General features: G+C 42.9%; 4 protein-coding genes and 2 long non-coding RNA genes across 6 annotated transcripts in view; 1 reads left to right on the top strand and 5 right to left on the bottom strand.

Moving 5' to 3' along the window:
• LOC125764417 (uncharacterized) overlaps positions 1-1,052 on the bottom strand; it is a 5,433-nt gene extending 4,381 nt beyond the window's left edge. Inside the window, exon 1 of the mRNA XM_049428648.1 lies at positions 1-1,052. This exon is cut by the window's left edge and continues 4,381 nt beyond it. Coding sequence (XP_049284605.1) covers positions 1-1,052 — 1,052 coding nt within the window.
• Positions 1,053-29,564: 28,512 nt separating this feature from the next.
• Positions 29,565-32,259, bottom strand: LOC125769073 (uncharacterized). The gene has a single exon (XM_049437507.1). It carries the CDS (start codon positions 31,636-31,638, stop codon positions 30,340-30,342), a length of 1,299 nt encoding a protein of 432 aa, XP_049293464.1. The 5' UTR covers positions 31,639-32,259; the 3' UTR covers positions 29,565-30,339.
• Positions 32,260-33,178: 919 nt separating this feature from the next.
• Positions 33,179-33,975, bottom strand: LOC125769689 (uncharacterized). Its single transcript, XR_007419081.1, has 2 exons — positions 33,388-33,975; positions 33,179-33,292 (listed from the first exon to the last, which is right to left on the bottom strand). It is a non-coding gene; the product is annotated as an uncharacterized LOC125769689 (long non-coding RNA).
• A 2,252-nt stretch (positions 33,976-36,227) lies between these two features.
• On the bottom strand, positions 36,228-37,138 carry LOC125769669 (uncharacterized). The gene is made up of 3 exons (XR_007419077.1): positions 36,653-37,138; positions 36,453-36,585; positions 36,228-36,357 (listed from the first exon to the last, which is right to left on the bottom strand). It is a non-coding gene; the product is annotated as an uncharacterized LOC125769669 (long non-coding RNA).
• A 10,761-nt stretch (positions 37,139-47,899) lies between these two features.
• On the top strand, positions 47,900-52,762 carry LOC125764062 (uncharacterized protein K02A2.6-like). Its single transcript, XM_049427894.1, has one exon. It carries the CDS (start codon positions 47,900-47,902, stop codon positions 52,448-52,450), a length of 4,551 nt encoding a protein of 1,516 aa, XP_049283851.1. The 3' UTR covers positions 52,451-52,762.
• Positions 52,763-56,021: 3,259 nt separating this feature from the next.
• LOC125764052 (uncharacterized) lies at positions 56,022-62,468 on the bottom strand. The gene is made up of 2 exons (XM_049427882.1): positions 57,716-62,468; positions 56,022-56,107 (listed from the first exon to the last, which is right to left on the bottom strand). Exons 1-2 carry the CDS (start codon positions 62,466-62,468, stop codon positions 56,022-56,024), a joined length of 4,839 nt encoding a protein of 1,612 aa, XP_049283839.1.
• Positions 62,469-72,089: the final 9,621 nt, after the last annotated feature.

Raw genomic sequence — 72,089 nt, 5'->3', positions numbered from 1 at the left:
GCAGAATCAAGCACCGTCAGCCTTGCAGCGTCTTCCGCCAACTCTTCCATATAGTCGCCAAAGGTAGACAGGTCCACCGATGCCATATCCCGTATGTGCCGTGACCAGAGCATTTGCTGGTCCACCGGAAGCTTATTTACGACCTCCTCCAGCAGAAGTGGGTTGGTGATGTGCGCCCGTTCACCCGCCGCCACCATGTGATCCACCATGCACTGCACCGCCTCGCCATACTCGATGATGCTCTCCAGCTTATCCATTCTCGGCACCGGAATCCTACGCACCTTCTCGATCAGGGATTTCAGTAGATGCACTGGTCGCCCAAAACGTTTCCGAAGCTTTTCGATAACCTGTGGCACTGCTTCCGGTAACACCAACCGACTTCGCACGGTTTCCAGAGCTGGACCCTTTAAGCACTTCTGTAGGCGCAGCATGTTCTCCCAGTTACTGTAACCGCATCGTCTGGTAGAGTTTTCGTAGTTCGATATAAACATCGGCCATTCACCAGGGTCACCGGAGAAAATAGGGAGCTCCTTAGATATGGTTTTCCGCGCAGCTTCCTGTCGGTTAGTCAAATCGGGTTCTTCTTCTTCTTCGCCGTATTTCACCGCTCTCTTTCCCGGCTGAAAAGAGTTAACTTGAGGTGAATTTGAAGATAAATCGTCCCGACCCAACCCAAGAAGAGCTTCCTCTTCCTGCACGAATCTTAGCTGCATTTCCAGTTCCAGGCGTCTCCTTTCCACCTCCTGACGTCGTTTCAGTACTGCGAGCTGACGTGCCACGTCATCACCAGCAGTGTCCTGATTGAGGTTAGGCGATGGTTCTCCCACGTGTTCCTTCGTCACCGATGGTGTTCCCTTGTTCGCCCCAGCAATCGATCGTACGCTCTTCGTGGCGGTATTCCTGCCTGCCACGCCTTCCCCCGTAGTAGCCAGTTTGAGGTTAGGATCCACTAGTTTCGAAGGATGGGGCTCCTCGGTGGCTTTTGGTAAGGACAAATGATCCTTGCGCGTCCTGGTAACACACTTTTTACACAGCCAAGGATAGTCCTGCATGGATTCGATTGGCTTGGTTACTGTAGTATCGTACCAAGTCGTTCTGCTCCCGTCGATAGTCCAACATCGAATCCCCTTGCCTTCCCTAAGCGGTCTGCTCCTGCGCCTCTTCATGTGTGTGTGCGGCAACCCAATTAACAATTCCATAAGGTCGATTGCCAAAGGTGTATAAATAAAGTCATATGCTACAATCCCCCCTTTTATATAATTTTTAATCTGTGTATAATTCTATTGATAAAATTCCATTAAGCACTTAATATAAATCTTTTCTTCCTTAGTTCGTTATTACTTCGTTATAGTTCAGGTATTATTATGAAAACGTTAATGCGATACATAGTCCCGATGCCTCAATGGTGGTTGTATTAACCGTTTGGATGGACCTGATTCAGATGCTGTTTTATCCGATTTTTGTCCCGAATCCGGGATGATCTCAGTAAGAGAACTCGAACGCATTAAATTGCCTGGAGAATCATGATCTATCTTTTTAAGATGAGCTGAACTTCTTCTATATTCCTTGCCTGTTTCCTTTGACTGAATGATCGTATCAGTACCTTTTTTATGGCGAACAATAAATTCTTCATTGCTGAATTCCGTATCTAATTTGTTCAATCTACGCATTCTTTTTGCCAAAACATGATCACCTTCTCCTATTGAGCTCTCCTGCGCGTTCCGCCTTTTATCAGCATATTGCTTCCCTTTCTCTTTTACCAATATGTCTCTATCTCTCACTTCCGGGTCTTCCTGGAATGATGACACTGAAGGCAATTTACTTTTAATTCGCCGTCCAAACATTATTTCCGCCGGAGATTTTCCTGTTGTCGGATGTTTGGTTGCATGGTATGTCAGTATGTACATGTACAGTTCTTTTCGCCAATCTCGTCCAAGTTCTTGCGATATTCGCAATCGTTTCAAAATCGAACGATTTTGCCTTTCAACCTCTCCGTTCGATTGAGGCCAATAGGGAATGGTATTCACTAATTTGATACCATTTGTCTCGCAAAATTCCGTCCATTCAGTACATTCTCCACTAAGTTGGGGAGCGTTGTCTGCTTTCATTACCACTGGGATGCCATACCGACTGAACATTGTTGATAACTCTTTTATAACATCCCGTGTAGTTGTCGTGTTCATTTCGCACACCTCCATAAATCGACTATAACAGTCAACCACTACCAATATATGTTGACCTTCTGGTAGAGGACCAAGAAAGTCTAATGCAATTGTGTGCCAAGGAGCAACAGGCAATTTGCTTCTTTGTAGTGGTTCCGGGTTTGTCGAAGCCCCTACCAGTGTACAGCCTCGACAGCTTTTCACAAAATTTTCTACCTGGCCATCCATTTTTGGCCACCAAACATGAGATCTTAAGTGATTTTTCATCATAGTAATTCCTGGGTGTCCTTCGTGCCCGGTTTTAAGAACTTGGTCCCTTAGAGCTAATGGAACAACAATTCGATCTCCTCGTAGAAGTACTCCTTCTAGTTCGCATAACTCGTTGGCGATCACGCGGTATTCTATCGGTAATTTTTGGATTTCTCCCGTAGTCAATAATGTTAATACTTCTTGTGTTTCTACATCTTCTTTGCTTACTGCTTTTATCTCCCGCCAATTCAACGCCGAAGTGTTTGCCGCATGTGTAGCAACTTCCCTAACGAATATTTCCTCTGATGGATCGAATGGCTTCGCTTTTTGTACTGGTAACCGAGATAGAGCATCTGCCACATTATCTTTTCCCGCCAAAAACCTAATCCTGTAATCAAAAGCTTGTAACCGCAATACCCATCTTTCTATGCGCGCACACGGTTTAGATCGTTTTGAGAAGAGAAAACTCAGTGCCTTACAGTCCGTGAATATGTCGAATGGTTTTCCTAGTAGATAATATTGGAAACGCTCCACACCCCAAACAATGCCTAATGCTTCCTTCTCTGTTTGACAGTAACGATGCTCTGTGTCGGTTAACGCTTTAGATGCGAAGCTGATAATTCGATGTCAGTCGGTCTCGTCAAACTGGATAAGCATAGCACCTAAACCATGCGGACTAGCGTCCGTGATTATTGCGGTTCGGTCCTCGACTTTATAAAATCCCAAATTCTCAATTTTTCCCATAGCTTCCTTTATGGCATTGAATGCCTTTGCTTGTTCCTTGGTCCACTCAAATTTTGTATCCTTATGCAATAACCGGCGTAATGGTTCATCAAGAGTAGCTAACATTGGTACAAACTTATTCAAGTAATTTGCCAAACCGAGGAAACTACGGACTTCCGCTTCAGATTGTGGCTCCCGAAATGATAAAATAGTTTCAACTTTGCTTCTTGCCGGCATAATTCCAGTTTCCCCAAGACTGTGTCCTAAAAAATCTAATTCCGTTACCCGAAATTGACATTTCTCCCAATTTAATTCGACTCCACGAATATTCAATCGACTCAGCACCTCATTCAACCGTTCATCATGCTCTTGCAGATTTTTGCCTTCAACAAGTACATCATCAAGATACCAAACTGTCCCTTCACAACCAGATAGAATCTCATCCATTGCCTTTTGAAACAGCTCTGGAGCTGTTACCAAACCAAATGGCAGCCGTTTGAACCGATACAAACCACGTCGAGTTATAAAAGTTGTCATGTCTCGTGAATCCTCGTCCAGTTCTACCTGAAGGAATGCTTCTTTGATGTCAAGTTTGCTCCACAACCGTCCATGTCCTAACTTTGCCAAGTAATCGTCAACCGAAGGCATCGGATGATGTTCTCTTAATACTGCTTCGTTGACTCTTCGCAAGTCAAGACACAATCGAGGCTCACCATTTGACTTCCCTACTACGACCAATGGCGATACCCAAGTCGTTGGTCCTGTTTTTATCTCGATTATATCCCGTTTCAGCATTCCATCCAACTTTCGATCAACTGATTCTTCCAATGGTAAGGGAATACGTCGCATCGGCTGATATACTGGGATGACCTGCGGGTTCATCCTGATCTTTGCTGTTATGCCTTTCATTTTTGGAAACGGTTTTCCTTCTACTCTGTTTATGTCCAAGCCAACTTTCAAAATACCCAGCTGTTTAGCCGTCCTGTCACCCAGTAGACAACGTTGTCCTCCTTCTACAACAAAGAACTCGGCCTGAGTTCGTTTGCCCGCTACTGCGATTTCCGCAGCAAAAGTGCCTAAAATAACAAGTGGATTTTGGCTTCCGTATGCTCGCAAGATCTTCGAGCTTCCTTTCGTTGATGAAACCACCGCAACATTTTCTGTTTTTAATTTCTCCCATATTTCGCCTGGGATCAAGTTAGCATCTGCACCGGAATCAACCAACATCTCTAAGGACACTCCTCCAAGTAAGCATTTAATTACGTTCGATTCATTTCCAGAATAGAACGCATAATATGCTTTTGTATCATTTGATTCCATTTTCGGTTGTTTTGCCTCTGACGATTCATCAATTGCTCTTATTTGACGCTTCATCGGGCCCTTTTCCGTGGGCTTTCGGCACATTTGCTCAAAATGACCGATCTTCTTACAGTTTCTACATTCTTTCCCACGAGCAGGGCAGTTGAAGGATGCCGCAAAGTGTCCTACTCGACCACAATTGAAACAACCTTTCCCGTTATGCTTGCCTGCACCTTGTCTTGTTTCCGTGGTATTTGTGCTTGCTGTCATGGATTTTCCTTTCTTCCCTCCTTGTTCTACTTTGAAAATTTTCTTAGATGGTGAACCAGCTGTCATTTCCACTATTTGACTTTCTACGCTTTCTTGCGCAACTCCTATGTCCTCAATTTCGGAAAACGCCAAATCCTTACGCAAAATTTTTCGTCGAACCTCGTTTGAGGAACATCCCTCGACTACTGCATCTGTTAGATAAATTTCCCGCAACGTTGAACCGATTTCATCGCCGTATTTGTCGAATCCGCACTGATTGGCTTGTTGTTTAAGCCGGATTATGAAATCGGCAAATCGTTCGCCTGGTTTTTGTTTAATCATTCGTAAGTTCCGTCTTTCCGTGATGGTTTGATTCTGCGGCCCGAAAAATTCATCTAGTTTCTCGACTGCATGGTCGTACCACCGGGTTTCCAGTACTACTAATGATACGTGCTCATGGTCTTTCAGATTTCTAAATACCCGCTGCAGTGCCGGTCCTCCGAAGTGTAACAACTTTGCCTTCTTCTCCGCTTGATCTGTTACCTTGTATGCCGCGAAGTAACATTCAACGGCTTCCTTCCAACTTTTCCATTCTGTTGCTAACTTCGCCGTTTCAATTTTGTCGCACTGGAACAGTGGCACTGGTCGTACTTCTTGCATCTGCAATGCAAGAAAATAACAACAACAACAAAAACACAATAAAACATTTTTCCACAACAAGGGAAAAAAAAACCAAACTAAAAAGGTGTCCAGATTAGTGTTCAACTCAACATGCAACAAACAGGCAAAATTGATCAAATCAATTTTCTATTCTCTTCTCGATGAACCACCATTACCATTAACACATTCGAGGCTTCTGACAATCCTCGCTACCTTTCCCGATGACACGTTTAGTGTCCTCCGATAATATCGTTCCAAGGAAAATTGTAAGTAATTCTCGCACTCCATCCGGAGAAATCCATTGATTTCTGCCAACCTCCTTTGTACAACTCCGGAGAATTCTAAACAATTCTCGCGCTTCTTCTGGAGAAATCCACTGATTTCCGCCATCTCCTTTTTTACAGCCCCGGAGAATTCTAAACAATTCTCGCATTCTTCTGGAGAAATCCACTGATTTCTGCCAACCTCCATTTTATAAACCCGGAGAATTCTAAACAATTCTCGCGCTTCTTCTGGAGAAATCCATTGATTTCCGCCATGTGATCGTTCTGGGAAAACTCGAATCGTTTTCGCCACTCTTCATATTTTCTATGTTCATGTTTTAATATCTACACGTTTTCCAAAAAATAACGCTGCTAACTTTCCGCCTTTCACGTTGAGCCATTTCAGCCAACAATCTATATACATGCACAATCCAGTTCATACTCGCCATTTCACCACGGTTTCCGAGAACTTCACGCGTGCTACCGAAACCGACGCTTGTCATAACCTCACTCTTTGTTACACTTGTTGCTTAATGTACAAACTTATGCACTGTCTGATCACAATTTTTTTTTTTTTTTACTATTCTATTCGCTTATTTGACAAAATACATTATACATTCCACTTAACAGGGGAAAAAACTCTGTATTTCCATCACCTTTTCGAGTCGAATCCAAAATCCTCGTCGCCAATTGTAGTATCGTACCAAGTCGTTCTGCTCCCGTCGATAGTCCAACATCGAATCCCCTTGCCTTCCCTAAGCGGTCTGCTCCTGCGCCTCTTCATGTGTGTGTGCGGCAACCCAATTAACAATTCCATAAGGTCGATTGCCAAAGGTGTATAAATAAAGTCATATGCTACAGTTACACCGGCGCATGACAAGTGCCACCAATCGTCGCACTCGTCACACTGCACATAAGTATCGTCTTCTTTTTTATCGCCACATGCTTTGCAACCACGTGCGGCTTTCGGGCCCATTGTTCTACCTTTAAAGCACAAAAATACACGTCGGACACGCACTGAAGGACTTTTTTTTGAAGGCAAACGATTGTAAAGATAAATGCGGTCAGGTTCGGCGTTTTGAAAGTAATATTTATTTCTAAGTTCCTCTAATAGTTCACGGAGGGAAATATAACAAAAACAACTTCAAAAAAAAGGTCCGCCTTAGATCCGCTGCCTTTATCTTTTGCTCTGTCTGCCGATCGAATCCGCGCCGCTCACACACCCACACACGCTACTAATTCCGCTCAGCAGCAGTGTGGCCAGCTTAAGCCGTGTCGGAGCGGGCGCTTCCGACAACCGTTTCGCCCGGTTGCAGGGTTCGCCTACGTTGCTTTGTTAACAGACTGCTTAGAATGAATTCCCCAACCAATGTGAGGTCCTAGTTCACTAGTGTCGACGTCTTCATTTGTTGTTTTCTTAATTAATCTTCTATTTCTTCGAAAATGATTTCCTAACGTATTCTGAATAATATACGAACGACTGTTCATCATTTTTGCAATTTTTCCATAGTTCCATTCTTTATCATTCTTTTTGAACATGACTTTTTCATCTATTTTCAGGATTGGCATGGATTTCGATGAGCGATCAAAATAGTGTTTTTGATAACGGCGCTTTCTTTCTTGTATATTTTTGACCTCATTTTCAGTCATATACTTACGTAGCAATAGATAGTTAGAGGTTGGTAAACGTGACTTCAGTTGACGCCCAAATAAGAGTTGTACCGGGGATAGTGCCATGCTAGCAATAGGGGTCGTATTGTATTCAAGCAGACGGTATCTAAATGATTTTAAATCATCAGCCTCATAGCATCGTTTAAGAATATTTTTCGCAATTGCAACACCCTTTTCTGCAAGACCGTTACTTTGTGGATATCTCGGACTTGAGAATACAAATTCTATATTGTTGGATATCCATAATCACAGAATACACGATCAAGAATTTCAATTGTGTGGTTAGCAGCCTTTTCACGCAATTGTCTCGATATAACAAAACCTGAGTAAGAATCTACAATTGCTACATGATCTTGTCCTGCATACTCATATAAATCAATGCCCACAACTTAAAGGGATAGTTTGGAAAGAATCTTGAAGGAGAGGTTCTTTTTGGTTTTTACGAGCGAATTTTTCACAAACTTTACATTTTGTTACAATTTCAGTAATGTCATTAGTCATTCCTGGCCAAAAAAACTGATTTCCAGCGCGTGCAAGAGTTTTTTCTATTCCCAGATGAGGTGCATGCAACCATTTAGCTATTTTTGATTGCAGTGATGTTGGTATAACCAAGCGATGCTCGTTTAACAACAATCCATTTTCAAAATGGAGTAAGTGGCGATGTTTATAAAATTGTTGTCCAAAATCATCCAGCTGATGATATGATGGCCAAGTGTTTACTATATATTCGCTTATGCGACGATAACGTTCGTCTTTGTTTAAAGTTTGTACGTATAAATTGTAATTATCGGGCGACAGACATACTTTACGGGTGATGTTATGGATCATACCCGACAATCCTTCAATCATCTCCTTATCCTCTGGTAACGCTGCTCGAGAGAGACAGTCAGCTATTAATAAATCTTTGCCAGGAGTGTATTGTATGTTTATTCCAGGATATTTCAACAAATGTAGAAACATCCTCTGAAGACGCGGTGTGACATCATCAATGTCACGTTTAATCAGCGTTTCGAGAGGCTTATGATCTGATTGCACTACAAATTCACGTCCATAAAGAAAGTGATGGAACCGTTCACATGCAAATACAATAGCCAACAGTTCTTTTTCAATCTGAGCCCATTTTTGTTCACTTTTGGAGAGCGTGCGCGAAGCATATGCAACAGCTCTTCCATCTTGTATTAGCACACTTCCTAAACCATCCTTTGAGCTATCAGTTTGAACAACGGCTGGCTTATGGGGGTCAAATATGGCTAAAACCGGTGTGGTAGTTATTGATTTCAGTAATTCTTCAAGTTCTTGTTGATGATCATTAGTCCAGAACCAGTCGACATCACTTCTAGACAATGCCCTCAGTAACACTGTCCTTTTTGACAAATTTGGGATAAATTTTCCAATATACTTGAGTAACCCTAAGAGTCGAAGAACATCCGGTTTATTGCTAGGCCTAGGCATATTAATAATAGCTTCGATGTAAGATCGATCAGGTCGTATTTGCACTACAGATTCCAAATGGTAGACGATTCCAGCGGAAACGTCCTAAAGGTGGCATAAATGTAGTTAAATCCGAGCTTTGGCGGTCCAACTTCATTTGCCAAAATCCGTTTCGAAGATCTAACACAGTGAATACACGCTTGCCTGCCATTCGACTCAATAGATCCTCGGATGTGGGGATGAGGAAGTGTTCCCTTTTTATGTAGGTATTTAGGGGTTTGGGATGCAAGCAAATTCGTAAGGATCCATTAGGTTTTTCTACTATCTGCATATTGTTCACCCAATCTGTCTGATAATCAATAAAACTTATGATTTCTTGAGCCTGCATTATTTCGAGTTCCTTTTTAAGCCGATCATGCAAGCTCATTGGTATGCGATTTTATAATGAAGAGAAGGGATAGAATTTTCTTTAAGAATGATACTACAGGTTTCTGGTATATTTCCTAACCCTTCAAAAATATTAGCATTTGTTTTTATAAAACTATCTCTTTCTGGTGGAAATATAGAGGTAGATTGAATACTATCTGTTCGCGCACTACTCGCGGAACGCTTTATTGCGAGAAATTTAGTTTAAATTTTGGACGTGAATTTTTAGCTCCCACGTTGTGTTTGGTTTATAATGAACTGACGCTATTACAGCAGCGCGATGGCGCTGGTCCTAAACTGTCTTTTCGCCTCGCGCTAAACCATTTTCGCCTCTGTCAAACTTCGTTGTTGTCCTGTCATCAGTATTGGCAAACAACACCTTTCTTCTGCGCGAACACTATCTACTCTTTGCACTAGCGCAAAGTCGCTACATGATTGTAGTCCCAATATTGGCTCATGATTATCAGCCACTACAAAAAATTTTGCTTTGTGAATAGTTCTTTTTTAATATCAATTTTAAATTCCACTGGCCAGTCCTGAATGAAGAATTTTTTTGTCCATTTCGCTATTCCGCTAGCAGACGTATTGTTTAAGCTTATTCTATAACGAGAATTATTTTTACTTACTAATTCACTCTGCTGTCTTTCTTGTTCTTTTCCAAAACTATTACCTTGCTCACTTCAATTTGCTACATGCTAATTCTTCTGTGTCGCTTCTTGTTTCGTCTCGTTATTTTTAACCTCAATCGGCCGTGGTGCTCTGGTTGAGTTGTTGCTCTTCACATTGTTTCGGCAGTACTTTTTAAAATGGCCGCTTTTTCCACAGCCATCACACTTCACGCCATTTGCTGGACAGTAGCTGCTATGTCGTCCATTATACGGTTGTCCACATATGTAGCACGACGCCGTTTTTAAAGCCGTAACTTTTTCTGGTTCAGCCTTTTCCAGCACGTTGATGTTCTTATCCTCCTTTTGTGTAAGCAACAGCTTGTTATCGACAGCAGCTTCGTATGTCTTGCATTCTTCGAATATTTTAATTTTTCAAGCGGCTCACTCTTTCCATCCAGTAATTTCAACTGCAATTTCTTATCATGCACTCCTATTACAATTTGATCACGCAACATTCGGTCCGCGTAGGAAGCATGACATTTCTCACACTCAAATTCACAGTAAGCTAACTGTGTTCGTAGCGCAGCTTCAAATTCCACGAACGGCTGCTTCTCCTTTTGTGACATGAGATTGAATTTGAACGCCTCAACTGCCACATTTTTTCGAGGAAGACAATAAGCATCGCATGCATTGATCACATCCGATAGTATGCGTTCTTTTGTTTCTATTTTGTCGGTGGTTTTCTTTTCTGTTGTTTCTCCAAACATTTTCTTCATATCACCGTTGCTGGGAAACAAGGTATTATATATTTCCATACCGTGATCACCAATCCACCAAAGAAACATTGCAATTTTGTTCTTTTCCGTGTCGCCCTGTTTATTCTTAGCTACCATATAGATGTTAAATCTCTGCTTCCATTTTGGCCACTCTCTAGCCAAATTTGTGCAGTCTAATGGCTTCAGTTGCATACGATCCGGTCCCGATTCCATGTTCCCTTGTTCTTTTTAGCGTTTTTTATCACGACACGACTTCACGTATAATTCACGACTTATTTTACTTCTGACACCATGTAACATTCTCTGTATTTTATTCGTACTATTTATTTCTGTACGACCTTCGTCCTCAACCGTACACGTGCGTTTGACAATTCTGTCTTGTCCCTCTTGACAGCAGTGCTGCCATACAAGCACATCTTACAGGGTTTTTCTATTCAGTTTAGACTAGCTGCACACTTTTTCCTACTCGGCGTACTTGATTTTTAGCAAGCAGCGTGTTTGTTTGCCTACCCGCGTCAAAAACCAAGTGCGCAGAGCAGGAAAAAGTGTGCGGCTAGTCTAAACTGAATAGAAAAACCCTGTAAGATGTGCTTGTATGGCAGCACTGCTGTCAAGAGGGATAAGACAGAATTGTCAGACGCACGTGTACGGTGGAGGACACGTGTACGGTGGAGGCACGTACTATTATCGGGTTCACAATGTTATGCGCGACAAATTCCGATGCAAAAGTTCCTACAGATACATGAGCTGCAGATAATTTGGCAGCCATTTTTTTCTAATTCCTGACCATATTCAGAATTTGTTTTAGAACCTTGTTTCAAAGCGGTTAACTCTTTTTCTACTGCTAATGGTGTTAACTGCACACTAAAACGTGTACGAAGAAGATTGAAGGCTTCTTTTACAGTGAATGCTGTATCAATGATCCCATGTGCAGTACCAATTAATGTGGTTTTTATAAATTTAATAATGTGTGCTTCTGGTACTCCCTCAGCATAGTCTAATAGTATTTCAACACTTTCAATATATGTATGCGTTTAGTAGTGTATTTGTACCATCAACACTCTTAATGAGTTTTAACGCTCAATTTATATCCAATTTGGCAGTCATTGTTGCAGTTTTACTGCAGGATGCTTTTGTAGTAGTTTCGTTTGAAACGGTTTTGGTTGCAATAGTACTAACACTTTTGTTTCTAGTAGATCTGTTTGTAAGAGTACTAGTAGCTTTACCAGATTTTTTCATTTAATGAAAATAGGCAAACACGCAATGTAGATATGAGTAGAACCGGATGCAATGTATGAAGGAACACGAAAATTGTAATAGCTTTTAGACACCAATATAATTGAAAAAGATCACTGCGCTTTTATAGATTGACACGGTTATTAATAGCAATGAGAAGAAAAAATGTTTAGAAAAAAATTAAAAGTATATGGTATGAGTATGGATGGTATGGTGGATCGGTGCGGCTCAAACAGTGCGATGGCGGTACTCGATGTATGTTCTCCCGTTCAACGCAGCGCTGCGGTACGCTGTTCTGGATTCCGAAAGTCTGTCGCTCGGCTCGATGTTCTTCTGGGATGCTGGATTCTGTTGCTCGGCTCGATGATTTTGTCGGATTCTGTCGCTCAATGATTTTCTCGGATTCTGTCGCTCAATGGTTTTCTCGGATTCTCTTCTCAGATCAGCGTGATGGCGGAGTTCGACGTACTTATTTCACGCGTTTTTTGGCTTAGCGCGATGGCGGAACTAGACGCCTTAACGTCACGCGGTTTTTTGGGCCTAGCGCGGTGACGTTTCTCGGTATGGTATATGAGTTTTATTTCACGCTCATGTTTGAGGTGCTGACCTATGCCTATGCCCTTTGAGGTGTCTTTTATGCTTGGTGCAATTAATGTTTGACCTCGTGGCGTTCCGCTTAGCGTGGCAAAGATGTTCCGTACGATGGTATGGTGTATTTCATTCGCTTGCTGTAACTGCAGTTTTTGGTTTTACTTTCCAATGCACTCATTAAACTTCTAATCACAGTCACAATCACGCTCCTGGCATGATCGCCTTGTTACTTTTTTCTCACTTAGTTTTATTTCACTTTTTCATTTATAATTTACACATCTCGTACGTATGCAGTTCCCCGAACTTCATCAGAATAAAAAGAGAGCGTGAAACCCACCTTGCGCACACTTTTATAGCCTGTGGTGAGTACCTAGCCTGGCACTCTCTAACTTGTGAGTTCCTAACTACTTAACGAAACCTGCGTGGCTGATATGACGCCACGAAGTGCGTGGCTGATATGACGCCACAACAGTAGAAGCAGTTTGTCCTTTGTATATAATGTTCGTTACCTTTCTGTCGTTCTTCCGCTTTGTGTTTACGTATTGCCGGGATGTGATATGATAATGATCACGGAAAATGGGATTGTGTTTACGCTGCAGTTGTCTGTGAACTGCTTTTTCCGTCACCTCATATTGGCCAAAAGTCGGTTGGACCAAGGTGGTTTTATACTCTTACGGGGCACTATCCTTTCGAATATTTCGTTCAGTTTCATATTGAAATTACTTATTGTGTCCTCTATTGCAAGTCCGTCTGTGAATAATCTGTCAAAGTCAGTGTTTGAAATAGCGGTGTCAAGTAAGGAGTAGTGAGCATGCATAAAATTAAACGTTTTAAAAGTCAGCTACTTAAAAATTAAAATAAAATTAAACTGTCCAGAGGGTGAAATGTTGCTAGGCAATTCTGGGGCCATGGCATTGGGATGAATTTTCTGTGGTGGGTGATAAAGGTCAGCAGATAGTAGATGATCGAGAGTATCGCTGACGGAAATTATGTCCTTTTTAGGAACCGCTATCCGCGCCCTAAAAAGGTCCCTAGCTTAGGAGAATAGTAGCAGGAGAGCGGACTTAGCCGCTCTCAAAGTGAAGATAAGCTACCCGACAGACAAAGAGACCTCAAATTTGAGAGAATTACGGTAAAAGATCAAGAAGAACATGGAAAACGACGGCGAAACCCGAAAAAAAGCATGAAACCCTTGATTGTGTGTGTGAGCCGACAGAGTTTGTTGAAGCTAGAATTGTTTCCATCTCGTTCTGACCTACATTGTTATCCTGCGTCCTTACTCTAGCGTTCATCCCACACTGTGACGAGCTCAGTTTGCTGTGCGCTAAGTCCAGGGTGGACGTGTTGTGGGACTTAGCAAATTTTATATTTGTTTGTGCGTGAATGATGCGCGGAAGTTTGCAAGTATGCGCGGTTGCTTTGTGCAGTGCAATATGCTGACCAGTGTTGTGATTTATGTAGAGTTGATGTGCCTTTTTATGCCATTAACGTGTGGTGTTAGTTTTTTCCCTACACTCCGTGCTTGCTTCGGCAAGCGCATTGAAATGTAGTGAGGGAAAAAACTTTCGGTGCATGTTGTGGAAACTTCTTCCCCTTTTTTCACGACTATGAATTCTGTTGGTGCTGTGTTTGGTGTGTGAATGTTTATGCGTGTATTTTGGTGACAAATAGTGTCAAACATATTGTACGCGTTGGTACAGGATAGTGTTTTCGTCTTCCTTTTGTGCTTCTTTTGTGCTGCGTCATTCGCCGTGCGCACACTGTAATCCTGTGTGCAGTGAAGGATCGTTTTTTCTTCTTGCGCTGTTTGCCGCATCGTACGCGCACCCTAATCCAGTGTGCAGTGAAGGATCGTGTTTTTGTCGTCCTCTTCGGTGTTGTTCGTGTGTCGTCGTGTTTGCCATGCAGCGAAGCATGCGACATGACACACACTGTTACACGTCTTACACTATAATTGTAGAGCGGTGCTACAGCCCCGCCTACTTAAAAATCATGTAAAAGCTCAAAAAATCAAAAACAGAACGAGAGGTCGCGATACGTTTTTGAATACGGGCGCGCGAGAGGCACATAGGGGTCGCCGATTCCAGCAGTGTTTTCCGCTCGAGCAGTTTAAATGCCCATATTTTGATACCCGGGTAGGAGACTAAGCTTACCTCTCTCGCATCGCTTCACCGCCCGGTGTGCAGAGAGCGAGAGAAACGGACCAAAAAATGGAGGGGAAATGGTCCGAAGAGCCATGTAAAAAATGGTTCGAAGGAAGACATCTTCGGACCATTTCCTATGTGCTAGCATAGGACAAAAAAGAGAAACGGACCATTCCTAGCATTCCATTGCAGAGCGCGCTCTCCGTATTTCTGTCGTTGTGTGCGTGTAGGTTCAAGCAGTGATCTTAGTTCCACGTACGAATGATGCCGAAGAGGATGACGAAAACACGATCCTTCGCTGCACATAGGAATACAGTGCATACGATGCGGGCAAAACCCACAAGAAGAAGAAGACACGGTCCTTCACTGCATGTACGAATGGGGTGAGCGAACGGCGAACGACGCCGGCAAGAAGCACAAAAGGAAGACAAAAACACGAGCATGTACTGCATAGAATCACAGTGCCTGCGCGTACAGGATATTTGACATTATTTTTCACCAAATCAAATGCGAAAACTAACAGAACAATAATCACTATTTCACACACAAAACACAACACCAACTGTATTCATCGGCGTGTAAAAAAGCGAAGAAGTTTCCACAACATGTACCGAAAGATTTTTTCCTCACTTCATTTCAATGCGCTTGCCGAAGCAAGCACGGAGTGTAGGGAAAAAACTAACACCACACGTTAATGGCTTGAAAAGACATACAAATTCTAATTAAATCGCAACACTTGTTTAAATACTGCACTGCACAAAGCAAATGCGCACATTTCCAATCCTCCGCGCAGCATACACGCACAGATTCAAAATTTTCTAAGTTCACAACACGTCCGCCCTGGACTTAGCGCACAGCAAACTGAGCCTTTCACTATGTGGGTTTTACGCTAGAGGAAAGAGGCAGGATGAACAGTTCAGGACGAGATGCAAATAATTCTACCTTGAGCAAACTCTGTCGGTTTACACATACAATCAAAGAATCCTTCTTTTTACACGGATCCGCTCTCAAAATAGCCAAGTTTTGGAGAGAAAAACCGTAGCGACCAACTTTGTCCTAAACTTTTACCGAAACTACACGTCAACGGACCAAAATGGTCCGTTCGTCTCGCTCTCTGCACACCGGGCGGGCTTTCTCTCAGGCCTATTGCCATTTACGTATATTTGACAAAAAGTTTCCAATTTGACAAATCGGCATTGCGAAGCGTGTTTGACTTTCCGTTTGGAAATCTGTTTGGCAACTCAGACAGTTTCCAACATGACGAAAGCTTTTCCTCTAACGTTGGCATTACGAAAGCCAAACGGGAACTCGTTTTTGACAAGAACCTTTCCGTCAGTGTAATGCTACGGAAAAGGTTTGGAAACTGTTTATTTTCAAGATTTGTTGCGGGATTCTTTTTGATTGTTGGAAATAACAAAAATAAAACATTAATATTGCAGCAACATTTGTTCATTATTACAATTTCCATAAGGCTGTTTTTCATAATTTTCACTATTATTATATCCATTTGTCCCTTGCGTCCTGAATTTGGCTAATCGTATTGGTATTAGAACAGGTTTGTTTTAGTTAGTTTTCAGAAAGAAAATTAGCTTTAAGGTTTGAAAGTTTTTTAAAGATCAAACAAGCCAAAATGTTCTTAAATATCATGAAAAGTTATTGTAAATAAAGGATAACTATCGTAACTATTGCAATATTAAAACAACTAATGGAAAAACAAAGAAATTTGCATTGAATAGAGAATGTTTTATGAATCAGGGTGTAGAAACACATTTTGAAAGCAAAATTGTTGCGTCTTCGCAACAGACACCTTTCTTTCCACGACTTTTACCAATTAACACGGCACAGTTTCTTTTAACGCTATTTATTTGTCACTTGTGTAGCGAGTGGTTAAAAAAATCACTGTGCTTCTGATGCGCGTTCTGATTGAAAAAAGTGCGTATCACGCTCCGACGCACCTTTTTATTCATCGCTAGCGCCGGTCGTCAACCCATCTCCCGGTCATCGCTCCAACGCTGTTTCGGGCTCCTTCGGGATCCTCTAGGCAAGATTACCGCCCTCTATGAAGAAACAGCGCAAGCCCTGAGATGTTTTGTATCCATCTCGGTCGGACTGTTAACATTCGTAACAAAAATAAAATCGAAACCTCATCCACCAAATCGAGGTAAGGTAAGGATTTTTTTGAGGAATATATTTTATTACCCGTAGTATCCTTTACGCATGCTGAAACCATCTAGGTGCCTGATCTGTTTTATGGTCTTTCTTTTATAACTTTTGGATACCTGTTATGCTGTTCACGCTTTGGAAAGAAAATCAAGTTTATCCTAACTAATTTTACCTTGAAAAGGGTATAAAAGGAGATGCTATGAACGTGAACAGCCAGTTGCGAGCGAACAGTGAGACTGTATGAAACTACGAGCAAAAACGTAAGCGATAATTTCTCAAGTGTTATTAAGCGTGAAACTAAATATATTTATTGGTGGTTGTGTTCAGGAGCACCAAAGAAATACGCACATCTAAACGGCAGTACGAAAAGCTGGTGGATATTTTGGAAACTTGTCCAGATATCGCAAGGGGTCTGTATAAAGGTGACCAATCGTCTTTTTCGAATGAAGTGCCCGAGAATTTGAACGCTATAGAACCACCGATTAAACAAAATAACGTCTGGAAACGGGTAAGTTTTCAAGTGCCACTTGTAATGAACCAAATATTAAATGCTAATTTTACTTTCGCTCTTGTTTTTAAAGGTTTGGTTTGACTATAAATGCGCAGTGAAGAAAAAACTTCGGGACAATAAAGCATCGATGAATGCTACAGGTGGCGGTCTGTGTCGGCTCAAACCGTTGAACGACATTGAAGAAAGAGTGGTTAGCCTAACAAATTTGGCAGCAACCGTGACAGGCAATTCAACTATACCATTAGGCATTTGGAATAAAGAGAACAACAACAACCACCACAGCAGGAATATTGAACAACATCGATCACTACCACAGCAACCATAGCAACCACAGCAACCACAGCAACAACAACAGCAATCACAACAGGACCCTATTGAACAGGTACAAATTGTCGAAGTACCAGTAGAACAAGTGATTCCAGCATCATCAATCAGCAACCACAGCAACCACAGCAACAACAACAGCAATCACAACAGGACCCTATTGAACAGGTACAAATTGTCGAAGTACCAGTAGAACAAGTGATTCCAGCATCATCAATAGCACCTAGAGCGAATAGGAAAAGGATGCACAAAAGCATAGAAGATGTTTTATCGCAAAACAAAGAAATGCTCGACGAAATGAAAAAAAACACGGAACTCCAAGAAAAATCCATCAAGCTACAAGAAGAGTACAATGATACATTAAAACAAATATTGGAAGTAATGAAACGTTCAAATAGCAATAATAAATAATTAAATTTATGATTTAAGTAGCTGGAGAGCTTGATGCTTGATTAATGATATTAACCATAAGAAATATTAATCAGAAATAAACAAATTAATGCATGCATAAGTTAAAAAAACATGTTCAATTAAATAGTTTACGTCCCATTTTACTATTTTACTCTGCAGGTTCTTCGTGAACATGATTTTGCATCTTAAACGCTATACATATGTTGTGTAAAATACAACAAACATTCGTAATTTGTCCTGCCTTTACGGGTGTATAATGAAGCTGGCGTGCTCCTAACACACATCCAAATCTATTTTTTAATACACCGGTAGTGTGTTCGATAATTTCCCTTCGCGTGATTTGTGTTGAACAGAGCTTCTTCTGAGTCAGGAGCAGCGTTTCTCTTGCGCGTCACTAACCAGGGTTTGGATGGATATGCAGAATCACCTGTGAAATTAAATGAGGTTATTTATATTCAAAATGAATCGATATTTCACAGTTTACAACTCACCTAATATTTTAAATTCGTTTCCCCATTTCTATGTTTATTAGCAAAAAAGTCGTCAATTCCACTAACATTCCAAACATGTGAATCGTGATTTGATCCGCTGTATCGAGTATACACATACCGAAACCGCATTTTATGGTCGCAAACCTAAAAATATATTACAAATCGTAAAATATTTCATACTACACAATTATGTCCATTGCTTGAAATGAATATCGTTTCCCTGCGAGATTTAACTAAGTTTGCCAGGTCTAGAATGAAAAACACTTCTGCGTAGCTTAACATCAGGTACTAATGGCAGTTTTTTCTGCTGAGGTACAAAGATAAAATAGCATTCTACCCTGCAGAATGAAATTAGGTCAACACAGAAGTGCTGCACGACATTGTAGCGAAAAGGATACGGGAAAAATTTACCCTGCTACCCTGCTTTTTACAAAGCTATAATTGATGCTTACGGGTAGAACCACAGCACATCTGGACTTTGCCGTAGCATCCTGGTAGTGTGCTTGTATGGGTTGGAGAAGCAGTGTAGAATAAAGACAGTCTAGTGGTGCCTGTCTATGTACTTGGATGTACCTCGGTCGAAACACTGCATGCTTGGAGACGGATTGTTGGAATTTATAGTTGATAGTACGAAAATATTTGAATTCCGTTTTTTTGAATTTACGACATGACGATACAGGACAAAACTAGGAGCTATTAGTATAAATCGGACGCACGAAGTAAGGAATAGGGATAGGTAAAATTAACTAAACGCATGAACTACGAATGAACTTTGTAACCGGACAGAATAAAAAACAGTAGCAGACTGACCCTCTACCGTGCAACACATCTCTTCTCTCTCTCTCTTCTTGGCTTTTAACGACCTTACAGATCACGCCGGCCATTTCTGGCTTACTAAGACTTATTTTTACCACGTAGCCGGATAGTCAGTCCTTGCTACGGGGGGACGGTCCGGATGGGATTTGAACTCGGTCCGGTCGTGTGAACCCGCGCCGTTTATCACATGCACCACCGGGCCGCCCCGTGAAACACATCTTTTCTCTAAATATCACCTTAATACCGATTTCCCGATCAGTGAAATTCATACAATACCTAAACCTAACCTAAATTACTTAAAATACTACGCTAACTAGACTGGTTTGTTAGTTGTTGTAAGTTCGGATTTTTGCTTGAATAGCATTTATTGTAGTATTTTAGATTTAACTTGTCTATAAATTCCTGTAACGTTTTCATATTTGTTTTTTCGTGTAACAATCTAGTGCTATGCCACATAGGTACGTTTAATATTATCTTAAGGATTTTGTTTTGTGCAACTTGTAATTTACTTGAATGCGTTTTAGCACAGTTTTTAAAAACTTGTGCACCGTAAGTTAACATTAGGCAACAGGCACTGTATAGCATTATTTTTTATGTTTAACTTAGTTTTCCGATTGATAAATGGGTACAGGGATTCCAACTTGTTACCAGCTTTGATACAAAAATTTTCAATGTGATTTTTGTACGTTAGTTAAATATCTCGGTTTTATACTGGGTAAAAGACTGTGTTCTTCCAGGGTATTGTATTCCAATTGATCTTTAGATTTTGTTGTGGGAATCTGCGAGTCTTCCTACAGTATCTTCCATAAGTTTTCAGAGCACTTTTGAGTGACCAGTCTATGGTCTTAGGAAATTTAGACGCCGATGAGATAGTAAAATCATCTGCGAATAAATATTGTTCACAGTTATGCATCTTGGGTGTATCAGATGTATAAATGTTGAAAAGTAACGGGGACAACGTACTCCCTTGTGGAACACCAGCTACGGGGATACAAGTTTGTGATTTTGTATGTCCTATGTAAACGTTATTGTTCTGTTTTCTAGAAATGATTTAATTATCTTAATCAAATATGACCTGGCGGACCAAGCCATGTCTTACCGACGTGCTCGACCATGAGCAGGCCACAAAAGAAGAAGAAGTATTAAATATGAAGGGTATTTGTATGAGATTAGTTTATAAAGCAGTCCTTCATGCCAGATGGTATCGAACGCCTTTTCTCCGTCTAGCAAAACTAAACCTGTTGATTTTTACATTTTCCTATTTGTGATAATATTTTTAGTTAATCCATCTAATAGATGTGCTGTTGAGAGTGCCGGTTGAAATTCAAATTGATATTTAGGTATTATTTGTTCACTGTCTGTGCGTGTACGGAGGCGTTTTTCAATAAATTTTTCGTAAGTTTTTCCTACACAGCTTAATAGATTAATTGGCCTAAAACTTATGTTTCCTAAAACATATCTTTGCCTTGTTTAAGGATTGCAATAATTTTCATTTTTTTCAAGATATCTGGAAAATATGCAAATTTAAAACAGCTATTGAACACTATATTGGGGAAAAGTAATGCCTTTTTTGGAAGCCTTTTTAACGATTTGTTGTTACTCCCATCACATCCAGCCGCTTTGTTGGGTTTCAAGTTTTTTAATAATTTATATAATAATTGGTCGTGGTTCTTCCTTTTTATAAAACACGTTTTTATTTAATGCGTTCTGGAGGTGGAGAGATTAAACTAGGACGAGCATTTCTCTCTGTTCAACCTGACCTTTACATTACTGTCAGGTCAACAAGGTTTTTACTTAGATATTCCATTACACAAATGTCACATAGTGCAATTATACCAACTATAATTATATATTTCTTTTGGTTTGACTAAAGTTGTTTGACTAGGAATCAAAATGAAGTCAAATATCTAGGTGTTGTTCTAGATAAAAGATTAACTTTTCAAAAGCATATAGACTATCGAATACAGAACGCCATTAAAGCCTCGAGATCCTTGTATTGCTTCACAAATCGAAAATCGAAACTAAATTTGAAAAATAAGCTCCTACTTTTCACATAAATCCAAAGGCCAATATTGCTTTACGCCTTTCCAGTTTTTGCAAAAAGCGCTAAAACTCATCTTAAAAAAAATCAAATATTTCAGAACAAATTTTAAATTTACCCCTATGGCATAGCACTAATGACATACTCATAAAAACCGATATGAAAAGAATTATACCATATGCAGAACATTTGTTAGAAAAATGTAAGGCAAAGTGTGCAGTCAGCCAATTAAGACTAGTTAAGAGGTTAAAACATTAAAAAGAGGTTAAAACATTAAAAATCTTGTCTTTAGTTAGATTGTCTTAGCATTAGTTTGATTAGTTGATAAAATAGCATTAGACCAATTTTTATAGCCTTCTCCCTTTATTGTTAGCCACTGTGACCAGGACTTTTTTCTTGTAAAGTTTTCCCTGCCGTATCAAATTTAAAGTGATAAAAGAACATCAGAACATGGCATTCGTAATGAAATAGGAACTCATTGAATTCAAAAATATTGCGTAAAGGACTACGATAGCCCGAAACCAACAAAGTAAGCATTGAAATTGTTGTATGTTACATACTTATTTCGCATTTTCCCGAATTCACTATTATTGTTCTATCATTTATTTTTAGTGTTGGGATAGACTTAGGTTTGATTTTAATGATACAAACAAAATTCCACAGCTTATTTTTATTTTGAGTGTTCTTGTTTATATCTTCAAGTGCTTTAATCCACGATTGGTTCCTCAAGCTTTCTAAGTGGGTTTTGATTTGCACCCCTAGGCTATAATATGCACTTTTAAATTGAGTGCATAGTCTGTGTCTGTGCCATTTGCGCCTGTACATGTTACGTAATTTAATCAAATTTAAAACATATTCTGGTATAACTAGATTATACTGGCCAAGGCTTATGGTTTGTGTTGCACCCTGATGTTGCCGATGCCTAGCGGATATAGTCGTCTCTCTCGCTCGGCATGCACTTACATCCGTCGATGTAGCGGGAAGCTCTCTTGTGTGTTCTAATCGTCAAGCCGACCGGGCGTGGCTCGCTGTAAGTTTTACCCTTAACACACAAAAGTTTGTACAGCTAAGTTGTGAGCAGTGGACAGAACTTCATTGAAATTGTAGATCAAGGAATCTATTTCATTAGTACTGTTTACGGTACTGTGATTAGTATGAGAGATGATTAAGTTATTATTGATGTAATTCTTGAACAGTACCCAATCTGCTGTTGCGTAACTATGAATTTTGTTTGTAGGTCTTAGTGTTGGTTTACAGTTTCTAATATTAATAAGAACAGGAAGATGATCAGAACTTAAATCTGTTAAAGCGGCAGGAGTTGTAATTTCATTTAAATTGTTTGATATAATTAAATCCAGGGTTGAAGGAGTTCTACTAGAATCAGGGGAGTAGAACGTAGGACTGTTTGGATGGTGTATGGTAAAGATACCTCTTTCAATGAGATCGAAGAGAATCTTACCAGCAGAGTTTGTGCTAGAACAATTCCAAATCCGATTTCGAACATTGAAATCACCGCAGATAACCGTGCTCGTTTTATGAATATGTTGTTAAATTTGTTACATCCGCAGCAAAATCATTCATATGTTTGTTGCCTCCAGGATGATATGCCGCAATTATTCTAATATTATTTCCTACGTGCATATTGACCGAGATCTGTAATATTTCGATTACTTTCGTTATAGGGTTTTTCTCTAAAGTGTGGGCTATATCCGATCTTACAACTATAGCAACACCTCCTTCGGGACCAGAGGTTCTGTCTAATCTATGAACCATGTAATTGTTGATATTGAATGCCACCCCTGGTTTGAGGAAAGTTTCAGTTATTACCATAATATGAACTTCATACGACCGGAGGCGGCCCGATGGTGCATGTGATAAACGGCGCCGGACCACACGACATGACCGGGTTCAAATCCCATCCGGACCGTCCCACTTTTCGATCATAACGCGCAGAGAAAGCACAGTGATTTTTTAAACCCCGCTACACCCGTGACGAAATAAAGAGTGTTAAGAGAAATTGTGCCGTGTTCGTTCGGAAAGTCGATTGAAAGAAAGGTGCCTGTTGCGAAGACGCAACAACAGAATTTTGCTACTACATCAAAGATTGCTTTGATTTGATCCTGTTTGGTTTTACAATTTTCAAGTTTGTTAAATACTTCACCTACTATAGGAATAATTTCATTGTGATCGAAGAGTGTTTCACTATTAATGTTTCTTCCTGGCAAGTAATTTTGGTCCGGGTTTCTCTTCCCTGCGGAATCGGTGTTGCATTTTTATACCATGCGTTGCTGGTGTGTTTGTGGTAGTGCGCGGAAATGTGATCGAGACACGTTGAAACCATTTGAAATATTCTTTCTACTTTTTTCGGTTTTTGTATCGGTTTTTTCGGGCATCCGTAAAACCCTGCTGTGTGATTGCCGTCGCCTGTAGCATGGGTATCGGCGTCCTTCACGATGAAAGGGTACGGCGTTAGCGTCCACGGGTTGAAGGGCTGTCGCTGGCTTCTCGTCGGAGTAACCCTTGCTGGTAGCGTCGTCCTTCGAGGCGGAAGAGCAAGGATGGTAGCGACGGCTCGCTCGTCAGGCCAACGCACATGCTGGACATGCAGTGAAAATGGTCGTAATCGATGTCGTATCGCAGAAAAAATCGCAATGGCAGGGCGATTCCTTACAGACGTTTGGGACGGTGTGTCCGCGGTGCTGTTGGCATGGTACCGTGCACCGTCCGGGACGTCGTCAAACAGGGGAGTAGAGAGGCGTTGTTCGCCGGGAAGCCACATTTAGGATGTGAGCGTGTAGGGACGCTCCGTGTGTGTTCGGGATGCACTGACACGGCGTAACCACTACTGATGCACTGGACGACACTACATATCACGGGCACTGAACTGCGGGATCTCTTAACGCCAAGCTAGGTGGAACTCGGTGGGGGCCATCCTCGTCGTGAATCTCTCGTTCGTTGCCTCTCCGGTCGTGAGCTGGATTCCGGATCTTCCCGGGCGTCGGATGCGGTTTGCAAAATGGCGGTTAACGTCGGTAGAACGCTGGTCGGGCCACGTTTTGCGGAAGCCCTCGAAAAGAATGTCACGGTGAATGTAACGTGCTACTTTATTTTCCTTTTCGCCACATGTTCAGTAAGCCATTTTCTTTTGAAAGGATTGGATGTTAACGCGCCGAAGGTCCAGATTAAACTCGTTTATTCCTAAGTTATTATAGTCCAGTTTACAAATACGCTAGTTCATCCGTTACGCGTAATTCCCATTATCCGGTTCGTCTATATCTGTACGTTTGTTTCCTTATTACCCTAACAATTCCAACATTCCGGCCACCAAAAGAAGTATTTCTTTTATAATTCAATGTTGTATCTAATTAGTTCACTTATGGAGTTCATGTATGTGTATTCTAAATTATAACTATAATGAATTCCTGTAACGTACTGTAACGGTCTTGAAACTAATCATTGCCAAAGATATCCGGATTTGGAAGAATTGATATTCTCGCTGTTGCACGCACTATTTCTTTTCCTGCACCTGTGCGAACCGTCACTACCCGTACAACTCCATCTTTACCTGGGTGCAATTTCGACACTCTACCCATTGGCCAAACGGTAGGATGGATATTGTCTTCTTTGACAACAACTAACTGTCCCTCCTTTAGTTCGATCGGTTTCGACATGTGTTGCGTCCAGCAACGAGCCCTTTCTTTCTAACCGTTGCCAAAAGTATAAAGAAACAGTTTTTCTAATAATAGAGTACAATCTTTAATTAAAAAATCACTGTTGCTTCTGAGGCTGTTTCTATCGAAAAAAAGAGAACTAGCGTCCCTTCTTACGCACTTTTATGCTCTTTTTTTACAACCGATCGCGGTCGTTACTCCTTTCCGAAGTTCATCCGAGCCGCCCGCGATCCTTCGGATCGGATGAATATCCCTAAACTTGTCCGCAACCGTCTCGCTCGGTCGTTTCGCTCCTCATTTCGCTCGCTCATCTGGCGCTGTCAAACGTTGGGCCGTTGTTGTAAACAACAACATGATATGTTTCGCGCGAGCCTGAAGTTATTGCAGGTACTCGGGGTACCAACGTGCCCATATACACTGCAGGTGTTTCTGTACTAGCTCGTACTCTTTCAACCTATTCGAAGCTTTGTTCCTACGATCAATCTGGGTTGGTGCTGATATATTTGATCCTACCAAAAAATGACCCGGAGTCAGCGGTTCCATATCAGTGGGCTCACTCGATAGTAGAACTAGCGGTCGAGAATTGAGACATTGCTCGACCTCGGCCAATAGTGTTAACCAACCTTCCTGTGTGAGACTCGTTGTTCCAACGGTACGTACGATGTGATGCTTGGCCGATCGTACCGCAGCCTCGCATAGTCCACCAAAATGGGGCGCCCGGGGTGGGATAAACCTCCATCGAATTTCGTGGTTGGCACACCAGTTGGTAATGTCGTCACGATCTGCGTTGCTGCACTTCAACATCTGATACAGCCGATGTAATTCGTATGCAGCCCCCTTGAACGTAGTGGCATTGTCCGAATGGATTTCAACCACTTGACCCCGGCGAGTGATGAATCGTCGAAGTGCGGCTAAAAATGCAAAGGATGTTAGATCGTGAACGAGTTCAATGTGCACTGCTCTTGTCGAAAAACATACAAAGATCGCAATGTATGCCTTTGTTGCACTTCGATTGCGGATTGGTGATTTGATCATAACGGGTCCACAGTAGTCGACCCCACACACTGTAAACGGTCTTGTAGGCGTTACTCTCGACGATGGTAGATCCGCGACGACTTGCTTCAATAACACTGGTTTTGATCTGAAACACTTGTGGCATCGATGAAAGACGGACTTCACTAAACTGCGACCAAGTATCCAGAATCTTTGACGAAGTGTGGCTAGCAGTTGTTGCGGTCCGGCATGCAACCGATTGCGATGATACCATTGGGCCACCAATACAGCCAGAGGATGTATCGATGATAACAGGATCGGATGTTTGCTGTGACCTGCGCGTTCCGAAGCGGGCCACCAACAAGTAACGTTCCAGCGTGATCGACGAATGGCGACAACCATCTCAACCGTGAGTGTCGCGGGATCTCTCTGCCACCCTTGATTTCGCGAAGATCTTCCGGAAACGAGTCTCTCTGAGCTAGTTGGCACAAGAGTAGCTCAGCATGGTCAAGTTCATCCTTGGAGAGTGTAGGAACAAGTGCCATGAGTTCCGAAAGAGTTATAAGGTTGATGTTCCTCGCTGCCCCCGATGCTTGGCTATCTTTCAAACAACGAATATAGCGCAGAAGGTAAGCCATAGTTCGTCGAAGCTTCAGATAGTTGGAGAACCGTGCAAAAAGCTTGTTGCTAAACTCGTCCGTTGAAGTTGTTGCAGCAACCAATGAAACAGCTCTCTCTTCCTCGTGACAAATCGTGTCATCCGTTGTAGGATTATCTTGTGGCCAATCCTCTTCCTCGCTCCGTATCCAATGTGGCCCATGCCACCAACGATGAGATGCAAGCAACTTCTCTGGATTCAGACCACGTGACACGTCGTCTGCTGGATTATCAATACCCGGAACATGTCGCCAGCACCGAATTCCATTTTCACTTTGTATCTTCGCGACTCGATTGGCCACAAAAGGCTTCCAACGGTTTGGTGGGGAATTAAGCCAGTGTAGGACGGTCATGGAATCCGTCCAACAAATAGTTACTGAGAATAAGTTGAACGATTGACTAACCTTACGATACAGTTGAGTCGCCAGACGAGCAGCGCATAACTTCAAACGAGCAATAGAGTGTGTGTTGGAAAGCGACACTACTTTAGATTTGGCTGCTAATTGTTGAACAGTAACTGTTCGATAGCTCGTTCGGATGAAGATTCTAGGGATGATGATGTGCACACGGTGATGATTCAACTTAGACTAATTTCTATATTATAATTCCCTTACATCTATCCTAGTTCCCTATTCACATTTACATATTTACATTACACACATACGCACAAATTATTGCTGAAATTTAGTTGCCTAACTGTAGGCGCCGACAGTAACGTTTTTATTGGTCTCAGCACGAATATAGCAACTTGTACCGTAGGCCCTCTGCGAAGCGTCAGCGAAGATGTGTAATTGTATATTCGTAGCTTTGTACTGAGAAATAAACCGAGGAACTTGCAGCTCCCGTAGAAGGTTCAGCGACGAATTAAACTTCTGCCACTGTTCCTGAAGAGACGATGGTAATTGTCGGTCCCAATCCCATGTCTTGCCGTCGTGCTTCAACTCCCACAATTGTTGCATGAACAACTTAGCGATGAGAATTGCTGGCCCAATCAGCCCGAGTGGATGAAACAGTTTGGCGATGTAAGAACACGTTATCCTTTTTGTAAGGGCATCTGATACTGGTGGTAGTTCAACTCTACACCGAAACGTATCACTTGATGGTTCCCAGATGATACCCAACGTTGATACTACTTGAGCATCTTGCCATTCATGAGTAGGGAGAATAGCTACATCTTCCCTTGGAACACCGGATAGTACCTTCGTATTGTTAGTCGCCCATTTTTTTAAACAGAAACCAGCTGCACGTAACATCGATGAGATTTGCATTCGCAAGTCAATTGCATCTGATAGATCTTCCGCCCCAGACAAAAGATCGTCCATGTAAAAGTCGTTGAGTACCGCGTTTACTGCTCGTGGATATTCTTCTTGATGATCATAAGCAATCTGCTTTAACACGTTGTCTGCCACCATACATGCCCACTAAACTGCCCCGTCAGGCCACGGAATCACTCTTTGAAACGATTGCATTTGCTTTTGCATTTTTTCTCTTTTAAATCAAATTCACCAATTCTCTTTGTTGTCTCAGTCGCTCCACAATGTCGTTTGTTGGGCTAATTCCATGGAATTTCATTCTTGGAACCCCCCTCCCCTCCCTTCCCTTCCCTTTCTTCGCCTCTCGCAAAAGTCGGTGACATTCCGACTCCAACTACTGCTTGCAAGGGAATCGGATGTATCAGATTCTGACAAAATCACTTCTATGAATTCCTCCTTTTTACCTATAATCAATTGTTCTACTGTGTGCTTCCCTACGAGGTGATGATTTTTTTCGCTGGGTTGAACACCTGCTGTTTTGATCACTTTAGTTGCACTTCGAATTTTTAAGCGCAAGGTTCACTGATCACCCCAAGAAATGTTTGAAGCAAACATGCCAAAGTTAATCGAAGCACAGAGCAGCGATGAGGAAGACATCAGAATACCAAAAAAGAATACTAGAAACAGAATAGTATCCTTTGATTCTGAATCTGATAATGACGATTGTAGTGATAGTGATTGTGACGAATCTTCACTTCCAGATGTTTTTAGAGAATTGGAGTTAGAAGAAGAAAGAAATCCTGAGGGCTCACTGCAACAAAAAAGCACAATCCAATCAACTGCATGGAGTGAATTCACCGGTCGACAAAAATCATTTGCTTTTGTGGAAAAAAATCAGTTAAGTTTGCCGCCTTTGGATATGACACCTTATAACGTGTTTCAATTATTCGTCGACGAGGAAATCATTGAAATGATTGTAACCCAAACAAACATATATGCTTTACAAAAGTTGGATAATGCTACATTATCACAAGGAGCACGAATGAGCAAATGGAAACCAACTAATTCGGCAGAAATGAAAAAGTTCCTTGGATTATTGCTATGGATGGGATTGGTAAAAGTAAACCCAGTGGCAAATTATTGGTCCAAAAATACATTATACAATTTTACGCTTCCATCTACCGTTATGTCGCGGAACAGGTTCGAGATATTACTCAGTAATCTCCATTTCACCGATAACACGTCCATATCCCCTAAAGATCGGCAAGGAAAAATAATAAATTTGATGGATAAACTACAAGAAAAGTATCAGAAAGTGTACACACCATGAGAAAACATCGTTATTGACGAAACATTGATTCCATGGCGTGGCAGACTCATCTTTAGACAATACATTCCAAGTAAAGCGCACAAATACGGAATTAAAATGTTTAAGTTATGTTCAAGCGAAGGATTTACATGGGCTTCTAAAATTTACTCTGGAAAGTCTTCGGAGGGTATCAGAGAAACTGGAGTGGCTCATAATGTTTGTATAAAACTTGCTGAAAAACTTTTCGAAAAAGGACGAACATTATATGTTGACAATTTCTACACAAGCTATGAGCTGGCTTTAACATGCTTAGATCGGAAAACTCACCTTGTAGGAACCTTACGGCATAACAAAAAATCCATGCCAAGAGATGTTTTGGACTGTAAATTAAAAAAAAGGTGAAATGATTGCAAAAGAAGACGAAAACGGAATTGTGGTTCTGAAATGGAAAGACTCTCGCGAAGTAAGAATGTTATCAACGAAGCATGCTCCATACATGGTACAAACTACAAAAAAATGTTACTCGAATCAGTCTGCTACAAAACTAAAACCACTAGCTGTAGTAGACTATAACAAAGGAAAATGTGGGATTGATTATTCGGACCAAATGGTCTCATATGCCACAACAATGAGGAAAGGCGTCAAATGGTACCGCAAGCTAGGCATCGAGCTTTTATTGGGAACCTCTGTAGTAAACGCCTTAGTGGTTTTTAAAACTGCAACGAAGAGAAACATCGGAATAAGAGAATTTAGGGAGATGATTGCTTCGGAATTGCTACAAATACCCGTCAAAAACACAACCAAATTCAGTGCGCAACAAGAAAATCATGTTTTAGCCATCCGTCAAGATTCCAATGGGAAAAAAATGCGGCGCGCATGCAAACGATGCTACAACAATGACAGGCAAAGCATGGGCCGATCAAAGGCACGTGAAACTGTGAAAAGATCGTTTACGTATTGTCCAAGCTGTCCCGATCAACCTCAACTTTGTGATGAGTGTTTTAAGATTGTGCATCAAAAGTAAAGGATGAATAAATGAACTCCAAGATCTTATAATTATTGTTCATTCTCATTCTCATTTATTTATGAAAACATAATAGAAACTCATTTTGATATTTTAATCATTTTTTAAGAAATAATAACCGTGAAAGAACCGATCAAATACGTGGAAATTTATCTCTTGTAACTCGTCTTTTATCATGTGTAATGTGTCAGCCACTATGTGGCTGACGCGACCCGATCGGAAAAAACCCGTGGCCGAAAAAACGTGGCAGACAACGTGTTAATGTTCTAGTCGCTAGGAACAAAGCCGAAGCAGTGCCATACGTAACCGTCTGAAGCTCAAAAGTGTCAATTGCTTCACGTGGGTTATCTCGATACAAAATGCGTAAAAAGTTTTTATCCAGGGGGTCGTGAAGGATCTGCCGGTACATTTTTTCGACGTCTGCGGTGATAGCGATTGCGTGAGATCGGAACCGAAGCATGATGGTGAACAGATCTTGTTGGATGATGGGACCAACAAGAAGAGTGTCGTTCAACGAGATACCGGAAGAGGTTTTGCATGATGCGTCGAACACCACTCGAACCTTCGTGCTGGTACTCTTCTCCTTTAGCACCGCATGGTGAGGAAGATAGTAATGAGGACATGTATCGTCAACTGGATTCGACAGCTTTCGCATATGTCCCAATCGTTGGTATTCCTCCATAAATGATGAATAAGCAGATTTCATCAGCGGGTTGCTCTCCAACCGTCGTTCCAATGCAAGGAATCTGCGTTTTGCACTTTCTCTTGAGGCTCCTAAAACGATACCCGGAATAGGATTAAACGGTAACTTAACAACGTACCTCCCCGATGCATTACGCGTTGTAGTTGAGATGTAATGCTTCTCACAGCTGTCTTCTTCATTTGATAGAACAGGATCATCCAGTATGGTCTCGTTTTCCCAAAAGCGCGTCATAATTGATTCCAATTGTTTCTCATTCATAGCAGCATGACATATCCGAGGTGTATTTGTTTGCTGCGACGAATTCCCTGCTACAGTCCACCCGAATTGTGTCTCCACTAACCATGGCCTACCAGTGCCCAGTGATCGTTTATTTCCAGTATGCAGCTCCCAGAAAGCGTCACCACCTATGACGATGTCAATCTTGCCAGGGATGTGATAGGTAGGATCTGCTAATGTCACATTTCTCATCTCCCAAGATGACACGTCGATTGGTGTCGTTGGTATGTCCGCTGAAGGTAAGTCCAAGATGAGGAATTCCAATTGCGTGTCGAAGTGATGAATTTTGGATCGAACGGTTGCCGTTATCGATCCCTTTACCTGTTGTATAGCTTTCCCGATGCCCGAAACGGAAACATTCACCTTGGTACGAGTGTTTAGAAGTTTCCTATCCAATGCCTCCGAGACAAAGTTGGCCATCGAGCCTGAATCAAGCAGCGCTCTTGCCTCGTGCTGCTTTCCGTAATCGTCCACAATGCTGACTATTGCGGTTTCCAAGAATACCATTTCGTCTTCTGAATTGGCCGCCAGAGTACCCACTTGGCAGAAATCGCATGAGAGGGGGGAAATTTCTTCATTCGCGCTACCCCTGACCCTCACTTTCGAGCGATCGTACGACAAACTCTCACTCCACCACCCTACACACGCTCCTATATTCTATGTAAACCCTCACCGCAACCTGCGTCACCAACCCACCCCACACCTGAACGGTCCCATACTCGAAGTGTTAGACAATTTTGGTTCCACACTTTGAAGCCTGTCGAGGAGTGTGGCACTATATTGTTTTTCGCTGTCTCCTTTCTTTCTCTGCAAAATTGCTTTTACCCTGTCTTTGGCGTATTATGAGTTTGGCCTTTGCTGGAGGCGGAGGTGTGTGCGCAAGCGTGATCGTGTTTTGTGAAGTGATACTTTGCTCCGGTAAGTAATGTGAAAACTAGTGAATGTGATTAGGGAATTAATTCTATTCCTTGTGTTTTGTGCGTAGTGAATCCCATCGAGTCGATCAGCTGATGGAAAGAGTTTGGCCGTGAAGCGGAAAGGGTGAAGCCGGAGTTAAACCGCAGGATGGCAGGACAAATCACATCGGAGAGAGTGCTGAATATTCGACGTCTTGAGAGGTACGCATTTTAACACTCGAAATGAGTTAAAGAAAAAAAACAAAGTGTAAAGATTTCTCATGTCTCTCCGTTTTTTTTTCTTCTATATATTTACAGAAACCTCTGCCGAACATAGGAACCCCATCCCACCGTCCGCTTCGCAGAACGCCGGCAGTTTTTTTACCTGTTCGTCGCATGATGAGCGTATGTGCAATAAAAAAGGGATCGTATGTATTTCCTGGTAATTATTTCGTTCACGGTCGCGGTGTGTTCGGGACGAGGGTGTCCCGAATGCAGCAATAGGAAAGAAAGGGAAAGCGAGAAAGAACAAAAAAGCGAAGGAAAGAACGGGACACACTGAAGCTTATTAGGCTACCAACGCTTATTATAAATAAGCCTGCAAGCTTGCAGGCTATATACAAGCGTACATACGGCATACGCCCCGCCCCTGTACCCGATTCCCCCACCCTCGCGAACGATCCACGAACGAGGCTTACTAAGTTGCTAGTAAGCCTTTAATAAGCCGGCTAATAAGCCTCAATGTCGTACGACTTTTGCCAAGTGGGTAACCTTCTGTTGCGATGCTTAATGCAGCAGTGTATGCCCACTTGGCAAAAGTCGTACGACATTGAGGCTTATTAGCCGGCTTATTAAAGGCTTACTAGCAACTTAGTAAGCCTCGTTCGTGGATCGTTCACGGGGGTGGGGGAATCGGGTATAGGGGGCGGGGCGCATGTACGCTTGCATACGAGCATGCAAGCTTGCAAGCATGGAAGCTCCCAAGCTTATTTATAATAAGCCGAGAAGCCAAAAAATTAGCTTTATTTTGTCCCGTTCTTTCCTTCGCTTTTTTTCTTTCTCGCTTTCACTTTCTTTCCTATTGCTGCATTCGGGACACCCTCGTCCCGAACACACCACGACCGTGAATGAAATAATTACCAGGAAATACATACGATCCCTTTTTTTATTGCACCTACGCTCATCATGCGTCGAACAGGTAAAAAAACTGCCGGCGTTCTGCGAAGCGGACGGTGGGATGGGGTTCCTATGTTCGGCAGAGGTTTCTGTAAATATATAGAAGAAAAAAAAACGGAGAGACATGAGAAATCTTTACACTTTGTTTTTTTCTTTAACTCATTTCGAGTGTTAAAATGCGTACCTCTCAAGACGGCGAGTATTCAGCACTCTCTCTCGATGTGATTTGTCCTGCCATCCTGCGGTTTAACTCCGGCTTCACCCTTTCCGCTTCACGGCCAAACTCTTTCCATCAGCTGATCGACTCGATGGGATTCACTACGCACAAAACACATGGATTATAATTAATTCACTTATCACAATCACTAGTTTTCACATTACTTACCGGAGCAAAGAATCACTTCACAAAACACGATAACGCTTGCGCACACACCTCCGCCTCCAACAAAGGCCAAACTCATAATACGCCAAAGACAGGGCAAAAGCAATTTTGCAGTGAAAGAAAGGAGACAGCGAAAAACAATATAGTGCCACACTCCTCGACAGGCTTCAAAGTGTGGAACCAAAATTGTCTAACACTTCGAGTATGGGACCGTTCAGGTGTGGGGTGGGTTGGTGACGCAGGTTGCGGTGAGGGTTTACATAGAATATAGGAGCGTGTGTGAGTGAGGTAGGGTGGTGGAGTGAGAGTTTGTCGTACGATCGCTCGAAAGTGAGGGTCAGGGGTAGCGCGAATGAAGAAATGTCCCCCCTCTCATGCGATTTCTGCCAAGTGGGTGGTGTCGATCATGGCATGAACGGCACCTGTAATCTGACCGTGCAAATAGACCTAGAGCGACATTTCTCGCCGCGACTTTTCTCATCAATATTCGATGAAATGCGATGAAAAGTCCATATATAAAAAACAGCATCGAAACGTCGTTACCATAGAAACACATAGAAATATTCCAACGAAGTAGGCACAGAAATGTCTCGCCGAGCGATTTGCTTTGTTTGCAGAATTGAGCTACTTTTGAGAAATATCGCGCGAGAAATGTCTCTCTACGTCTATTTGCACGGTGAAAAATTACGTAGTTCTAAATTTCTTTCCGAAGGATTTACCGTGGTAGACTTCGCGCCGTTCCGACTACAACTGTGTATTCGTCTGTCAAGTTCATTCGTACAGTGTTTATTTTGCTTATCCTAAAGTTCATTTACAGCTCTAGATGAATAGTCCAATTAACTAATCCCCTTTCAGTTCGTCCGTGAAATATTTCATGCAATTAATCCTAATTAAATGCTGTAAACTAATTCTTGTAAATATTGCATGAAATTCCTAATGTTTTTTCGACACGAGTCATAGTGTTGTTCGCCTCTGGCAGATTCAACAAAGCTTCCCCTATTAGGAAATGACCCGGCGTCAATACATTAAGCTCTCCTGGATCATCTGATAAAGGTATAAGTGGACGTAAATTTAATTGAGCTTCAATTTGTGTTCACACCGTGCACATGTCCGCAAAAGATAGTCTTTGGGGTACAAACAGTTTGTTCAGTGTTTTTTGCCGACTTTACGGCCGCCTCCCAAAACCCGGCGAAATTGGGAGCCCTTGGAGGTATAAAATGCCACCATATTCCACTGTTTAACGTATTTTCCTGCACAGTATTCCTAAATGAGTCTATACTCATTAAACGATAGACCTCCTTCAGCTCACGTTGAGCTCCCCGAAAGTTCAAACCGTTGTCCGTATAAACATCGACGGGATATCCGCGACGCGAAATAAATCGCCGAAACGCAGCCAGAAACGCAGGAGTCGCCATGTCCTCCATCAATTCGAGATGTACCGCCTTGGTACTAAAACACACAAAAACTGCGATATACGACTTCTGTGCAGCTGCCCGACGATGAACCGGCTTGAGATAAACAGGACCGCAGTAGTCTATCCCCGTCGTCAAGAATGGTCTTGCTGGTGTCACCCTTTTTTCTGGCAGCTGGCCAATTGGTTGCGTGATAGGCTTAGGATTTGCTTGAAACATACTAGGCAATTCATGTGTATCGAGTTAGCCAGTGATTTACCATGAGTCGACCAAAAATCCTGCCTCATGATTGCAAGGGTAAGTCGAGGACCTCCATGGAGCGATACTTCATGGTATGCCTTTGCAATTATCTTCTTAAGATTACATTTGCTTGGCAGAATCATCGGATGTTTGGTGTAATGATGAGTTACGATCTGCGATAATCGTTTTCCAACTCGTATCACACCTTCACCATCTAGAAATGGCCGGATTCTTCTTAGCTTCGACCTTTTCGGCAACTCTCTCCCGTAAGCCAACTCCTGCACCTCTACTGGAAATTCGATTCGTTGTAATTTGGCCGCCAAGCATCGAATTGCTTCACTAAATTCCTTATAAGAAATTGGCCCTGTTGACACGGTCTCTTTTCGGCATCGTCGTATGAAAGGAATGCAATATGCTGTCACTCGGCCACATTTCCAATAGGAAGAATATTTATCCAGTATGGGGTGATCTGCAGCTCAACGGTTGTTACCACGATTGGACGTTTTCGTTCTAATTGAGTCTCCTCTGCTTTAGACACATCCTCTGGAAAAGACCACGTGGATTTCTCATTTGAAAGCCAATCGAACCGCTGAACCATTCCTTCGTCAGTTGACTGGGCAACGCTCCTCTTGACAATATGTCCGCAGGGTTCTCACTACCCACTTGGCAAAAGTCGTACGACATTGAGGCTTATTAGCCGGCTTATTAAAGGCTTACTAGCAACTTAGTAAGCCTAGTTCGTGGATCGTTCGCGGGGGTGGCGGAATCGAGTATAGGGGGCGGGGCGTATGTACGCTTGCATACGAGCATGCAAGCTTGCAAGCATGGAAGCTCCCAAGCTTATTTATAATAAGCCTGGAAGCCAAAAAATTAGCTTTATTTTGTCCCGTTCTTTCCTTCGCTTTTTTTCTTTCTCGCTTTCCCTTTCTTTCCTATTGCTGCATTCGGGACACCCTCGTCCCGAACACACCACGACCGTGAACGAAATAATTACCAGGAAATACATACGATCCCTTTTTTTATTGCACATACGCTCATCATGCGACGAACAGGTAAAAAAAACTGCCGGCGTTCTGCGAAGCGGACGGTGGGATGGGGTTCCTATGTTCGGCAGAGGTTTCTGTAAATATATAGAAGAAAAAAAACGGAGAGACATGAGAAATCTTTACACTTTGGTTTTTTTCTTTGACTCATTTCGAGTGTTAAAATGCGTACCTCTCAAGACGTCGAATATTCAGCACTCTCTCCGATGTGATTTGTCCTGCCATCCTGCGGTTTAACTCCGGCTTCACCCTTTCCGCTTCACGGCCAAACTCTTTCCATCAGCTGATCGACTCGATGGGATTCACTACGCACAAAACACAAGGAATAGAATTAATACACTTATCACAATCACTAGTTTTCACATTACTTACCGGAGCAAAGAATCACTTCACAAAACACGATAACGCTTGCGCACACACCTCCGCCTCCAGCAAAGGCCAAACTCATATGAATACGCCAAAGACAGGGCAAAAGCAATTTTGCAGTGAAAGAAAGGAGACAGGGAAAAACAATATAGTGCCACACTCCTCGACAGGCTTCAAAGTGTGGAACCAAAATTGTCTAACACTTCGAGTATGGGACCGTTCAGGTGTGGGGTGGGTTGGTGACGCAGGTTGCGGTGAGGGTTTACATAGAATATAGGAGCGTGTGTAGGGTGGTGGAGTGAGAGTTTGTCGTACGATCGCTCGAAAGTGAGGGTCAGGGGTAGCGAGAATGAAGAAATTTCCCCCCTCTCATGCGATTTCTGCCAAGTGGGTACTCTATTAGCGAGAAAGGTAGCCCAAGTGTATGCCGGGGCTCTCAGCCAGTTTAGTACAGTTTAGGAATCACTCCAGAAGAAACTATCCACAGTTTGTTCCTTTAAGGCTGTCTACACATGAATCCGCGGACGCCGCGGTCCGCGGAAAACACGTATAACTTGTATACCAGTTGGGTCCGCTCGGCTGTCAAATTCCGCGGTGGGCTGTCAAACCTACCGCGGCGCCTGCTGTTCCGCAGATTTGTTGATGTTCAACAAAACTGTGTTTCCGCGGTACCGCGGTTGATGACATTTTATTATTGTTTACATCTTGCACGTTGGTGGTTAGTCGTGGTGGTTACATCTTGCTCGCTAGTGTGAAATATTAATTTTGTCTGTACTATTTGAACAAATTGTGTGTACTACTTGAATAAAATGGGTAAATATACAATAACTGCTAGATAATAAAGTTTGTGTTCATATTTGCTTTTATTTAGATTCCAGATCGGAGCCGAAAGTCAAGCGAAAGGTAAGTTGTGCCATGTTCTTGCTATGATGTAAAGAACTGTACTCGCTCCGGATGATTAGTTAGCTTGTTCCTCGAGATGGAAAGCCTGTACTGGAGTAATAAATGGAGCCCGTACTTTGTTCAACATCAGCATCATGAAATGGTGCTTGTGTGTTCTTCACGGTGGTCTGAAAATTGTGGAAAAATTTATTTTGTTCATTTGTTTTCAGACGGTTAACATGAGTGAGGAGGAAACTTTGGTTTTCATCGACCTCATGTTCCGCCACTCCGCCTTATGGAACCGCCAGGATGAGCGGTATAAAAATTTAAACCGGCGACAGGACGATTGGGCAGAAATTTCGGAGCAAACGGGGCATCCTATAAATCGGCTGAAAGAGAAGTGGACGTCTCTTCAGTCGATTTACAGGAAGTGCAGATCGGCGCACAATAAGAGTTTAATCACTGGTTCCGGTATGTATTAAAAGATATTTCGTAGTGCATGTTAATGTTGTCATGTTTATTTGATATTTTCAGGTGCCGCTGAAATTTATCGCCCGACCTGGTTTGCTTACCGTGCTATGAGCTTCCTGGATTCTAGCACAGCGTGTGGAACAACCATCGATACCGTAAGTAAAATCGACATTCTATTAAAGTTCTAGTTCTAGTTCTAATGTCACAGTAGTTTAATTTTAAATTAGCAGGGATATTTCAATGATTTAGGAGGAAGTCAGCAATGTGCATCCGAATATGTAGCATTTCGTTCCCGGAGCGATTTCGATTCGAGTTAAGGTTACGTAAATTCACTTCGTCGTGAGTAGTGTTGAATCGTCTAGCATCTTGGCTTCGCACATTTGCATCTCTACGAATGAAGTTATGTAAATATATTGCAGCCATTTTTACTTTCTTTGCATTTCCTTCTTCGAGCTCAATCGGTTTTTTTTAAACCCAAAATCGTTCACTCAGGATTCCGAAAGCCATTTCCACGCAGCGTCTAGCTTTAGAATGTCGCTCGTTGAAGTTTCGTTCGGTCGATCTCCTTTCCGTCAAACCACCAAAAGGGCGAAGGCAATATTGTGTTAGAGGAAATGCTTTATCACCTAAAAACATATAGGGAACCAAGATGGGCTTAACGGTGCTGGACATGGAAGGCTACACTCATTTGTCTCTAGCTTGTGATAGAGTAATGTATTTTTAAATACACCTCCATCAGAGATTCTTCCCCTGGAACCAACATCTGCAAATATGAAATTACTGTTGGAATCTACTACTCCCAACAGTACGACGCTGAAAAAATTCCTGTAGTTGTAGTAGTTGGTTCCACTGTTGGGGGGTGCTTTGATTCCTACGTGCTTGCCGTCCATAGCCCCGAGCGTATGAGGAAAGTTCCATTTATCCTCAAAGCCCTGTACGATTTTCATCCAATCGTCTGGACTTGAGGGTAGCTATGAAAATAATGAGAAAAAGAATATTTCAAATTGGTTCCGCGTGATGTTCACATGAAACTTAATTATTTCATATTTATTTTTTTTCATTCAGCAATCGTATTTGGAAATCGAGGTGTTGGATGAAGCATTTGTTTCATCTCCGCTACCATCCAGCCAGCAGCCAGAACCGTCCCGCGTATCATCGCCACTCCCAGGACCATCTCGAATCGGTTCACCGCTTCCCGGGCCATCTCGGATCACGTCGCCGCGTCCAGGACCATCTCGGATCATTTCGCCAACGCGCTATCCAACGCCTCCCCGACCAACTACTCCGCCCAATGAGACTGTGCGGGCCAGAAAGCGACGACGTGAAGAAGTCAACATTGCCTACACTGAGGAGGTGATGAACTCTTTGCGTGTCATTAGTACGGCCACGCAATCGTTGATTGAGCGGATGAGTATGCCGGAAGATCCGTTGTATAGTGTGCGAAACCTGATGCGAGGATGGTCTCCCGAACGTCAGGAGCGTTGTTTGGCGCGCGTGAATCGAGTAATCCAAGAAGAGGATCAGGACCGGTTCGAGAAACGCTGGGGTTACCGTCCATGAAAGGACAGAAGTGGCGTGGTTGCCCTGGCCCTGGCCTAATACCAACAAGGGTTTGCGCCAAGGAGATGGGTTTGCTTGTCTTCATACATGCGGGTGCGGAACCATCCAATGACACCGGATGACTCAGCCCGTTAAATCCTTTTAAGTCGTCCACATGGACAGATGAGTCGTGGTAGACCCAAACTGAGATGGAACGATGGCGCTGGGCTCCTGCAGCAGGCGAAGATTGCCTTCGCAAAGGACCATACAAAAAACCAAGTGGTTTACGCACCGTAAGCAAAACCATCGGCTCTTTTCAGAGCCACCGAAAGATTTAGTAGATATCAGTTTACCTTAAAAAACACAACATCGTAGGATAAATTCCGGACGGAACAACACCGTTACTAGGTAGTCTCATGGCGATGCAGAGACTAACCTGGAAAAAGAGATGCGCAACCTTTTATAGCGTGGTTATTGAAGTTCAACTATCGTTGAAACCACCAAGTTCAAGCGTTCGAATGCAGTTTATGTTTTCAAAAATAGCACATTCAATATGCACTTAATCCGATGGCCGCATCTTGGCTCGTCATGATATCGATATATCACATCGGATCGTGCGTGAGAGAAAATTTTATGCGTAATCTGTCCTGGTTTGTTGGCTATCAAAGGCGTCGTGTGATCGATCAACGGATCTAGTACCAAATATTCCAAATCTCATTCTTGTACCAACAATCGGTCAGATAAGACCTGCTTGTTTACGATGACAGATAAAAGGATAGAAATATCTTCTGTGTGCTTATTTCACTGCACAGCTTCGTACTCGCAACACTGGGTGTAAATCGTAGGTGCTAAACTAAGGCTCAGTTGCGGATTGCAATCTCTACCGGGGCCACTGTAGTTGGTTTATTCTGTGCCTCAATCGTTCCTCCGAAATAATAGTAGCAGCGACGACACTCTCGGTTAGTTTTCTATAACCAGCGGGCGTGATCCTTTTCAGAAAGTGACTAAAATGATACATAAAATACATTTATGTTTTTACCTTTACGTAATCTCGCAACGTTTCAACTAGAGATGTGCAAAGTGAGTAAGAGTGAGATAGTGAGTTGAAACGTTGTAGTGAACGAGTTTCGTTCACTCATCACGATGAGTTTTAGCGACTCTTTTTTCACTTACTCACTCATGAGTGTAAACATATAGCCGTGGTGAGTCGAGTTGCTAAAAGAGTAAATACGTGAGTTGAAACGAAAATGAGTTGAAACAAAAATGAGTTGAAACAAAAATGAGTTGAAACGAAAATGAGTTGAAACAAAAATGAGTTGAAACAAAAGCGAGTTGAAACGAAACGTTTTATACACATGAGTTGAAACGCAATACATGTGTACAATACCCAAACTAGCCAAATTATTATACTTCTCGCTCTGCCTAACTATCAAACATGCATAAGCGAACAAGCGGGCTAGACTGATTGGCATTGACATGAAACGGGATACTTATTCGGATATTTATTATCCTACTCACTCATGAGTATATTCATTTGGCTAGTTTGGGTATGGTACACATGTTTTCCGTTTCAACTCATGTATATCAAACGATTGGTTTCAACTCATTTTCGTTTCAACTCATTTTTGTTTCAACTCATTTTTGTTTCAACTCATTTTCGTTTCAACTCATTTTTGTTTCAACTCATTTTCGTTTCAACTCATTTTTGTTTCAACTCATTTTCGTTTCAACTCACGTATTTACTCTTTTAGCAACTCGACTCACCATGGCTACATGCTAACACTCATGAGTGAGTAAAATGACCGAACCGGGTTTTTTATGACTCCGAAATGAGTCGATAAACGAGCTGACTCCTTATACCGACTCATTCACTCTGAGTTGACTCACTGAAAAGAGTCGTTATTCTCATCTCTAGTTTCAACGAGACAGTCGCACACTTCGGGAATAAAGCTGCTGATAGCTTGTGCTGAAATCTGTTAAATAACATGATTAATTAAAATAAGATGCAAGTGTTTTATTAAAAAATAAAAAAATAGGACTTGCCCGGAATGAATATTCAAGCGATTTATATTGATCGCCCGTTGCCAAATACCGCAAAGTCACAATGAGCTTTTCCTTAGCTGATAAGCTCTTGCGCATATTTGTATCTACTTTTTGAATTTTCGATTCAACAGCACGAAGCAGATAGTTGAAATCATTTCTGGATAGCCTCAAAAAATTAATTATGGTGCTATCCAGCTCTTCTTCCAAAATTGTGTCCATTAGTCGTCCAGCGTGGTCATCTCTTTCGAGCAGCATGGGGCGCATCCATTCCCTAGCAGGTGGTTGGCGAAGGGAAACCATATGTAGACGAAGGAAATTCGTCATTGCTTGTGTAAATTGCAGAACGGCTGCCGTTTTTTCGCGATTCATAATAGTTTCATTAAATCACAACAAATGCAAGGTTTATCCGGACACAATGCAACAACATGCAATGTTTATCAACACACTGTTTAAATACAATAAACAATCTGTCTAAGGCATCGGTTTATAATTCAGTGTTGAAAGTTGGTATAACATAATTAATAACACAAGTTATACGTGTTTTCCGCGGACCGCGGCGTCCGCGGATTCATGTGTAGACAGCCTAACGCTTCGTAAATGGTCTTTCATAATTTTGCACCCAGTACAGTGGCGCACAGCTCCAGACGTGGCAAGCTCAATTTTTTTAGTAGGGCCACTTTGGATTTTGCAGCTAGGAGAATGACCTTTACTCGTTTTTGTTGGTCCTTCACCCGCAAATAAACGCAAGCCCCATAGGCAGCCTCTGACGCATTTGCAAAATAATGCAATTGAGTAGATGTTTTCTCGAGACACAATACATACCGCGGCACTCTTATGTCCCGAATGTGACACAGCTGTTTCTGAAACAGGCTCCATTGAGCAGTCAATTCTTGATCAGAGCCAATGGTATGGGATCATGCCATTTTTTCGTAGCAATTCACAATCGCTGCATCATGATTTTTACCCATGCAATAATTGAAGCTATTATGCCTAGCGGATCAAACAGCTTCGCTATGGCAGAAAAAACAATTCTTCTTGTTGGATGATCGATTGGCGAGTCTTCATCCAACTGTACCGCAATTCCCAACTCATCAGCTTCTGGATCCCAGCATACGCCAAGCGCTTTTACTTCATCCGCATGCCCAATGTTCACTAGATTGGAATTGTCTTTGTCACCTGGGTCTACATTCCGCAAGGTTGATGGTACGTTGGAGTTCCATTTTCTCAAATTGAATCCTCCTCTTTTTAGGAGTTCAACTAATTCGCTCACCAGTCGTACAGCTTCGTCCTCGTTGTCTGCTCCACCGATATAATCATCCACGTAGAAACAATGTTGAAGCGCTCTTTGTCCCAGCGGAAAATGGTCGCCTTCATCAGCCGCCAGTTGAAAGAGAACTCTTGTCGCTAGGAACGATGATGGTGTCAAACCAAACGTGACGCTCTGTAACTCATAGTGCTTCAGGTTGTCGTGCTCAGAAAATCGCCAAACAATCCGCTGCAAAGATGTATGCTCTCGATGAACGCTGACCTGCAGATACATTTTTTCAATGTCTGCCATAAGCGCTTTTGCATGCATTCTGAATCTAAGCATCATGTAGGCACGCGGAGCGCAATAAAAAATGCGGTTTTCGTAGTTTCGCTTTATTTAACAAATCTTCAAAAAAAAGGTCCACCTTGGTTCTGTTCGCTCCCGTGTCTCTAGCTGTACTGCACGCATACTTAGCCGCGTTCGGCTACGCACTCTGAGTGCTACGCACCTTTCATCCGGGTACTCACGGCCCATCGGATCTTTTCTACTTTTCGCCCCGTTGCAGGGTTTACCTTATGCATATCGAATTCTAACACACCATGTTGAACAGAGTGTCTTGCAAAACGGGTCAATAAAGTAAACACTGATTTTGCGCAAAACCAGATGACGTCTTCGCAGATCCATCAAATACCGGACGCACTTTCGTACTGGTGCTCGCCTGCTTGACCACCGGTTGGTGGGGTAGATAATACTCCTTCAACCTGGCATTGCACTGCTCTTCTCTGGTATTGGGGAATACCTCGTTGAGGTATCCACGATCCAAATACTGCTTAAAAGAAGCACAATATTCTGCATGCAACACCTTATCCTTAGACAAATGCTTCTCCTGTTGCTGAAACCGGCGCTCTGGAGGGTGTGGGGGGGGGGGGGGGGAGGGGGTTTGAGAACACAGCTGATGGCTCATGCCGGGGTTGTCTTGGACCAGCTAATACCCATCCAAACACGGTGTTTACGAAATAAGGATGCTCGTCAGTTACTTTATGAATCTTAGGCCGGCCGCCGTCTAACACTAAAAACTCAAAAAAGTATTGTGACCCTAAAAGAATGTTTATTTCACCGCCTTTGCTCCATCCAGAATCAGCTATTTTTCCATTCTCGGGCACACTTACAGAAAGCAGACTTTGCGGGATACAATCGAGCACTAGAAATTCTATATTTCTCGCATATTCTGTCGCCTGCGACAACACCTCGGATGTAACCGCATCTTCACTGCTGACCTCGCAATGCCCTATACCAGGGGTCTCCAAACTAGGCACTCCCTTGCGGCCCGCCCAGCTTTTGATAGATTTTCCCTCAGCTGCGGCTATTCCACTCAATTTTCATTTCAGTTTTAGGTAATAGCTCACTCACTAACATTGCGAAACATAATATCAAAAATTTGTACACAAATCACAATACACAATCAGTGAGAAGCATCGATATGATAAGATCGGTCTGGAAATGGATCGGAGGAAGCCCTGATACCCAAGACCTACATATTATCAACCGAACAATGAATGATTTAATCCGGGGGTCTAAAAACTACTAATCCCATGCGGCCCGCAAAACTTTCGATTTTGATTTTTAACAATGATTTTGTTAACAACAATAACAGTTTTCAGCATAACACACATTGTCTCAGGGATCCCTTTCTGATCATTTGTCTCGTACATTGTACAATACATAAAGAATAATTTCAGTCCAGGAAAGTTTTTAACTATAGTTGATATCATCACTCACTTGCTCGAGGTAGTGAAACATATACGCTCTACGCGCAGCTACACAGTTTGCGCATTATGTCAACTAGTGGTGGGTCCCCCCTAGGCAAACAAGTGCTAGATATCGCATGCAATCCCCTCATTTTGTGTCATCTTGCGTCGGCCCATATAAAATTTCGGCCCATAGGGGATTTTTGTATGGGCTGAGGGCAAAATGAGGGGATTCAGGTACGGGCTTTTGCGGTTGTGTGGGTGAGCTTTGACAGTCCAGCGGTATGCATGTATTGGTGAGATGCGGTTGGTAGGTATGCATGTAGTGGTATTAAATGGTTTCTTTCGCCCGGCCTTTCAAAACAATTGTCAAAATTGAAATTCAAAGAAATTTGAAATTTTTTTTTTATTCAATCGGTACATAAAATTTTATTATTCAATCGGTACACAGTCAAGTGTGCATCATCAGAGTAAATTTCATAAAGTAAACAGTTTCTGAGTTGCTGTTTTAAGGTAAGAAGTGTTTAAATTAACTGTACTTAATGCTAAAATGTATATAATAACGCGCTAATAAAATAATGTAACGTATTTCAGATGGATTCACAAAAACCAAATACTGATAATAAACGGAACAACGCACCATCACACGGGCAATTGGTGAAGGAGGTAAGGTTGACGCGTAGGACGGTCGGCTACCTTAAAGTGCAGAACGCTATGATGCAGAACAAAATTGATAAGCTGACCGCACTCATACAATTGCTGCTTCCTGACTCCAGTGCAATTGCTCTTCCGGACATCCACCAAAGTACCTTCGATACAGTGAATAATTATGAAGACATGTGTGCCCTGGAACAGAAATTGGACAATAAAAATACGCGCAATGAATTTGTGCAGTGGCTAAAAAATAATATTGCTGAGGGAAGCAACAAAAAACGCGCGTGTGATACATTAAATACCGTGATAGGTCCTGAATTGTTGCTAAAACTGTCATGGACAGGAAGAGGAAAGGCAGGGATTAAGATACCTTTAAGTAAATATCGTAACATTTTGCTAGTTATTAGAGAATTAGGTGGTAATTGTTCCGAGATAGAATTAAAAAAATGGATGCAATTAAAGTTGCAACATAGTGATAATTTAACACGTAAACGTAAAACGTAAGTAGGATAGAATAGGATAGGATTGAACTTTTTTAGTTGATAAGCTAGGCAATAAGTAGGAATACAGGATTACAGGAACTAATACATACCAAATAGTTACATGCAAATGGTTGTGATTGTTTTAAGCATCGAACTCGTACTCTGTAAATAGAATGAGATATGGAACTGTTTAATTCATAAGCTAGGGAATAAGTAGGAATACAGGATTACAGGAAATAATACATACACATTGGTTACCTATTGGTGCCAAATGCAAAGCATAATAGTGTCTTAATTCTAATTATCATGTAGCTGAAAAGTGTACAGCTTCCATACAGCGTGGTTGAGCATCTAAAACGACGAGCGATGCACGAGATGAATCCACTGCCATTGTACTGCTGTACTGCCCCTGTCGATAAAAAAGATAGAATTAGATACATGTAAGAACAGAATTAGGTTTGACAGCCCTGTAAGGCTATTCGTGACGAAAAACCCACTTGGCAGAAATCGCATGAGAGGGGGGAAATTTCTTCATTCTCGCTACCCCTGACCCTCACTTTCGAGCGATCGAACGACAAACTCTCACTCCACCACCCTACCTCACTCACACACGCTCCCATATTCTATGTAAACCCTCACCGCAACCTGCGTCACCAACCCACCCCACACCTGAACGGTCCCATACTCGAAGTGTTAGACAATTTTGGTTCCACACTTTGAAGCCTGTCGAGGAGTGTGGCACTATATTGTTTTTCGTTGTCTCCTTTCTTTCACTGCAAAATTGCTTTTGCCCTGTCTTTGGCGTATTCATATGAGTTTGGCCTTTGCTGGAGGCGGAGGTGTGTGCGCAAGCGTTATCGTGTTTTGTGAAGAGATTCTTTGCTCCGGTAAGTAATGTGAAAACTAATGATTGTGATTAGTGAATTAATTATAATCCATGTGTTTTGTGCGTAGTGAATCCCATCGAGTCGATCAGCTGATGGAAAGAGTTTGGCCGTGAAGCGGAAAAATTGAAGCCGGAGTTAAACCGCAGGATGGCAGGACAAATCACATCGGAGAGAGTGCTGAATATTCGACGTCTTGAGAGGTACGCATTTTAACACTCGAAAAGAAAAAAAAAACAAAGTGTAAAGATTTCTCATGTCTCTCCGTTTTTTTTCTTCTATATATTTACAGAAACCACTGCCGAACATAGGCATCCCATCCCACCGCCCGCTTCGCAGAACGCCGGCAGTATTTTTACCTGTTCGTCCAGCGACCGCTTGCGCATGATGAGCGTATGAGCAATAAAAAAAAATTCGAATGTATTTCCTGGTAATTATTTCGTTCACGGCCGTGGTGTGTTCGGGACGAGGGTGTCCCGAATGCAGCAATAGGAAAGAAAGGGAAAGCGAGAAAGAACAAAAAAGCGAAGGAAAGAACGGGACACACTGAAGCATATTAGGCTACCAACGCTTATTATAAATAAGCCTGCAAGCTTGCAGGCTATATACAAGCGTACATACGGCATACGCCCCGCCCCCTGTACCCGATTCCCCCACCCCCGCGAACGATCAACGAACGAGGCTATCTAAGTTGCTAGATAGCCTTTAATAAGCCGGCTAATAAGCCTCGATGTCGTACGACTTTTGCCAAGTGGGCATTACTTTGATTCGGCGACAATGCAGCATAGCGTTCACGTGCCGCTTTTTGAGGGCATATTCGCTTGTAAAGTGTTGTGGACACGTCTTGTGTCACGCGACATCGTCATCTGGGCTGTTCGCGACGTGCGACATCCTTAGATGACAAGAGATGTCATCCCAGCGATCCCACGTGCTAGGCTCGTGGGCGCAACCATTTTTCCCCCATTTTGCATCCGAGCAAGGACGTTGGCACGGGACGGCCGTACGATCACCGGGCATTCGTGTTAGTACCGTACGAGCATGCGGAGCTCGCGTCGCGTGAAGGTTCTTGTATTAAAATAAATAAAGATAGTATTTTGTATATGTTATATTTGTGTTACGTAACTACCCGTGAACATTTATCACAGTGCGTGAGAACACAAAAGTGGCGACGAGGATTACAAGTTACAGTGAAAGCGTGAACCAAATAATAATAAATCTAGTCATAGGGACAAGCGACATACAGTGGAACACAGTGAAACGCGTACGTACACGTTAGCAAAATTACGCGCAAACGACGGAGAATGACCAGCCCGGGAACATCCGCTGCAGACGAGCAGCGACGTTTATCTCAGCAGTGGCCAACCGATATAGACGCCGCCACTGCACAGCACCACCACCTGCCACCCGCGCAGAGCATCAACGTGCCAGCAGCACAAAATGGAAGCTTTCCGCTATCTCAAACTGCAGCTCAGACGCCATTGCTCTCATTCATCAATGCGGCGTCATCTGCCAGCGACGGAAATTCCATGCTCCAAGTCCTGCAACAACTCCAGCAGCAAACGGCACAACAGCAGCAGCAAATGGCTCAGCAACAGCAATCTATAGCCCAGCTGTTGAAACAGCAACCCCAGGTTCATCCGCAACCCGCAATAATCAGCAATCCAGAGTCGATAAGTGCCGGCATAGCGAAACAAATCAACGAGTTTCGATTCGAACCCGAACCTGGTATAACGTTTGAGGCGTGGTACTCGCGTTACGAGGGTTTGCTCACCAAGGATGCCGCTCAACTCGACGAAGCAGCCAGAGTTAGATTGTTACTGCGTAAGTTAGGTCCTATGGAGCACGAAAGATTAATCAATTTCATTTTGCCTAGCTTGCCACATGATTTTTCGTTCGACGCCATCTTGGATAAACTGAAGCAGCTTTTCGGCAAATCGGAATCACTCCTTAGCAGACGTTTCAAGTGTTTCAACGTTACAAGACCGAAATCGGAAGACATGCTAGCTTATGCATCTCGAGTAAATCGTGCCTGCATTGATTTCGAGCTTGGGAAATTGACGGAGGATCAACTGAAATGTTTAGTTTTCGTTTGTGGACTTAGAGAAGAAGAAGATACAGATATCCGCACCCGACTCCTGGCTCGCATCGAAGACAAACGCGACATGTCTCTAGACCAGTTGGCTGCCGAATGTAAGCGTTTGGATACCATCAAAAAACAAGGTGCCATGATCACACGTCCGACTGAACAGGTCCTAGCGGTGAAAAGCGGAGAACAGCAACAGTCTGCAGCGATGCCACATCAGCAGCCATTCCAACAACGCTCCACATTTAGCGCACGCGGAAGACGCATACAGCAAAACAATGAGAACGTGTCGTTCGCCAAACCAAAAAATCCCTGCTGGCTATGCGGTGCGCTACATTGGATGAGGGAATGCACGTTTACAAACCATACATGCACAGACTGTGGTCGTACCGGACATCGTGATGGATTTTGCAACACGGCTAACCGACGTCGTGTCAAAAGAGAAACTATCTACAATCGAGTTGTAACAGTAAATGTATGCCGGGTTAAACAGAAACGGAAATATGTCAACGCACTTATAAACGGCGTAACTACGCAACTACAACTAGACACTGGGTCCGACATTACCATCATAAACCAGAATCTATGGGAACGTCTGGGGAAACCACGGTTACGAAAACCAACAGTTAGAGCAAGATCAGCAGCAGGTAGCAATCTCCAATTAGAAGGTGAATTCGAAGCAGATATCAGTATCGGGAGTACATCTCGTCAGGCAACAGTTCGGGTCATCAGAGCTGACCTGTTATTGCTGGGAGCCGATCTAGTGGACCTCTTTGACCTTGGGTCAGTACCAATGAACACATTTTGCAATCGCGTCTCTGCAGATTCTGTTTCCAAAAGTCTAGAAGGCAAATTTCCTGCCGTTTTTACTGGAGTTGGATTGTGTACTAAGGCCTGCATTAAACTTCAATTGAAGCCGGATGCTCGGCCGGTTTTCCGTCCAAAAAGACCGGTCGCTTACGCGGTGCTAGAATCTGTCGACAAGGAGCTAGATCGATTGGAAAAATTGAAAATAATCTCACCGGTGGATTACTCGGAGTGGGCCGCCCCCATCGTTATCGTTCGAAAGAGCAATGGTAATTTACGTATATGCGGAGATTACTCGACAGGGTTAAACGCAGCTCTTCTCCCTTATGAATATCCGCTTCCGTTGCCTGATGACATTTTCGCTAAGTTGGCTGGATGCAAATTGTTTAGCAAGATTGACCTATCCGATGCGTTTTTGCAGGTGGAGATTGATTCTCAATACCGGTCGTTACTCACCATTAACACGCACCGAGGATTGTATCATTATAACCGCCTGCCACCGGGTATTAAAATTGCACCTGCTGCCTTCCAACAACTAATAGATACAATGCTGGCCGGTCTTAGTGGTTCATCTGGCTACATGGACGACGTAGTTGTAGGAGGAAAAACAGAAGAAGAGCATGATGAAAACCTTGAAAGGCTCCTGCGTCGCATACAGGAGTACGGATTCACCGTCCGCGCTGAAAAGTGCGCCTTTAGGACAGATCAAATTGAATACTTGGGATTCATCATCGATCGTCAAGGTCTCCGTCCTAATCCTACCAAAATAGAAGTCATTAAGAATTTGCCAACACCAACAAACATCAGCGAGGTCCGCTCGTTTTTAGGAGCTATTAATTACTATGGTAAATTTCTTCCAAGAATGCGAGACCTTCGGTACCCATTAGATAAACTTCTGACAAATAGCAACGACTTTGTATGGTCAGCCGAGTGTGAGACCGCGTTCAAAAATTTCAAAGCATTGCTCTGTTCTCCCTTATTTCTCACACATTACGACCCGAATGCAGAAATTATCGTAGCTGCGGATGCATCATCTGTCGGCATAGGCGCCACTTTAAGCCACAGATTCTCAGACGGTTCGATAAAAGTGGTACAGCATGCATCCAGAGCGTTAACAAAGTCTGAACAAGGTTATAGTCAAATTGATCGCGAAGGACTGGCGATCGTGTTTGCAGTGAAGAAGTTTCATAAAATGATCTATGGCCGTCAATTTCGTCTCCAAACTGATCATCGACCTCTACTGAGAATATTTGGCTCAAAAAAGGGAATACCGGTCTATACTGCAAATAGGCTACAGCGATTCGCGCTAACCTTACAATTGTATGATTTTGATATTGAATACGTTTCAACCGAAAAATTCGGGAATGCTGACATACTCTCCCGTCTGATAAAGGGGCAGGCCAAGCTAGATGAGGACTACGTGATTGCCCGTATTAATCTGGAGAATGATATAAGAGCATTGGCCATAAATGCACTGTCTGCATACCCATTAAGTTTTAGAGATGTTGAGCATGAAACAATGAATGATACAACACTAAAAAAGGTACTTAGGTATCTCAGAGAAGGGTGGCCACAGAACAGCTCCTTCAGTGGTGAACTTGCTAGGTTTCACGCCAGACAGGAAAGTTTGTCGGAGATCGAGGGCTGCATCCTGTTTGGAGAGAGAGTGGTGATTCCGAGAATTCTACAGCAACGATGTCTTGCGCAGCTGCACCTCGGGCACCCTGGTATACAGAGAATGAAGGCGTTGGCGCGAAGTCACATCTATTGGCCACTCATCGATGAAGACATCAAAGAAATCGTCCTAACCTGTCAGGCATGTCAAGCAGCAGCGAAATCACCAGTACATTCAACACCAGTATCATGGCCCGATGCCTCAGCACCATGGCAGCGCGTTCACATAGACTATGCCGGGCCCATCAACGGAGATTATTTTCTACTGATTATTGATGCATTTTCTAAGTGGCCGGAGATTGTAAAAACATCGAGTACTACGTCAGCGTCTACTATCGCGGTTCTAAGATCGATATTCGCACGTTTCGGGTTGCCGATTACTATAGTCAGTGACAACGGTACGCAGTTCACAAGCGCGGAGTTTGCAGAGTTTTGTTCGCGAAACGGAATTGAGCACAAGACGATTCCTCCCTTTCACCCTCAGTCAAACGGTCAGGCTGAGCGGTTTGTCGACACTTTCAAAAGGGCCCTCAAAAAGATTACGTTTGATATTTCATCACCGCAGCATGCGTTGGATATATTCCTACAGACATACCGATCAACGCCCAATCCGCAACTACATCACAGTACACCAGCTTCCGTTATGTTTGGTAGAAACATTCGCACATGTCTCGAATTATTACACCCGATTAAGAAGAAAGAGGCCAATATCCAAAACGAGCAAGAGAGGGAGTTTTCGCCAGGACATTTCGTTTTTGCTAAAATATACTCCAGAAACACGTGGAAATGGACACCGGGGGTTATAATAAAACGGCGTGGTAATGTTTTGTACGACGTTAGCACCACTGAACGCGGAGTTATTAAATCACATATTAATCAGCTGCGACGACGGATGGACGATAATCAACAACATCCCCAGCGGAGAGCCACAACGTTTAACACACTTTTGGATGCTTGGAGTTTGTTAGAGCCATTTGAAGCAGAGTCAAGCACTGTAGAGCAGCCTCCGGTACCATCGCGAAGCTCACTTTCCTCATCCGTGCCATCTCAACCCGTGACGTCTTCTACAACGACGACAACTTCACAGCCTGCATCTTTTACGATAGCCGAGTCGAAGCCTTGTTTTAACACAGCTGACCCTAATTCCAACCCCATTTTAACCAAGGAACCAACGACATCGGCATCGCCGCTCCTTCGTCCCATGCAGACCCAACCGGTACTTCCGCCTCGCCGCTCTTCTCGTGTGAGAAGAGTTCCCCGAAGGCTTCATCCGTACCAAACATCTTAAAAGGGGGAGATGTTGTGGACACGTCTTGTGTCACGCGACATCGTCATCTGGGCTGTTCGCGACGTGCGACATCCTTAGATGACAAGAGATGTCATCCCAGCGATCCCACGTGCTAGGCTCGTGGGCGCAACCATTTTTCCCCCATTTTGCATCCGAGCAAGGACGTTGGCACGGGACGGCCGTACGATCACCGGGCATTCGTGTTAGTACCGTACGAGCATGCGGAGCTCGCGTCGCGTGAAGGTTCTTGTATTAAAATAAATAAAGATAGTATTTTGTATATGTTATATTTGTGTTACGTAACTACCCGTGAACATTTATCACAGTGCGTGAGAACACAAAATAAAGCATCTATAACCTTAATCGCATCTCCTTTAACACGTTGACTGCCAAGCAATTTTGAGCGAAATTTTTCGTGAGGCCACGCGAACCGCCCGAGGCTCACTCGTATGTGTTGGTGCGCAGTGCATCGCAAATTTACAGCAATATGGTACTAAGAAAGACAAACTTATTGTGTTCGGGAAGAAACTTCTCATTTTATGTCATTACAGGGTTTTCTATTCAGTTTAGACTAGCCGCACACTTTTTCCTGCTCTGCCCACTTGGTTTTTGACGCGGGTAGGCAAAAAAACACGCTGCTTGCTAAAAATCAAGTACGCCGAGTAGGAAAAAGTGTGCAGCTAGTCTAAACTGAATAGAAAAACCCTGTATCGTTCTCAGAAATGATTCGTTTTTTTAGCGCCTTTCGCAAGCTCGGCATGGTATTAGTGTCTTTCGTACACGGTACGTTGTGCGCTTTTATCATCACCCAAAAGTTGGGTGATGTGGCCCCCCGGGAAATGTTTGTATCACCCACGAAATGGGTGATGTGGCGGTCAACGTGTTAAGTGATCTTTTCAAATAGAACATTTTTTCAATCAGAGACAGTTTTCGTTCTCATGTTACCAAAAACATATTGTGATATGAGAGCCATTCTTCATATTTTTCCGAGAATTCAGGCACCGTTAACCGAGGCAATCGTAAACCACTGCCCACTTGGCAAAACCCACTTGGCAGAAATCGAATGAGAGGAATACGCCAAAGACAGGGCAAAAGCAATTTTGCAGTGAAAGAAAGGAGACAGCGAAAAACAATATAGTGCCACACACCTCGACAGGCTTCAAAGTGTGGAACCAAAATTGTCTAACACTTCGAGTATGGGACCGTTCAGGTGTGGGGTGGGTTGGTGACGCAGGTTGCGGTGAGGGTTTACATAGAATATAGGAGCGTGTGTGAGTGAGGTAGGGTGGTGGAGTGAGAGTTTGTCGCACGATCGCTCGAAAGTGAGGGTCAGGGGTAGCGAGAATGAAGAAATTTCCCCCCTCTCATGCGATTTCTGCCAAGTGGGTGAACACTACAGCGATTCATAGACTGATTGATTGCTTGGAGCGGAATTTGAAGATTCTGAACCAGCTAGGAGCGTCATGTTGACGCAGATAATCGTATCTAAGCTTGACGAAAGCACGCAGCACAAGTGGGAGCGACATGTCGAGGAGAGCGGCGAAAACTCGGTTGAAGATTTGCTGAGACTCTTGCGAACCCAGACCCGTATCATGGATCCTTTTGCTGTGGATAGACCATTGACTGCTGATAAATTCAATAGTGATAAGCGTGTTGCGTCTACGGTGTCTGCGGAGGTTAAGTGTACGCATTGCAATGGTTCCCACATGATTGAAAGCTGTGAATTATTTCGTCGTTTAGCAGTACACCAGCGTCGCGGAGTGGTTAATAGCAAAAGAATTTGTTCAAATTGCTTAAAACCAGGCCACTTTCAGGCGAAATATTTTTCCGGTGCAAGATGTCATCGTTGTAACAGGAAGCATCATTTCATGTTACATGATGAGAGCAGCAAAGTCGCAGCAAATCCAGCAAACCGCGAGGAACCACCTGTAAATGAAACTGCGGTAGTGAACGCTTAAGAATTCTTTGGAAACAATGGACACTTCCATGTTACTGTGCACGGCATTGATTAACTTGGGTATCAGTGGAAATAAATGGCTACCTGCCAGGGCTCTTTTAGATAGCGGGTCACAAGTTAATTTGATGACCAAGAGCCTCGCATTCTTTAAAAATAACATTCGGCTAACTGGAATAGGAGTCGAGGTCGAGTCGAGGAGGTCGAAATTGCCAATACAGTGAAGACAAGTGTGGGTTCTCGGAACGGCTCTTACGAGGAAAATATGCAATTTCTGTTATTACCAAAAATCACTTCATACCAAGGGGCAGCTACAAAATCGATAAACAGGCAGTGTTTTCCAAGAAACTTGGTACTGGCAGACCCAGATTTTGATACGAATAGCACGAAGGTACGACCGGTTTTCGACGGATCAGCTCAGACAGACTCAAACAAATCTCTTAACGATCTTTTGATGACTGGTCCAGTGATTTAGGACAATTTGTTGAAATTACTGCTGAGATTTCGCATGAAACCATGCAAATAGACGTAGAGCGAGATTTCGCGCCGCGGCTTTTCTCGTCAATATTCGATGAAATGCGATGAAAAGCGATGAAAAGTCCATATATAAAAAACAGCATCGAAACGTCATTTCCATAGAAACACATAGAAATATTCCAACGAAGTAGGCACATAAATGTCTCGCCGAGCAATTTGCTTTGTTTGCAGAATTGAGCTACTTTTGAGAAATGTCGCGCGAGAAATGTCTCTCTACGTCTATTTGCACGGAAACATGTCGCCTTGGTCGCAGACATCAAGCAAATGTATTTGCAAGCAAAATACATCCGTAACACACACCCTTCCAGCAAATACCGTGGCGCATCTCATCAGATCAGCCCCTAGCAGTATACGAGTTGCAACGTGTGACGTTTGGTATATCCCCATCGGTCTTTTTAGCCATAAAAGTGCTGCATCAATTGGCACACGACGAGGGTGATGTATTTTATTTGGATATGCGGGCATTGCTTGAGGATTTTTATGTCGACGATTATATTGGCGGTGCCGAAAGTGAGGAGGAAGCCATAGAACTGCAGGCCGAGCTGTCCAAGTTATTAAGGAGCGGTGGATTACATTTGACCAAATGTAATTCTAATAAAAGGGGCATTTTTTGCAACGTTCCGTCGGAAGCTATGTCGTCGGCTGAAGTAAAGACGTTTGAAGATCCTGAAGAGCCTATCAAAACCCTTGGCATTGCATGGCTACCGCGAACGGAAGAGTTGTACATTGACTCAAACATTCCAGTAAATCGTGAGATGTGGACACGCTGAAAGGTTTATTCCTTAATGGCGAGAATTTTCGATCCGTTAGGATTGGTGGCTCCCGTAATAATGTGTGCCAAGATAGGCATGCAAGCATGTGGTTGGCTACAAGCAGATGAAGATTTACCGAACGAGATGCAGGAGCGGTGGTGCAGTTTTCAATCGCAATTGCAGCAGTTAAAAGATATCAGTTTTCCACGGTATGCTCTTGTTACGGATCCTGTCGTAATTCAGCTTAATTGTTTTCCGGCGCTTCGGAGGCTGCTTACGGAGCCTGTATATACATGCGATCGATTGATAGCAGCAGAGCAGTGACAGTTCAACTTCTTGCTGCTAAGTCTCGTTTAGCGCCGCTTGAAAGGATCAGTTTGGCTCGATTGAAGCTTTGTGCTGCATTGGTGGCAGCTAGGTTGCAGAGGATTGTGGGACAAGCATTCAAGGTTCACGAAATGGACATTCTAATGTGGACGGACGCGACCATCATACTGCACTGGATACATGCACTGGATACATTCATATTCTTGGGCTACATTTTTAGTGAAGCGCGTATCCGAGATACAGGATCTAACGAAGGGATACAAATGGAGACACGTAAATGGTGTAGATCAGGGATGAGCAACCTTTTTGAGCTCCGGGCCACATTCAAAATGAAATGAAGGTGGCGGGCCGCACGATGGATTGATAGTACATTCTTGCAATATGTTATGTACTATCAATCCATCAATCCATCCATATGTTACATTTATATGTATAATTATATAAGTAATTAACGTTTATATATGTGCAATATAAAGTATTTTATTCGATAAATGCATAGACATTTTGCTCAACCTTTTCTCAATATTATAAATTTAAAATTTTAATAGGAATGTAAATTTAATGGGGCTGTGATTCAGCGTTAGCTGGAAGCAAATGCATATAAAGAAAGTTTTACTACAATATCTACATAAAAATATTTTGGAAAATGTTGCCGTTAAAGTAAACATGAAACAAATCAGCTTGTTTTTCTTTTCTCAAACAATAACAATTGGTTCTTACGATTTGGCAATCAATGTTCCTGCAACATTTCAATAGATTCGGGTCCAATCCATTAATTTCTGTTAAAACTAGAAACAACTTACTTTAGTTGGAAATTATTAATTACGAGTTTTATTTCTTTTCACGATAACAATTCAGTTTTTGGCACAGTTACAACAATAATTGTTGGCGCAGTCCAACAATGCGGAAAAATAAAAGTCTGGAATTAACTTTCACTTGTGGTTTATTTTAAGCAGTAAAGTGTAACAAAAAAAGATAAGAAGATAAAAAGACAAAAGATAAATTCAAACGTAGTCCAAATTTCCGCTCCTTCTAACTCGGCTTCCGGATCCCTACTACCTCTGTTCGCCGGCCATGTGCCAGGTCGCACTACCCTCCTATCAGGGGTCAACTGTCAAATCTGTTTGACACATGGCGGTCGCACAGTGGACGCGATCCACCGCAACATTCCCCGACCCGTAACCCTGTTAAGTCCTTAACAAGTGTTACCCTATTCGATCTCCAAAACCGCTAACTTGTTTGTAGCTCTTCTGAATCTTCCATTATTCGTGCGTACCCACGCCTGTCTAACCCGACCATCCCTAGCCACTATGATCTCCTCAATTTTACCACGAACCCAACACTTCCTGTCTTTCCCATCTACAACATATACTAAGTCCCCAACCTTTAGAGGTTTCGTCTCTTTAAACCACTTCGCTCTTTGATTGATCGTTGGCGTATATTCTTTAACCCATCTTGACCACATCCTATCCGCGAGAAGTTGAGATCTTTTGTATGCATCTTTGAGAGCCTCTTTCGAACACGTCATAGGAATGTCCCTATCGTCACTCTTGGACGACCCTCTCAAAAAATGATTAGGTGTTAAAGCCTCTTCTTCGCTACCTAGTTGTGTTACGGTTGTTAAGGGTCGACTATTCACTATGTCTTCGGCCTCAACTATCGCTGTTAATAACACTTCATCTGTTAGTTTTCTACCGTCTTGTAACGCATCGAAAACACCCTTTACTGATCTTACAAGCCGCTCCCACACGCCCCCCATATGGGGTGCAACCGGCGGATTAAACGTCCACCTTGTCCGCGCGTTCGTCAGCTGGTCCGCACACTCCTCTTCGATGTCGCGTAAAGCTCCAACTATTTCGCGACTCGCCCCTTTGAAATTTGTACCATTGTCCGATACAAACTCTATCGGCCAGCCTCGCCGACAGATGAACCGACGCAACGCCATCATGCACGACATCGTTGAAAGACTGTGTGCTATTTCCAGGTGGATACCGCGTACAACCAGGCATGTGAATAGTACGATCCATCTTTTCTCCGTCCTCCGCCCAATTGATACCTCGTACGGCCCGATGTAATCAACGCCAGTATAGCTGAACGGTCGGACGTTAGGCGTCAAACGTTGAGGGGGTAGAGGTGCCATTCTCGGTGTTGTCGGTTGGTTACGACGAACTTTGCACCACATGCATTTCGCCGTCTCCCTGCGTACAGCTGCATCCAGATGCGGAATGTAGTAGTGCTGACGTAGTTCGTTCTTTACCGTCTCTCGATAACCGTGTCCGTACCGTTCGTGATAGTGTTGTATAATCAATCCAGTAATGTAGTGGTCACTCGGCAGGATGATGGGGAATCGCATGTTGTAAGGAAGCGATTCTGCATATTCGGTCCTCCCTTCCATGCGAATTAGATCATTCTCATCTATGAAAGGAGATAATCTAAACAGCGGGCTACTCCTTTCCAGGCCGATCCATTGGTTTGACGAAGACTCTTTGTTCTTCATTAAGGTCTTCCACTCATCGATGAAACTCTCGGCTTGAGCTGTCCTTATTAACACCATCTCCGCATTCGCATATTCGGGTTGTTGCAGGGGGGTACGTTTAGTGGTTAGACCAACTGCCATCAGGATCTTCTGTTGATTTACTGTAGCACGTAGCGTCTCAATCGGCTCTCCTTTAGCTTTCTTGATGCAATTCGCTATGAATCTGTATACACAAGCTACGGTTCTCACCAATACGGTCCACTTCGAGAAACGTCTAACATCGATGAAACCTTTCAGCAGCTCCACATTGTGTATAAGAAGGTGTGCTCTTAGCTCCTCAGTAGTGTTCGCAGGTGGTAACTCTTGAACAGGCCAGCAACATTCATCCGCTCGAAGAAACTTCGGTCCACATACCCAATCACTATCTGGTCCTATATCTGGAGCCTTTCCCCATTTCGTCAGAATGTCAGCTATGTTCATCTTGCTAGGAATCCAGCGCCAATCAGATATGTTAGTGAGATCCAGTATCTCACCTACACGGAATCCAACAAACTGTTTATACCGACGATGATCCGATCTGATCCATGATAAAACGACTTTGGCATCTGTCCATATAACCACTCTGTCAATCGCCAGTTTATGGTTGTCTCGTATTGTCTTCGCCATTCGTGCTCCCAGCACTGCTCCAAGAAGTTCGAGGCGTGGAATCGAGATCTTCTTCAACGGAGCCACCTTGGTGCGGCTCATCACAAGTGAACACCTTACTTCACCCTGAACCACGGCACGAAAATACGCTACACATCCGAACGCCGTTTCACTTGCATCCGTGAATACATGCAACTGGACATCTTTTATCTCGCTCGATAAAGCCTTCCCGAAGTAGCTACGTGGTATCTTCAGCAGACCAACATTCTGCATGTTCTGAATCATCTGACACCACCTTTCGTAACAGGTCGCCTCTATAGGTTCGTCCCAGTTGCAGCCAGTTCTCCAAATATCTTGCATCAACATTTTTCCTCTCACGGTGATCGGTGCGAAGAAGCCCATTGGATCGAAATGTCCCATTATGAAGCTGAGCACTTTTCTTTTGGACGGTTGCGACTCTTGCAGATCTGTTAGCAATGCATTATCATTGTTCTCCGAATTGAGGCAAAATACATCTTCATTTGCTAACCAGGATATGCCAAGCACTCGTTCTGTTGATGCGGTATTTTCTCCCTTGAAGCGTATTCGATCTTCTGCGTTGTCTTCTTTCAAAGCGCTCAACACCTCCGTAGAATTGGACACCCAATTGCGGATATGAAATCCGCCCTTAGAATGGACATATTTCACTTGCTCTGCCAATGAAACAGCTTCTTCAACGGTATCAGTACAGTCGAAATAATCGTCTACGTAGTGACGTTTGATGATCGCTTCAGCTGCTTCAGGGTATTCATGCTGATGTTGTGCGGCATTCAAGTTTTTTATGTATTGTGCAGAGCTCGGCGAGCACGTTGCTCCGAAAGTCGCAACATCCATGACGTAGACTTGCGGCCGACCCGACGAATCATAACCAAAAAGAAACCGCTGCGCTTGTTTATCAGCATCACGAATCCGGATCTGATGGTACATCTCCTTGATATCGGCCCCGAAAGCTATTGCCTTTTCTCGAAAATTGCTGATGATGTTTGGAAGCGGTATCAGCATATCTGGCCCTTTAAGAAGTTCTGAATTCAGTGATACACCTTTCACTGATGCCGCTGCATCCCATACTAGCCGTACCTTTCCCGGCTTCTTTGGGTTTTGCACTACATTAAGCGGAATATACCACACGCTGTTACCGGGTACTAGCATTTCATTTGGATTGATTTTATGAGCATATCCCTTTTGCTGATAATCCTCCATCTTTTGTAGCACAACCTCCTTCAACTGTGGTTGCCTATTCAGCTTTCGCTCTAAGGATTGCATACGTTTTTCAGCCATTGGATAGCTGTCAGGAAAGTGGCGAACATCATTCTTCCACAGGAGACCAGTTTCGAAACGGTCACCCACACGACACGTTGTAGATTCGAGCAGGGTTCTAGCGCGCTGTTCATCTGCTGCTTCAGGCATCGTATGCGTCGTCTTGTCTAGATCTTCTAGCCTGTACTGCTCTTTTATTAGATCGTGCAACATTTCATTACTCATTTGTGAAGCCGTATGTAGATTCAAATACGCGCTGAACATTCTCGAGCATCTCTCCGTTCCGAATATCGACCAACCTAGTAACGATCGTACAGCGATGGGCTCCCCAACATTTCCTAAACGAGACTCAATGGGAGCAAACAAATGTACGTTATCTAGTCCCAGAATAATCATTGGCCGCTGTGGAAGGTATTCCTTCGCAGAAATGTCTGTAAGATGCGCGTACTTACACTTGAGGTCGGCGATTGTCACATACGGCATGGGAAGTTTCAATTCAGACACGGTGCGTGTGTTGATCAACTCGTACTTCTGCCCTGAACCTCGCTCCGATATCATCAGTTGCACCAAGCGGGACTCGTTTTCGTGACGGTTAATGTCGTTAGTCCAGCTGATCACCAACGGCTCCGGCACACCTGACACGTTCAGGTGCCTTGCGGCTGAGTCATCGAGCAAGGTGACTGACGACCCTTCGTCAATAAACGCCATCACGTCTAACGTCATGCTTCCATAGTAAAGCGTCACTGGTATCATTCGGAATACAACCACCGTATCCCGCTTCACAACGACGTCCTTCGCCGTACTACTGGTGTGCAAAGATTCTTCAGACCTATGTAGCAGTGTATGATGACGACCTTTACATCTTGCACATCTAACCTTGTATGCGCACTTCCCGTTGCAGCCTCTTGCTAAGCACGTCTCACACAACTGTAGATTTTTAATCCGCTTCATTTTTTCACTCAAAGGCATCTGCTTGAAACTTCCACAGTTCTTAAGTCGATGAGTCTGTTCTCCGCAATTCCAGCAAGATTCGCTTCTCTGAGTAGAAGATGTTTCGGTAGCGTGTACATTCACCCGTTTTTTCTCTTGTGTGGGATTACGGTCGTCTTCAAGGCGTTCCATTACATCCGAAATATCATCCACCAATCCTGAAATGTACCTTGAAAATCCCAACAACGAGCTATCATTCTGCTCCCGTTCGAAGCGAGACCACTCTCTTTGGTACTGCAAAGGCAATTTGTTCACCAATTCGTCAACTAGCAGTGGATTGCTTATGTGTTCGGTTAGACCGCATTCCTCTACGTGATCGCATAGCTGTTGCACCTTCGTCCCGAATTCCACGAACGTCACCAAGCGTTTCTCTCGCGGGGGTTCGGTAGCCCGAATTTTTCGAAGCAGCATTTTCAATAGCCGTTTTGGGTTTCCATATCGACGCTTCAATTCCGCGATCACGCCTGGAACCGAATGAGGCATCAGCAATCGTCCTCTCACTGCCTCCAACGCTTCCCCATGCAAGCACTCCTGGAGACGCTGTAGATTCTCCAAGTTGGTGAAACCGCATGCTTCGTTGGTGTGTGTGTAGCTGCTGATAAACAACGGCCACACTTCGGCTTCACCGGCGAACTTCGGCAGTTTCGTGGAAATGCTCTTCCTCGTTGCAATCTGTTCTTTCGTCAACCTGCTTAAACTTTGCCCCGACCCGTCACCGGCCGGCACAATTGTCTGCTCCGTCTTTGTCGAAACTGCTGTATCCCCTCCCTCCAACAAGGCTTGGGTTTCCTCACAGTTTAGTGGAATGCTCTTTTGTTCGTCGTCCTGTTGGTGTGGGTGTAGCAAACGCGTTCGTTCCTGCTTGAACATCTCTTCCTGCTCCTTCTTTTCTGCATCACATTTCATTTGCAGTGCGTGCAGTTCCTTAAGGAGCTGTAACTCCTGATCATGGCGCGCTTTCCGTTCCTCCAACTGCCTACGCATCTCCTTCATACGCTCTTCGAAGACTTCCTTTTCACGCCGTTCCTCCTCCTGCCGCATCTCGACAGGCCATAGATCGGACCCGCTTGCGCCTTCTGGAACGTCTCCGGTTTCGGATGAACTTTTTTGCGATCTAGTGGTTGGCATGGTACGGCTTTTTTCGCTCCCTGAAAGATCAGTTTTGTCCATCACCTTTTTCACACCGACACGAACACACTTCCAGTTTCGATATCACGCGCGTGTCCTTTTGTCGCTTTTACCACGTATTCTCGCAAACACCTATTGTTCTGCTAGCGTGGTCGCCAAATTGCACACACATACACAAGCGCGCGATCTTAGGGATCCGGAGATGTCGACTTTACGTTTGAAAATTGTTGGCGCAGTCCAACAATGCGGAAAAATAAAAGTCTGGAATTAACTTTCACTTGTGGTTTATTTTAAGCAGTAAAGTGTAACAAAAAAAGATAAGAAGATAAAAAGACAAAAGATAAATTCAAACGTAGTCCAAATTTCCGCTCCTTCTAACTCGGCTTCCGGATCCCTACTACCTCTGTTCGCCGGCCATGTGCCAGGTCGCACTACCCTCCTATCAGGGGTCAACTGTCAAATCTGTTTGACACATGGCGGTCGCACAGTGGACGCGATCCACCGCAACAATAATTTTGGTCTTAAGACTAAGAGACTACGACATACGTTTTATCAAAAATACTTAAATTTCCAACAATTTCCAAAATTGTCTATGCATGCTAAGCGCGCATGAGTATGTTTGAATCAACATATGGTTGAGAACAACTGTTTTCAATCATGAACCTTATCAAAAATGAAAAGGCCCAAATTTCTCTCTCTTCTTGGCTTTAACGACCTTACACAGGTAACGCCGGCCATTTCTGGCTTACTAGACTTATTTTGTACCACGTAGCCGGATAGTCAGTCCTTGCTACGGGGGAACGGTCCGGATGGGATTTGAATCCGGTCCGGCCGTGTGGACCGGCGCCGTTTATCACATGCACCACCGGGCCGCCCCAACAGGCACAAATTTAGACAATATTATTGAACTCATCAATCTCAAGTGTCTCATCAGATGTAATGTTACGTTCATAGTTCAAATTTCATGTAACATTACATCTAATGAGACATTTGAGATTGATGAGTTTCAATAATATTGTCTAAATTTGGAGTGATTGATGAAACTGCAACTCGTATGCAATTTTTCAATCTTACATCTCCAAGTCTTGTGAGTCTTTCATTTTTGATATGGTTCATGATTGAAAACAGTTGCGCGCTTAGCATGCGTAGACAATTTTGGAAATTGTTGGATATTTAAGTATTTTTGATAAAACGCATGTAACTCATTTTCCAAGAACTTATTTTTCAGATCACCGTTATTTTGTGATTCAATAATCTCAATTTGAAGCTCTTCATCTATCTTTTCAGCATCCACATGAAAAGGTGAGGCAAAAATATCTAAATCCAATAATGTTTTATCATTCCTGAAGATCGCAAATCGTTTTTCGAATTCTTCTATTAAATTATCTACTATTTTTACAAATCTTAGCAAATCTTTAGGAAATTCTCTTTTTAAATTAGGAAAAAGCGCTAAATTTGTACTCGCAAGTTGTTTGCGGAACAGCCTCAGTTTTGCTTCGAAAGCTTTAATTTTGTCACGCATTTCATTTATAAATTGCAATTTTCCTTGTATTTCAATATTCAAGATGTTCATATGTCCTGTCAAATCTATTAAAAAAGCAAAGTCTTCCAACCATATTGAATCTTGTATTTGTGGAAAAGGATAGCTTTTAATCTCCAAAAATGAAATTATTTCTTTTTTCAAATCATACACTCGTTTCAGCATATCACCTTTGCTTAGCCAACGAACTTTTGAATAATAAATTACATCACCATATTCACATTGATTTCACCTAAGATTGATCACTAAGAAATTCTTTAAACTGCCAGTGATTTAATACTCGAGCTCGCAAAATAATTTTTTGAATGATCAGTTGAATGAGAGGTTTTAAAACATGATCCAAATTAAATATTTTTGAACATAAGTTATGCTGATGGATAATGCAATGAATGATAGATATTTCTCCTCCTGTCAACTGTTGAACATCTTTCAGTAATAAACCTGCGACACCCACATTTAAACTGGTCATGGCTCTTGCACCATTAGTGCATATTCCCACAATTTTTTTCAAGGATATATTGAAGCTATCAAACACCGATCTTAATTCTTTATATATATCTTTTCCTCGTGTTGTGCCTTTCATTGGAACTAGCTCTAGCAAATCCTCAGTTATGTTGTAATTGCTATCTATGCCCCTTATAAGCACTGCCAATTGTGAAATGTCTCCTACATCACAGCTTTCGTCCAGAGCTACAGAACACCATTCAAACTGTTCTATGCGTAATTTGAGTGTTTGAACTATATTACTCGCTAATTCATCTGTTCTTCTGGCTATGGTAAATCGAGACAAGCTTATACTTGAAATTATGTCTTTTTCCTGGAAATGCAATATCTGAGACAGTAGCTAGGCATTCTTCAATGATTTCGCCATCCGTAAAGGATTTCATTTTCTTTGCCAATATCAAACTTACAGCGTAGCTTGCTTTCACTGCTATATTTGCCGAAAATGTTTGAGCCGTAAATATACTCTGCTGTTTTTTCAGTTTTTTTTACAAAGTCTTGAAATGATCAGCTCTTTCTTGACCGGTCATTTTTCCATGATCCAAGTGTTTTTTTTTTTGATAATGACGTTTTATGTTGTATTCTTTCAAAGCAGCTACTGTTTCTAAGCATAGAACACATATAACTTTGTCCTTCACCTGCGTAACGAAATAATCAAGCTTCCAATTTTCATTGAAAACTCGATTTTCCGGAACTAGCCTGCGTTTTTTCAATGCTTTTGTTTCCATGATAAAGGTTTAGGTGGGGAAAATTAAGCCGAATGATGATCGCACTGTAGTATTGGCTGTAAAAATGATAAAGCTGTGTTAATAAGGAAAAAAGGTATATAATCGAATAAAAAATACATGTACAAAAAATTACCTCATGTATAATTGAATAGCGGAATATTGAACACCTTTACTGCAATTCTTTATTTTAACACTTGCCTTTGGCAACGTTTTTAAGCTGAGAATATGTGATGCATACTTGTATGCGCGGACAACTGACAGCTCGAAAGTTCTTTTGTTTCCCAACTAGCAATATCAACATACCTTCTCGTTCTGTCTTATGAACTATCAAACCTGCCAAAGCGGGAAAGCATGCTGGTTTGGCTGGTTGGGTTGCAGCTGACTAGTCGGCTATCGCCAGAGCTTATACCATTATGAGTTGGGGAGTTGAATAACAGCGATGACAGGCTAACTCATGGTTTTGAATTTTAGCCGTTATGTATCCGAAAATATTATTTTTTTTTTGCTTTAGCAAGGCGGTATTCAAGAGGATATAGCGATTAGAAAAATTTGTCTAGATGTAAACTGTTGACTTTTAATAATACACATACTGAATAGTCCTGTACTTATCAACTACTGCGTACTGCGGGATCTTGCTGTATATTCTGCATGCATATTAATGTCTGTTTTTAGCTACGTAAGGCAGCGCACTGTCACTTCTCGAACAAGACAAACCAAACAAAAACACAAGAACAAACCCATGCAATCATATGGAGGTGCTCTGTCAACCTGCATAGAACAAACCAGACAAACACGACATAGAACAAAACAGTTTGATTTTGTCTTGCATGTCTGTGTCACACCTTGAAGCTCTCTATACCTTGTCAAATTTCACCGAAGCGGCTTGTGTGCTGGATTGCTTTGTTAATAGTTATTGTGGAACAGAGAATTTCAGATTTTTAGCATACATAAACTCACCGAAATTGGAATAAAACTTGGAAAGATTGCTTAGCGACAGTACTAGGCATTGAAATTGTCGATGGAGTGACAGTTCTACACGACAATTGGCAGAGCACCTTTGGAACAGTGTCGTGTTTGTCTGGTTTGTTTGGCTGTTCACAGCGCGCTGCCTAAGAATGTTTAAATCACGATTTAAGGGCCGATTACATTATGTACTTTTGCTTGGTTTTTACCAAGATGTGTTAAACTTTGTTTTACTAATAATTAATAACATATTTATTGAAAAATTTTAACAAATCGATAACATCATCGAATCCATGAAAACCATGAATATGGAGTGGCATTTTATACCTCCATTGGCTCCTAACTTTGGGAAGCCGCCGTGAAGGTCGCCAAAAGGACCTTACTGAAGGTAATCGGAACCCGACAGTTAACTTGCGCAGAGATGACAACCATGCTAACGCAGATTGGAGCCCAACTTAATAGTCGACCGTTGACGCCTTTATCAGAGGGCCCTATGGAATTAGACATCTTAACACCGGGACATTTTTTGATTTGGGCTCCTTTGTCTGCCATTCCGGATCCTGACATATCTGATGCGACCAATCGTTTAAAACGTTTCGAGCAGCTGCAACAAATGATACAACATCATTGGAAGCGATGGCGTAGAGAGTATCTGTGTGAGCTGCAGAATGCGAGCCAGCGTGACAGACAACGGGTTGATATTCAAGAAGGAAATATGGTCGTTATTAATGATGATGATTCAAAGATTCATCACGCGTTAGGACATACGCGGGGAAAGATGGCATAGTTAGGGTAGTAGATATAAAAACAACCGGCGACACGTACAAGAGACCGGAAAAACCGAATCTATTTGTTGCCAGTTGAAAGAATTTGAAGCAATGGGCTTTAGTAAATTTAGTTAATTTAGATGGCCGCTATGTTTGATTTTAAATCCGTAATTAACGGATATTTTGAATTTTGCTTAACAGTTAGAATCGGCTGAAGTACTGCAGGTTTGGCAGCACGGTTGGTAGGACCGTTGAGCGGCACAGCGCAGTCTAAAACAAGAACCAAATGGAGAAAGACGCAAGCGAGAGCGCGAGTTAATGGGAGTGTTTCTGGGGAACGATTGTTCAGGTTCGATCGTTCGTTATGTCAAACCCTGCAAAAATGAATGGATTTTCGCACAATTTTTGCTATATGGGTCCTTACAACAGTTCAACCTCAATTTATTTTTCAATATTCGTTTTGATCATTTTGCTTCATTCCATTATATTTTTTATCACTTGGGTCTGCTATGTCATTCATTCCAATTCCACACTGTCAAGCTAAAAATCTGAAATAAAAAGCTGTTATACTAGAGTAAATTAACGTTTGATTTTTACAGTGTACAACGAACGATCGATTCTGCTTTGTATGGAGCTCTCCAGTTACTACATGAATAACTTTAAATGGTCGATCGATTGGTTTTTTATTGCATTTCTCCATGTAAGGGCTGATGTGCGAGTTAAGGGGTTTCACATTTAATAGCTTTGATACAGTAAGAAACACGGTTTGCGATTTTAATTTTTTTTTAAATTAATGGATTGTAGTTTAAGATTTTAAAATTAATTTTCAAATGAAACAACATGCTGAACAATCAAACAATTAAAACCCGTTGGAGTAATGAAAAGAAAGTTTTAGCAATTTTTAGCGCATTATAACCCCATTAAATACATTACATTAAATACATTAAACAACGACGCACTTGGCTTACCACACGATTTGGGAATGCTGGACAGGAGTAGTTTGAATTCTATCGTGCGTCAATTATTTAAAAATATAATTGGTAATTGTTAATCGCCAAGGCAATATTGATTGTTCTTGTGTATTATTACGCAACAATAAACCAATTTTACCAATAAAAAAATATTTGCTTCACAATACGAATACAACTAACAAACTAGGAACGCGAAATGTTCGGTTTGTAACAAAAATTAGAATCTTATCTTCGTTGTTTTTTACTGTTATCAGTATAAATCGTTTTCCAAAAACACTCATAGAAAATCATTCAAAACTCGACTTCCCACACCATCCAAAAAGCTGTCCGAGTGTTCTGAACCAGAAACTAAACGGAAACGGTCACATTGAAAGACGATCACATGAGTGATGTTTCAACAGTTTCATTCAAAATTATGCATTAATTGAAGTACGGATATTTTTTTAACGGTGACCGTGTGTGTAGAATTCACCAAATGATATGTTAGGTAGTAGTAATCTATATATATTTCGTTTAATTCGACATTTTTCTCTGGCTTTTTTTCTCAGTGTGCAAAAAGCTCAGATAACGGAAGCAAGCTGCAAAAATGAATCAACCAAGAAGAACGTCGGAAACAAGCGCCATGTGTGAATCGGCTTGAAGCGGATTATTAGAATGCCAACAAAAAGGACCCAAAAAAAAGACACAGTCTTTACCCAAAAAGGTACCACGGCGTCACGTGGAAACAGCGCCACACCAACGCCCTCCTCGGGATGATCCCCCACGTGATGCTGGTTCCTCCTCGAAATCCCGCAGGATATCGAGTTCCAAAAATCTGGCGTTCCCAAGTGAGCCCAGGTCCTTCTCTCAGATTCCTAGCCTGACAGAGATTTTACAATCTCTGATCGAGTCCCTCCACCTTCCGCAGCCACTTGCGGGTATGATTCCCTTGGCGTTTCCCTTCCTAAGAGCAATGGTCAAACAATGGCTGGAGCAATGGCCTTGTCTTACTATGATGGTCCGCTTGGACGAATAATATGTACAATGCCTACCATTCGACAATGGAACTGCAGAAGTTTTATTGGTAAAATAGATTCATTTAAAGTTACACCTGTTTCCAGCTACGTTCAAATATCGTGCCATCTGCCTCAAACCGCATGCCGTCTGCTTCAAATCCCGTGCCATCACCTTCAAAAGCGTGCCACTACGGTCAAATCGTGTGCCACTACGTTCAAAATTGACAGCTCGAGCTGAAGGCATTGCCGTACCAAAACAAAACAAACACTTTTGCTAAATCTTAAGGCAACATAATTGCAATGTATTTGCCTTAAGCGAAACTTGGCTCTCACCAGAAAAAAACTATAACCTTCCAGGGATATAATATTATACGTCAAGATCGATACGACCAAGCCAGTGATGGACGTGGTGGGGGAGTATTAATCGGTATTCTAAGTAGTCTCAGCTTCAACCGAATACCCCTCCCTACACCTAAGGGCATTGAATACGTCGCTATCCAGGCAAAGATAGGTAATCTTGATGTTTCTATTGCTTATATTTAAATCCCACCGGGAGCCAATCTTGGACCTGAGAAGATCAAAAAGGATCTTGAAACGTTAGCTAAGGTTCTACCACAGCCGTTTTTCATCCTAGGCGATTTTAACGCTCATGGACAAGATTGGAGCTCCTCGCACGATGATAGTCGACCACCAATCATTAGGAATTTCTGCGACACTTGACAATCTTAAACTCTGGTGAAGCAACTTGACTGTCATCACCTATGGTACGAAATAGCGCAATAGACCTATCTCTATGTACGTCATCCCTAGGGCTGGATTCAACGTGGAAAGTTATCCAAGACCCGCTTGGCAGTGACCATCTGCCAATTGAGATCTCGATTATCAATAGAAGTCGTACAGCCGATCCTTTTCCCGTCGAATGTGACTTGACGAGAAACATCGACTGGACGAAATACGGTGAACTAATGTCCGCTTAGCTGCGCCATAAAGTAGCCAGTTTTTCCCCATACGAGGAATATAAAAATCTTGTTCAAGCGACAAATGAGTGCGCCCTTGGTGCCCAAACAAGGCCGCCCCTCCAGGGAAGGAAATTTATCAGACCTCCTACTCCTTGGTGGGATGCGAACTGTCGAGTGGCTTTCTCAGCGAAGAGGAAGGCCTTTGCCCAATATAGAGCCACTGCCTCCACTGTTCTGTATGATCAATATAGAGGACTGGAGCGCAAGTGCAAAAACTTGCTTAAGGCAAAAAAGGGAAGCTACTGGAAGAGGTATGTTAATAACCCTTGTCCTTCCACTTCGCTCAGTTCTTTTCAGAGCATGGCGAGAAGGATGCGAAATAGCAGAGCGTCCAGCGAGAGTGAAAGAGTTTCCGGGGCATGGCTTAAGCCATTTGCTCAAAAAGTCTGCCCAGATTTCGCTCAAGCACCACTTTTCATACAAAGTGCACCTGACAGTGATTCCTCAATAGATTCACCCTTTACAATGGTCGAACTTTCGCTTGCACTTTACTCCAGCAAAAATTCCTCCCCAGGAATGGGAATCGTATCAGGAACAAGTTGCTCCACAACCTTCCAGACCTGGCGAAGAAACGGCTATTGAGGCTCTTCAACGTCATGTTGGAGCTTAATACCGTCCCGATGGAATGGAGAGAGGTGAAGGTTATCGCCTTGTTGAAACCTGGCAAACCAGCATCAGAGTTTGACTCGTACCGACCGATTTCTATGTTATCGTGTCTGCGAAAACTTTTTGAGAAAATGATTCATTTTAGATTGGACAATTGACTAGAGTCGAACGGCGTTCTGTCCAGTACCCAATTTGGATTTCGCAAAGGTAAGGATACCAACGATTGCTTGGCGCTGCTTGTATTCGAAATAGAGCTTGCTCATTCCCGAAAGGAAATGATGGCCTCTCTGTTTCTTGACATCAAGGGGGCTTTTGACTCAGTGTCAGTACATCTACTGTGTCAAAAGTTAGATGCTGCGGGCTTAAGCCCGAAACTAAACAACATCGTCTTTAACCTCCTTTCGGAAAAGGCGATGAATTTCTATAACGGCCATTTGAATATTCGAAGGGTCAGTTTCTAGGGAATAGCATTGTCCGTTACGCGGCACCATCGTGGGGACGGACGCTTCTTCAGAAGGACGTTCACCGGACCACGGTTCAGAGGGCGCACCGCACAGGAGTTCTTCGAGTGGCCAGTGCCTTCCAAACGGTCTCCTACGATGCCGCTTGCGTGGTCGCAAGCACTATCCCGTTAGTCCTTCTCCTAGAGGAGGACATCCGCTGCCACGACGAAAAGGTAGCGAGGGGAAGTCCAGAACCGGACATACGAAAGCGGCAAAGGGAAGAGACCATGGGACGCTGGCAACAACAATGGACAGCCGGAGCGGGGCAGCCGAGATCGCCGGGGATGAAGACGAGGAGAATTATCGCGGACATTATGTCCTGGGTAAATCGCAAGCACAGAGAAATTGATTTTTATCTCTCTCAACTCCTTACAGGGCATGGGTTTCTCCGGAGCTACTTCGTCGAAAAAGGCATCCTCGACGGCTCGCCAAACTGCCCGGTGTGTGAACACCAAGTGGAAGATGTCGACCACGTAATGTTCCACTGTCCACGGTTTGCTCGAACCCAACACGAGATGCAGCAGCAGAGCCACACCCGCTTGACGATAGAAAATCTTGCAGCGGAAATGTGTGCCAACAGCAACACATGGGAAGCAGTCCGGACCGCCGCAAGGACCATCTTCAGAAACCTCCAAGTGAGATGGAATGAGGAAAGTCCACCTACGGCCAGACGGAGACGACAACAACGACGGCGGAACACGGAACAAACGGGACAGCAACAGCTGCCGCCGTGACCGCACCAAAGGATGACGACAACGGAAGCAGCAGCAGCAGCAACGAGTAACCAGAGCAGCAGCAGGAGCTAGACCCCACCGGAAGTAGCGGCTACGGACGGGCGGAATTAAGCAGCAGCAGCGGAAGGAAGGCACGAAGCAGCAGCAGCAGCTGAGACAACTAGGACGGATGACGCAGTGGCAGCATTGGAAAGCAGCAGCGCGTCA

Source organism: Anopheles funestus, chromosome X (assembly GCF_943734845.2).
Source record: "Anopheles funestus chromosome X, idAnoFuneDA-416_04, whole genome shotgun sequence".
NCBI lineage: Eukaryota > Metazoa > Arthropoda > Insecta > Diptera > Culicidae > Anopheles > Anopheles funestus.
This window is presented reverse-complemented; position numbering and strand designations above follow the sequence as displayed.

Excerpts from the sequence above, each read along its gene's own strand:
- LOC125769073 (XM_049437507.1), bottom strand. The coding sequence starts at position 31,638 with ATGGTATTCTTGGAAACCGCAATAGTCAGCATTGTGGACGATTACGGA.
- LOC125764062 (XM_049427894.1), top strand. The coding sequence starts at position 47,900 with ATGACCAGCCCGGGAACATCCGCTGCAGACGAGCAGCGACGTTTATCT.
- LOC125764052 (XM_049427882.1), bottom strand. The coding sequence starts at position 62,468 with ATGCGGCAGGAGGAGGAACGGCGTGAAAAGGAAGTCTTCGAAGAGCGT. Across the intron at positions 56,108-57,715 it reads TTTCGATGCGTTACAAGACG|CTGCCACCAATGCAGCACAA; the intron begins GTAGAAAACTAA and ends TCTGCAACCTAG.